Raw genomic sequence first — 63,567 nt, 5'->3', positions numbered from 1 at the left:
CAGTAGGTACTTACTTGTAGTAAGTGCGTGGCGGCGCGGTGAGTGCGGGGCGCGCGGCGGGGCCGGGCCGGGCCGTGCCAGCGTGGCCGCGGCGGGGCCGTGCCGAGGGACGGGCCCCGGGCCGGGGGCTCCGTGCGCAGGGCGGAGGCGGCCGGGAGGGAGAGGAGAGCCGGGGGCTAAGGGCTGCGCGGGCACCGCTCCGGCACCGCCGCGTTTGGAGGTGCCCGTAACTTTCTGGCAGTAACCCCCCGGCGGCACCCGGCTTGTGCGCGATGGGCATGGGGCTGCGCGTCGGGACCGGTGGGGAAAGACAGGGAAAACGCGGGTTTCTTATGGCACGTAACGATGGGGGGATAAAAGAAATCAAAAAAATACTTTATTTTTAACGTGCTGTCTTCCTGGCCTGTAAAATGGTTTGGCTGGCACCGAACGTGAAATTCGCGTATTTAAACGGGTTACCTCCCCAACTTGCAAGTGTCGGCGTGGTTATCGATCCAGGGTCTGTGGAGGAAGAGCACAGCCGAGGGTAGTCGTCCCTAAGTAATTTCGGAAGTCCCAGTGCCACATCACGTCGGTCTGGGGTAAGAAGTAGGGGTCGGAAACGGGGGGCGCCTCGTCCTGCCCCGGCCGCCTGCCCAGGGGAAGGCGGCAGCGGCCTGGGTGCAGCCACGAGGCTCGGCGTGTGTGGCCACGTGCACCGCCGCGGGAGCGACGCTGGTTTCGCCTGGGCTCCCAAGTCCGGAGAGGCGTTGGTGAGGCTGGCAGCGCCTCTGTGTCGGGGGGATTTGTGCTTCGGGAACGGATGGAGCTGGGCGCCGTGACGGAAGGGCTCCCCGTCATCGAGTTGTCCTGGTGTTTGTTGCTGGAGTCCCCGGAAGCGGGGCCGGGCTTCGCGCGTTGCTGTGCTTGGTGTTGGCGGCTGGCAGGCAAACTTGAGCAGGTCCGGGCGATCCGCTGGGCCCTGTGCTCAAGGTGTCTGAGGCGTCGCAACTTCACTCCGTGCGGATCCACTGCCTGCTGGCTGCGCGGGGAGGCCAGCTGCTTGCTAATGGAAGCTGTCCCTCACACAGAGGCAAACCCACCAAATCTGGTTTCAAATAGCTCGCGTGATCCGCGGTGAGCTGCCACTTCGTTCTGAAGGCTGTGCTGTCTCCAAGCATCCCATTCTGCCCAAAGTAATTGTGAAAAGAATAAACCGTCAGCCTGAAGAGAACAAAGACGCGAGCAGATACTGGGCGCTTCACAATCGTGCGCCTTGTTGGCCTGCTGCGTGTTGAGGCAAAGCCGGCCTGGAGCTGTGGGCAGGGGGAGCCCTGCTGGGGCGGCCGGAGCGCCGTGGCCCTGCCGCTGGGAGGTCCCGAGCACTGCCCACGTGCTGAGCTTGTGCTGATGAGACGAGCCGCCAGGACGGTGGCGTCAGCCCTGGTTCCTCTTAGCGGCGGCGGTGGGCACTTCCCGTCTCCTTCCTCCGTCTCTGCGTGTGGAGGATCCTAATTACATAAAACCGCTTGGGTAGAGCATGAGCACGCTGGTGTAACTTCGCAACTTATGCCACTGTTATAAAACCGTGGTGCCGTGAGACGTAACTGCTCAAATCAAGGGATCTGGCTCAGCCTGAATCCTATAAAATAAAATAAAATACCATAACGGTACTCACTGGAAAGCCGATAGTCTTTGAAGAACTAGGAGGAGCACCTTCCTGGTGGGAAGCTCTGTGCGTGCTCTCTGGTGAGTGTCTAAGCCACTGGTCCCTCAGCACACATCTAGTGCTGGTCTAGGGCTTTTATTCCTCCTTTCAGCAGACCAGTGAATAATTTGAGCCATGATCATATTAAAGACCAAATTTTTATCAAAGAGTCGTCAAGACATCTGAAACAAAGCAACACACGTGGCTTCGGACAAAACGTGAGGACTGTGGAGAAATACAGCATCCTTGTTCAGGGAGATCCAGATTAGGAATAAATTTCCAGGAGGGACCATGAAGAATTAAATCCTGAATTGTTTGGAAGAGTAACTCAAGCCCCCCTTTCCTAGTCAGTGGAGAAATGGAGGTGTTTTTGGAGAGCAATTTGGAGAATTTACGTAAGATGCTGAATGGGGAGCTGCCTGAAAGCCAGCTAATAAGAAATGGGAGGCAGAAGGATTTATGTGGAATTTAGGCCATCTGAATATGGCCCTAAGATGCGACTTAGTACCACTAAGTAAGGTGTATTAACACTAAGAAGACTTGGCTTCGATTTCCATCCATTTCGTGTGCTGCAGGTTACTGAGCAAATTCACCCCTTTAGGTGTCGAGGAGCGGGCTGCCTGCCGGGGAGCAGCCCCTTGCTGCCCTGTGTTAACATGGACGAGACAAGGGCAGCGGGTGCCCCCCTCTGCTCAGCAATTTGTTGGCCATCTCCAGAGCACTGATGCCCCTTGGGCTGCCCCCGGGACGAGGCGTGTGTTGATAAATTGGGGTGGTGGAGGGGTGCCGGGGCCCTCTGAGAAGTGAGGAGAGGCGGCGGGACCCGGCCCTGCTGAGCCGGGCTATGAGGAGGGCCTGCGGGGGGCTGCTGGTACCCGTGGGGAGATTTTGGGGAGAGCAGAACCAGGCCCCGCTCAGTGTTAAGGGATGGGAGGCCAGGAGGCTGCAGCCTGAGCTGAAACAGGAGAGGTTTGTGTGTAGGGCACTTGTCAGTGGGGCCGGTCGAGCGGCTGACTTGCTGCCCAGAGAGGTTGTGCGGCCTTCTTCCTTGGAGGTGTTCAAGATGCGGCTGGGTAGAGCCCTCAGAAAGCAGCTCGGATCTCGTGGGTGACCCTGCTTTGGGACGGGGGTTGAACCAGAGACCACCAGAGGCCCCTTCCCACCTGGCTACCCTGTGGTCCTGGTTAGCTTCTGCCTGCAGAGCTGTCCCCGTGGAAGTTTCTGAGCCCCTTTATTTAGGGCTTCGCCCAGTCTGGCCGTGCAGGGTTATTTATCGTACGTGGAGGAATATAGCAAGCACTTAAGGCGATCTTAAGAAGCTCTCAAATGGCAAAGTTTTGTTTAATTTTGCAGTTAGAGTTGAAAGAACTGCTCTTCATCCTGAGGTCCTGATCTACATCGTGGTTTGCACTGCAGTGAGGCCTGGAGGGCTCTTGAGGGTTTTAGTACTCGGCTTTGGGGAACAGTTGGGGATCTAACAACTGTGAGGCTGTTGAAAGAAGTCACCTGGACAGGCCATATCTCAGTCCTACCTCCCGAGCGACTGTTATTAAGTCCAGGGCTGCAGATGAAACAGAAATAGAGATTTCTGAAGAAAGCTCAAGTCTCATTCTGCATTAGCTTCTAAATCAGTTAGGGAAAACTTGTTCAAAACTGCAGCAATCTCTGTTGGTCCTTGGGAAGGAATCACCCTCACGCGTGTCCTCTTGTGCCTTAGGCAAAGCTGTAGCTCACGGGAAGTCCCGGTACGGACTGGGTGTCTAATCCCACAGGAAGAGGTGGCAATTTGTCAACACGTGTGTGGGGAAGTCATGTTTCGGTGTCTGGGAGTGTTGTTAATTACAAAGACATGCTGGTTAATTACAGTATCTCATGTGGGATAAACTGGCTTTTCAGTTTTATCAGTTTCCTAAACCTTGCTATCTTACCAGCTTTTTATCAAAAGATTGCAGATTTTCACTGTTTATGGTTGAAAGCAGCAGTAGCAACCTGCAAGCATTTTCCCGTTTCACTTGAAAACTAGAAACCGAGTATTTTGTTTCTTCTGGGCACCGTGTAAATATGCTTCCCTTGAATGCTTGTATCTAAGAGATGAAGCCAGGGTAAGATCCGGAAGGGGAAAAGAGAGAATAAAGAGAAGTGACTTGATGGAGATTAATATCCTGTAGCACAGAATAGCACTAACAACAGCTCTTCTGCATCCTTGGAGGAAAAAGTTTTCTGCCTTCCTGCTCCCCAGAAGAGGGAATAGAACTTGATGCGTTTGTTCATGTCGGCTGTTGAGAGGCCTGCGAGAAACCTCGGTGTCCAGAGGGAGGTCTGGCTTGGCTTCGCTGCTTCTCGAGCAGACTTCCGAGCAGTTAGTACAGCATCATGCGGCTGAGGGCACGATGGCATAAGGCTTGTTGGATCAAACATACGGCGTGATTTCTACGAACCCAAGATGTAAGAATATATTCTGGGAAACAGTGCAGCATGGTCTGCGGTTGTTTCACCAAGCTGTTACTAAAAATCAAAACTTATGGGCTTGTGCTCTGAGAACCTACAGAGAAGTTGGAAAGCGGAGCATGCATGGGGAGTCCTTAAGAGCTAGATGTGTGTAATGTATATTTGGCAAAGAAGATGTCTGTAATCTGTGTTATATCGGCGCGTGAGAGGCAGAAGGGAACAGGGAGAAGCTGGAGGTGGCGAAGGCTTTGCAGGAGGGTTGGAGTGGTTATGTTCCCAGATGTACAAGGCGTCTGCTGCCTTTGTCTCCAGATTTTGTCAGGATTCGTATGGTGAGTGCTGAAGAGAGGAGAGGGCAGGGCAGCAGGCGTAGGGAGGAGGCAGTAGTCCCGGCAGTGCTGGGGCAGGGAGCTTGGTTGCATGTGGTAAAACGCAAGTTACATCTGTTGTGCAGCCCTAAGCTCACAAACTGCTCGGGAAGCTCTGCCACCAGGGTTTGTCATTTATTTATAGCTGCATCTTTGATAGTTCTGATGAAGTATTGCTCCGTTGTATTGTTTCAGGGATGCTGTGAACAGAGAAATGATTTTCCTAATGGGCAGCTTTGAGATACCTAGAAGATGTCTTGCAGTGCTGATAACTGTAGTTTTCCTCCTTGTAGAGAAAGATGCTTATGGAGATTTTTTTTCCAGTTCTCTTACAATCCGAGTAAATAGCTTTACCTGATAATGTCCAAGACTGTTGTGAACAGTACAAATCTGCTTCCTGAGCAAGAGGAGCAGTGCTGAGAACCAGGGTTTGAGCCTCCCGGCCATGGAGGTGTGCAGTGGGTGGTGGAAGGTGGCCTCAGGCCTTCTGGTCAGCAGCTAAAGCAGACGGTCATAGAGACACTTGTGGCAGCTTTTGTTTTCAAAAATCTGTCATCTACCAATTAAAAAAAAAAAAGTTTTATTAAAAAGGAAAAAAATGCTGCCCACATCCTGCATTGTGCATTCATGGGTCCAAAAAAGGGAGGTCATTAAAGGGAGAGATCTTTCCAGTTGGATGGTTTTTTCTGTGCATTGATAGATGTTTCTGTGCCTATAATAACAGTCTAAGAGTTTGATGGTTGAATTTTATATATTTTAATTAACTAAATTAGCTTCATCTTTCACGATTCTTTTGGGGATTTTTTTTTTTAGTGAAAGATGTAATTATGTCTGTGATTGAAGTGTGTTTTAGCTGTTTCATGAGCCACAGACTTCTGTTCTTATATTCTAGAAATGTTTAATAGTTTATTCTGGACTTCCAGTTGTCAACTTGTATTAATCTAATTTGACCATCTGTACAACACAGGCAAAATAATCTTGGCTGCACATATTCACAAAATTCCTACAGGTGCTGTTAGTACAGTGGCACTTTTCCTTTTAACAAAGTCAGTGTTCCCATTTTAAAAATAGTGCTGAAGACTCCACACAGCCAGGTACTTGAGTATTTTGGTCTTGTTTATGTAATCAGAGTCTGGGGGTGTGTTTGTTTTCCCTGAAGAAAAACAGGATTCCTTTCTGCCAGAAACTATTTACCTACATAGCATTTGTACACCAATTCCGAACTAATGACTTGAATTATCTCCCGTGAGCAGGTAATTACCTCCTCCTCCTCTTTATCCCCTCCAGTCTGCATCACTGGGTGCTAGATGTTATCCTCTCATTTTCAGCACCTGGGTTTGTAAGTTTTGCTTTTAAGGGTGACGCATGAGGAGCTGGGGCTGGGGATCATGCTCTTAATGCTTCCTTGCCTGGAATAAAACTCCCTCTAATGTAATGAGTCCCTGTTGTGCATTTGTTTCATGTTGTGGAATTGTCAGGCATGTTCATCCCTGATCCTGCCTGGCTTTGCTTACCAAAAAGCAAGATGGGATTATAAAAAGAGAGAAAAGAACATTCATTCTGGTGCAGCTGAGAAGGGCTGTCCTGATGCCCTCTTACTTCTAGGGTTAGAGAATAGGATGGTATCTCAAACGAGCAGGTTAGGCATCCTTCTATCTTACCTAAATCAATGTCAGGTTCTCGCCACTGCCCCTAGAAAGTCAGAGCAGCCAAGGGAAATTGCCTTGCAAAGCAGCCTGCAAGTCTTTTTGTACTTGAAGCTTCTGTGCAGCTCCCCTGTGCTGCTGCGGAAATACCTGGGGACGGGGCACAGGGGGACAGAGGGCAGAACAGGACCAGCTGAGACATCCTGCTGTGGTAGCCAGCCTTACCTGGGCTCCAGGAGGTGCCTAGCTCAGGAAACTTGTTAGCCAGCTCTGGTCCTGCTGAGAACAGGACTGTGTGTCTGTGACAGAGGCAGAAGAGCTCCTGACGGGCTGCCCAGTCGCTTTCCGGCTTGGCAGCCTGGTGTTTGTAGTGCCACGCTTCTCTAGGTGGGAAACGTTACTCGTCTGAGTCCAGTTCCGCTGCTGATAGGCGTGTGAAGCCTTCTGGTGTCTTGTAAGCCATGGCTCGGTTGAGTTTTAGCCTTTTGGAAATCTGGAGTTAAATAAGCCAAGTAATTTTTGGATATGAGGTTCTTAGGGGAAAAGTGCTTTCTGTGCATTGCAGCACGACTGGGGTATGTGTTCAAATATATCTTAAAGTATTTCTGTAAAAACACAGCTTGGGAGCCAATCATCTGTAAACGTGTTTTGGAGGTGGGATTTCACAGATAGAAATGTAAGCAATCTAGTAAACAGAAGACTGCTGTTGAGAATAGATTTGTAACTTGGGATAAAAGTAAGTCTGCAAAAAGTTTGCACTTCGTGAGGCATCGAGTCCCCACTGAGTCTTGTGCAAGTGTTGTCCTGAGGCTGTTGTTTTCCAGATGACAGCTCAAAAACGTGCTGTTTGCCTTCCTGCCCAGTGGCTCAGGGTTCTCTGTGTTGCTCTCAACTGCTACAAAATGTAGTCTGAAACCTGAAGGTGAGAAGGTGGTGGACCCCTCTGGGGGCTTGTGCCTTCCAGCGAGGCCTGCTGGCCAGGGGAGAGGGGTTCCTCCTGCCCGGGAGATGCAGACACTGCTGCAGCCTTGGGGGGGAAGGAAAGCAGCTGTTTGTGGGAACAAATTCATTACGTTTTTTGGTAGCAAGTCCTTGTAGATGAATGGACACCATGGTGTTACAAACAAGAAAATCCAGCAAGCAATAGGAGCCTTCCTTAGAAGAGGAAGTGTATTGAAAAGTCAACAGCTCAGCCTTCTGAATGAAGTGCTGAAACATGCCCCGTTATCAGTTGGATGGCTTTAATCGTGCTGCGGATATCCTTATTCCTTTAAAGTGTATTGTGGGATTCCTCTTAAGTAGTGTTCCACTGGCTGATACTTTTCTTGTGAGGAATTCCTTTAAAGGCTTGGAATAAATCTTTTAATTTTTCTTTGGAAACCTGTAACATCAGCTTGGTGTCTCTGTGTTGCTTTGTTGCTTGACTTAAGTGTATTCATCTACTGCGTGCTCTCTGGAGACATTCTGCATTAAGGTTATCCCTAACAGAAGCCCATCAAAGAGAAAAAGTGTTAGAAGGCAAAGATCTAACATAAATGCATGTTCTTACCAGATTTTGGAGCTGGACTCTGATGTTTTTTAAAAGGAATAGGGGATAATGGGTAATAATTTTTACTGTCACACTATAGGAAAGTAATTAATCTAAAAGTAAGTGAAAATGTTTTTGTGCATGCTAAAAATGGCTAAAAATTTCTGGTATTGTTAGGTTAGACTTTTGTCCTGATCTGACAAATATAACCAGAATGCAGCATGCAGCCAGATTCTATATACAGCAACAGAGCATCTATTTTTATTTAGATTTTTAAAGAACCAAGCCTGTTTCATACCTTGACATTTCAGATGTCCCATAAGTACGAGGACTGATCTGAGGCTGCATTTTATAGCAGAAAATGGCACATCACACCATTCTGGTTGTTCTCTTCCATTTGGATTGAAAGCAGAGTCTGCCTCCCAGTGGAAGTACTTAGGACGATTGTTTTAAGTGACTGGAATATCATGGAAATTTGGAGAATGATAAATCAGCAGTGATAACTGAATTGCTACTTCTCCAGTAGCCGAAGGCTGGCGATAATGATGAAGCTTCCATTTTCTTTTTACACAGAAGTTTTCCATATTGTAAGTGTGGTGATATTGGTGTCCATGTATAACTCATAGTGTTTTAAAAATCTAGTGGTATACTTGGGAAATGGGTATTTCTGTCTCTTTCTGGCAGCTAACATGCAGATACCAAAGTTACTTTGAGATCTTCAGTAGTAGTAAGGTACATTGCCCATTACATTTATTTTTCTCTGACACAGGAATGAAAGCATTCATTTTGCATGGCGTTAAATACATCTCTTAAATGCTGTAATAACTGCTTATGAGAAGGGATAGAACCAATGTGTTGACAATATCTGATGAATCAAAAGTGTCTGAAATGAATAAGACACTTTTTTTTTCCTATGAAGCAATATTGTGTAGTGGGAGGAAAAGGAGTCAAAGATGTAGTTGCAGCACTGGTTGTGTTCCTGGGTTAGCCATTACTTGATTGAATGGCTTTGAGTAAGTGTGTTTATACCTCTGTTTTTTTCTCTGTACTAGGAGTAGCAGTGTCGGCAACTTTCTGGGAAGTACTTTTGTGTTTGCTGACAACAGTCGTTACCTGTTTTTAATTTCTCTTATTAGTAGAAGATATATTTGTCAATCTGTGAAATACTTAGCTTTAAAATGTTTTGAAGAGGAACCTTCCTAAGATGCACAACTGCAGTGTAGTTGTTTTTATCAGCTGGTTTTAGTATCTTCAAAGGTTATTAATGCCTCTTAGGTAACAGTAGCTTTAGGACTGCCTGTTCAAGTATTGCTCCTGAATTAACAACTTCTGTAGTATTAATTTTCTGTTGACTTAGGTTTCTGCAGTGACTCACCCTAGGCTCAAGTAAGCGTCAAAGTTGATAGAAAGGAAAATCCACCCTTCTGCACTGACGGGAAGGTTTAAACTGGATCAGCAAGCTAATCTGACTCGTTCCTGGCCACACAGGCGCTAGTGTGTCGGTACAATGGAGGCAGAGAGCTGGATTTTGCAAACAATCAGTCTGTTTTCATTAGCAGCCCAGCGTTAAATCTGCTTGAGCTGCATCAAAACCCAACCCTCATGGGCAACCTTGGCTGCCCTGGCAGCCTGTTGGATGCTTTTCCTGGGAGCTGCTTCATCCCAGGCCATGGCTGGTGCATCTTCTGCAGCCTCTGTTTGGGCCCAAATGAGTCCTGTGTCCTGCCTGTGCTGCCAGCCGGAGTGGAAGTTATTGTGGATTTGTGTATGTTTGAGCCTTCCTGGGAGAGTTTAGGTGGCTTGGGGAATCTGCCTGCTCGTGTTGGTAGCGCTAGGCAGAGCTGCTGGAAGTTGTGAGAACTGGGGTATTTGCCTGTGCTTGTGCGAGAGGCGGGCGGCAGAGCTGAAGGCAACAGGGGCGCCTGAGTTTAAAATCAGCCTGGATGTGCTCGTGGAGCATGGTTATTCCCCACACTTGCTATATAAATCCCATGTCTTTCTAAGAGAAGGTCGTAGTGTCAGCTCTGCTCTCCCGCTACAGCCCTCCCTGCCGAACCAGGCGCAGGCCACAATGCGCACGGCGGTAAGGGCCACGAAGCCTCGGGAGGCTGGAGCAGTGGTGAGGCTGGCAGGGCTGAGCCATCCTTTGAGCAGCTGAGGGAAATGGGGGTGTTTAATCTGGGGAAGAGGAGGCTCAGGGCAGACCTCATTGCTCTCTGCAGTTACCTGAAAGGAAGCTGTGGGGAGCTGGGAGTCGGCCTCTTCTCACAGGTAACTAGTGATAGGACTAGAGGGAATGGCCTCAAGTTGTGCCAGTGAGGTTTATGTTGGAAATGAGGAGACATTTCTTCTCAGGAAGAGCAGTCAGGCGTTGGAATGGGTTGCCCAGGGAGGCGATTGTGTCACCGTCCCTGGGGGTGTTCAAGGAAAGGTTGGACCTGGTGTTTAGTAACATGGTTTGGTGGGTAGCATTGGTAGTAGGGTGATGGTTGGACCAGATGATCTTAGAGGTCTTTTCCAACCCTAATGGTTCAATGAAAGGCCTTTGGCCTGCAAGCCCTCTGGGGCCAGGTGTGGCTCTTCAGGAAGGGGCAGGAGCACAGGGGGCACCAGCACTTCTTGGGACCCAGCTCTTCCCTTCCACCCTGCTTTGGGTCTCTCAGGGATTTCCATCCTCTGCGTTTCCTCTTAAGAAATGTGCGAAAACACTCTTGCTGTAGCTGTGATGAACATCTGTTTAAAATATTACTGTCTTAAACTCATCTTGCAAAATGGATATTCCACTCACATTGGTGTATGTTACAATTTTTTTTCCTGACAACATTCATTACCTCAGGATATATCTCGCTTCATATTGGAGGGAATTTCCTGGTGGAGTAGAGGCTGCTAGCTACTTTTGCGTATTTCATTTTCTTCTGTACAGACAAGTACATTAATATTTATAAATGAGTAATTATAATTTCTTCTAGAACTCTTTGTAAAAATAAAAAGTGCACTTGCTGAGTGCTAGCAAATAAATGTTTAAAGTCCAGATGGAAACTAGCAGAAGCTAACTTCTAATGCAGCTTAAGGTCTGTATTACGTGTGCTTTGTTATATTGTCTTGAGTTAGTTTGTTAATCAAGGTATCGGACAATACATGCAGATACTCTGATATTTCGTCCAGTAAAGCCAAACTGTCGCAAACCCTTTTTTATCCTTTCTGTGAATATTAACAAATCAGTTTCTGTCTGTGAGATTCACTGATGTGAGAAATCTTGTGTGGGCTCCTGTGACATTAAAACATTGACTGAAGCGTTCCAGAGTGGGGATCTTGGAACCCTGGGGTGTGAGCTTGGTCATAGGAAATGGCGTAAGTCGAGGAATTGCAGGAGCTGGGTGGGAGCGCCTTGGGAGCTTACCTCAAGCACCAAGGAGTCCGTCCACCAAACTGTCTTCTGGAAAAGATTACCTGCCTCAGAAATGAATGGCTTTGTAAATAATAAGGAATGGGAAGTGTTTACATTTGCTGTGTATTTAAATGTGAATTGCTGGCACAGGTCTTTAAGTGTGACTTGTTTCCACAAAGGGTGATAAATAATAAAGCCTTGATGTATAGTAGAGCAAAGTCAGTGCATGGGATGATTGCTATTTTATGTAATCTTCCAGGAATATTTATTACTAATGCTGAAGTGTATTTTATACATAGATATACAAGGACAGGTATATTTTTTTCCACCCAAAATGGTGGAGTCAGCGTTACAGTGAGAGGCACCAGAGAGCTGGAGTTTGTCAGGGAGACAAGTGGCACAGGCTGCCAAACATGATGGTTCTAGCTACCCTGAATATACCATGCTTGACTACGAACCATGACTACCTTCTGGGTGTTGTAACAGATTTTAACTTTGATATAGTTTAGATTTACTTTCTTATTTATTACAAAAGCCAAGTGAATGAGCAGAGGATGTGTTTTGCAATTGCCGTATTTAATTGGGATTTTCCATTTTTAGATTTTGCAGTTGCCTGTGACAGCACCTGTTGAGTAAACTGAGACGGGAGCACCTTGTATCAGCTGTTGTACCTGTACCTGCCACAATGAGACGTTGCATAAGGTTTTCTTTTCTTGTTAATTCGTGATTTTATTGTAGTGTAATTACTCTAAGCAGGTCAATTAGTAAACACATTCCTGTAAGGATTTTATCTTCCGTTTAACAAAACTTTGCTTCTAAAACTAAAGGGTGTAACAGTATTAGTGTAAGAAGTATACCAGGCCAAATCACTGATTATGCATTAAGCAGGATCAGTCTCGAGTACTGCCGGTTTACTGCCCCAAACTCTTCAATGAGCGTGCAGGTTGCCTTTTCTTCTTGCTGTTGGGAAAAAAAAAATGACAACAGGGAAAAAAAAAACACATAACAAAACATGGCCTTACTCTGCTGTTTGGTGACTGCTTTGTGAAATAGAATGACATAAAACCAGAACAGCTGTTATGCATGTGCAGAAACATTTGCTTCCACACCTTTTCTGTAAATGTGTTTTTGCATAAATTAGCAGCTCTTTCCTCCAGGATTTAATCTGCCAGCCTTTCTTGCATCACTGGTCAGGGCTTGAAAACCGATTCCTCAAACCCCCCAACACTGTTGCATGAAACCAGAATGCATGCATGTTATTTAAGAGCCTGAATGTTTACAGCTACTCTGCAGAGTGGACCACTAACTTAAAGATGTTTTCAAGTGTATCTTGTATTTTTAGTTGGCAGTGACTAAGTGGAAGTTACCTAAGAACAAAACTCTGGTATTATAAAGGCAGTGGACTTTGTTACAATGAAATAAACTAGCCAATAATTACTAAAACTATTTCGGATTCCATTCTTATCCGCCTTCCATTCCCTGCCCCCAAATGTTGGGTTTACTTTCCCTCTCTTTGTAAAGTAGGTGTAATAATAGATTGACCGCAAGTTGTAACTTCAAGGATGTCTTCAAACAAATCTTAGAATATTATAAAGAGAGGAAAATTGAGTCTTAATTGGCCCACAGGGCAAGAAACCATATTTCCAAAAGATACTGTCTATTAAATAAAAAAGTATTTGAAGTGGAAACATACTTTTTCTTAAGGGTTAATTTTTAAAAGAATCTGAAATAAGTTACTTGTAACAGTCTCAACTTAATGAAGGAGAAACTGCAATAATTAGCAACTTAGGGTAATGAAGGTTTACCAGAATTGAAGTCCAGAGCTGGTTTCTGTGCTGGACGCTTGATTTTTCCAAACCAGAGTGGCAGTCCCAAGTAGTTCATCTTCACCTGCCCCGCTGGAGCATTCCTTAGACCTTTGGTTGCAGTGCAGCCTTTATGAAATAGCAGGTTAGCACAATTTATGACTTGCAATTGAAAGAAAGAATTTCCAAGGTGTGTTTTTTTTTTTTTGTGTGTGTGTGTGTGTGTGTGTGTGTGTGTGTGTGTGTGCAAGGCTTCAGTTAAGTCAGAAGAGAGATCTTAAGATCAGACCTTGCTGTATATATTTATTTTTCCCCCAGAAAGAGTGGAAAAGTTACCTTTCTCATTCTGAGGCAGGAATAAATCTGTTGGAAGATGTGCAAAATTAAATGGAAAGCTGTTATTCTAGAAGGTCTCAGTGCTTCCCTTAAAGTTATGGAACCTACTGGGCATGTTTTGAGACAGGCCTGTTTATTTGTCAGGGAATTTCTTTGGAGAAGAATTGTCCAAAAGGTACTAAGTCAGTTGTTTTCATTTGTGCTTGTCACGGTGGTTAAACTCTTTTTCTACTTTGTAGACACACAGAACTTCTCCAGCTTTATAAGGAGAAAAGAATAAACATGTCTTCCTTTCCCGGAGTTGGGCCAGTCAGGTTTATAGCACAATGCATATCTTTCTGGAAAACGGGTGAACGTTTGTCTGGTGAACTCTGGATTCTGCTTTAAAACATCACATTCTATGCTGCTATCAACAGCAACATAATTTTTCTGGACTGCAGTAGCTTATTGGTTGGCACGTGGTTATTTCCATTAAGCATCCCTCAGTGACAGCCTAAGAACATAAGTCTCTTCAAATGATGACTGAATTTGCCCTTTAGCCTACTTAAACGTTTTTTTTTTATGTCATCACTTGTTTTGCCTTTGATCTGAAAATTAAAATACATGCATTGTTCCATTTTTGGTTTTAAATCCCTTTGCCCTGCTGCTGCTTGGAAGCATTATTTGTTTTTTTAAGGGCTTGTAGGGAGGTTGATTGTTTACAGTTGAAGGACATGCAGATCACCAGTTAGAATAGGCATATAGGAGTTCTGGTGTGATTGGAGAGGATCTTTTGAAAATGTGAATGGTCTATATTTATCTCAAATAGATATGTGTTTATACGTGTAATTTTACTAAAACCCCAGGTCTGAATTCCTTAACAATTCTATATTTGTGTTGTACAGAATCAAAATAAAAATACTAATCAGTACTGCAGTCCGTTAAATGGGAATGGAAATGTTTCTTCATGTATCAGCGTCTTGTGATTAAGACTTCTAGCCTAATTCTGCATAAGAAGGCCTACTTCTGAAGTGGATTGTAATAACATGTCTGAAAATACCCCCTTTCCCCCCAGTAGTAGAGTTTCCTGCTAATTTTTTTTTTTTTTTTTCCCCAGGTCGTTGTGGATCCCTGTGTGATTGATCCATGTTGTCAAACTCTCCCTTGTAACCCTCAGAGGCCGCCAAAATGAAGTTGAAGCATAACATCAACCCCATTCTTCTGCAGTTTATAAACTTTATAGTCTTGGTGTACTCAGTTGTAACGTACATTCCATGGTACATATTTTCAGGATCAAGGCAGGCTATAGCAAAAGCCAAGCAGGTTAAAGCTAAACCTGTGAATAACAAACCTGGGGGTGCGTACAGGTCTGTTAACAGTCTGCATTGCTTAGCTTCGGTTTTATATCCTGGGTGTGATACACTCGACAAAGTTTTTAAGTATGCTAAAACGAAATTTAAGGACAAAAAGCTCTTGGGGACTCGTGAAATCCTGAAAGAGGAAGACGAAATCCAACCTTCAGGAAAGGTTTTTAAAAAGGTAAGTTTTTGCTGTCTGCCTTCAAGATCTTTTTTCAAAGTGCTTTCTGTTGCAACATTTCTAGCCCAGCAAAGCAAATTGTGTGAAAAAAGAAAGTTTCTCTACTTAGACTATGTAGCTGTGGAAAGAATTAAGTTATCTAATTCCCATAAAAAAAATCTAAAACTTCTTTTGCATTCTTGAGGAGATATCCTTTGTTATAGTTTCAGCCAAAAAAGAAAAGGCGTAAATGTGTTTAAGTATTTTTTTTAAAAAAAGACTTAGCAGATGATGTAAGAGGCTTTAAAGTTTTTATTTTAGGTGAATAAAAAAGGTTTCCCCTTGTCTTATTCTGAACTATATTAGATATAATAGAGAAAAGTAGTAGGTGCTGTATACTCAGATGTGCCTTTTCAGTGAACTTAATTATAAATGAAAGATTTACAATTTTACCCAACTGCTCCTCTACTAATCTGTTCCCACAGTGTGGGGAGGGAATTTCAGTATAAAACTTTGTTGTTTGGAGGGACTGAGGTTTTTGTAGCCTTTTAAGTTCAGGCCTGTATTGTTGGTTGCAGATTCATGTTTGGTCAGAGGCATTAAAAAATGTCGTTTTGCCTGAAGAAGCAAGTCAAGGTCCCGTAAACAGGATACACATCTATGTGCAAATAAGCGTTCAAGTTCTTTGCTTCTGTATAAGAAGCTGATTACATGCTGTTAAGACAATTCTTGGTTAAGATTAGTTTTCCTGTAGAAGAAAAAGTTATCTCCATATAATAAAGGATTCTTTAAACAATGCTAATTTTAGTTCTGATATAGGAGCTTAATGCTTAAAGTGGAATTTGGTTTATGTCTCAATGCCTGGCAAAATTTAGTTGTGTTAAAATCTTTACAGAAGCTTTGTTAGTGAAGCTTCCTCTCAGTCATTAGGGTTAATTTTAACTATGAGGTAAATGCTGTTTAACATACAATCTGGTTTGAGGCAAACTTCCCTCAAACTTACTTCATTGCCCTGTAAAGAAACAGAAGGAAGTTCATGTTGTGCAAACTGGGCTTCTGAGCACAGATCAGAATTTTGGCTGTGGGTGATCTGTGCTCTGCTCTTCAAATATAATCAGTAGCACAACACTTAAGAACTTAGGAGTTTTAGCCTTTTCCATTATGCAAGCATTGCATTCCGGATAGTGGAAAGTTGAAGACTGTTGATGTTGACCTACTTAAATTACTTGGTTTTAGGCTCAGAAGTTACTTAAGCTAGGAAATTCTATCTAAGCTTGACACAACAGTTCATTGTGGTCAGTTACCGCGCTTGCCCCAACAGTATTCTGTTCCAGGTTGCGGCATTATCACGTAACTTTACTTTTATTGTTCTGTTTTTCCATTAGGAATACAGTGTTTCTTAATACCCCATAGCATGTTTTAGCAAGTGACCATATGTGAAGATTTCCCAAGGTGCCTTTGTTTCTGAATGTTAGGGGTCTTCTCCTTTGAACTTTGTCTTTCATACCATACGTCTTTGTTACTGCTCGCTTCCCTTTAGCGAAGGCAAAGACGGGGTTTATTTGGTGCAAGCTTTTGAAAAGGTACATGACAGTTCTTAATTCTTCCGTGTGATGTATATAATTTGAATATCTTATAGGAGTTGCAAAACTTCTTATTTTTTCCATTCCAGAAATTGAATGGAGTGAAGGGAATGATTGATGTATTTTTCTGAGGTCATCTGCAGATCGTGGGTCTGTGTACTGAATTGCATTATCTATTAGAAGGTGTCTTTGTGATGTGCAATTTGCAATGAGCTAGATTAGCCTAATTAATTAATTAATTGGGTAGGTGTATATCCCCTTAAAGTGACCTTCTTAGGTCACAAAGTGATTCTTAGAAGAACTAAGTGTTCTCACACTAGGAAAAATGATTGAAAGCTAGATATTTAACATCTTTACGGTCATGTACTACTGTCATATCTTCTGAGAGCAACGGTATCTGTGAGAATCCGTAATTTCTTGAATTTTTGTGATATTGTTTGTAAGAGTTACTCCTTTTTACTGGCCAAAGAAGCAGAAATTCCTAGACATTAATTGAAAAAACACCAAAAACATTTTCTCCTGTGTGGTTTGCATTTTATACATTTTCCTGTGTAGTTGATGTTTCTGTTTGCTTGTGTGGTGTCCTTTAATACAAAGATTTGACAGCATACCCAGTATAAATTTCATGAAAAATGTTTTAAAGTTGGGATGAAATAACCTGCTATTAATTTCATAAAGTATGTATTCAAGTCAGGATAAAATACATGAGTTAAGATGTAAGAATTTGAGAAAGAAGTGCGGCGTTCATAAATTTTATTTATTTATTTTTTTGATGCCCATAAGATGAGGTGGTGCCCAGTTGAGGTGGTGTACTTTGATGTCCACAAAATGTTTGCAAAGAATGTCACCAAAGAGTTTAAAGAGCCTGCCATTCCATAGCCTTGTCCTGGTCTAGTAAGTGCAAACAAAGGCAGGAAGTAAAGCATGTGGGTAGTTATCTGGTGTTTGTGGTGGCAGGGGTTTCATAATGTGAAATTTGTGCTCTTAAAAAATTCATTAAAAATCTGGCAAGAGAGATGAGCAGCAAGGTAGCAACCTGTTCCTCGTAAGGAATGATGCTCAGGTTGGCTGGTGCTGAAACCTGCTGGGGGGCTGCAAGAAGGTTCTTGTCATGACAAGTTGTTGAGCAGTACAAGGGATGATGAAAAACTGAGGGTGATCTTATGTAAATATACTTCAGGATTTTTTTTCCCCCCGAAGTGTTCAGTAGCAATCCATGTTTTCATGTAAAATAAGGCCAAAAATAGACATTTCAAACAACCCCTTTTGCATTTCTAATACATTTTTCTACAAGGAAATATATTTAACTTGTGATCAGTGGCTTTCAAATTGTAGCTGAGATTCTTTGAGCCTTACGAGCTACTTTTCAGAAGGTTGTGAATGGTGACTGAGGGGTCGGGTAGCTTTGCGACTCTCCGTGCACCTACTGTTTCTCTGAGAACATTTTATGACACCTTCACACTAAGGATGTGAATGCAGTTGCCCTAAAGTCCAGGTTAAAAAAAAATGTTAATCGTGTAGCAAACATTTATTCTTAATATTTTGACAGCTTTCCAAATATTAGCACAGTACTGATATTTAATAATACTGTCCAGGGCACTGAAGTATATAATTTAAATATTCTAGTAACTCGCAGTTAAGTGCGTTTAAAAACTGAGTGCACTAGAGGGCAGTGTTTTTCTGTTAATGTGCCTTTTCTAAGAAAACACTCAGAGGTTGTGTTGCTTCTGATTTAATGCGTGGTGTTATCTATCTGTTTAATCGGTTACGAATAATGCTGGCTTCTTGGGCCCTTCTCTTGCAAACTCTTGGACTGTTACCTTCTTCACATGTGTAAGCAGTTATCAAGCAGGAAGAAGTTCTGAAAGTTGTAAAATAAAGCACGTGTGTTGAACACTCAGAAGATTGTGGTGCTTACCATCAGTCTTAACAGCTATTTACAGTACAAACTGTACATGGAAAAAATATCTGTGCAAAGCTGCTGAGGGAAGGGCCAAGAAGGGAGATGCGTTTGGAGATGCTCCAACATAAGGGTGAGAGAAACCAAAACCTGCTCTATATTCCTCAAAGGAAGCGTGTAGGGATGCCCAGAAGAAGGGGGCGTATGGACTGAGACAGTAAATGAATATGTTATAGGGAGGGGATAGAGGACATGAGAATTTCAGTACATGGAAAGCAGCAGCAAAGTAGAAGTCAACATAGCCTGATTGGAAGAGGCCACACATCCCTGTTCTTCAGAAAGGTAGCTTCCAATGTGTTAGGCCCTGTCTGTGGATTGTTTCATGTCTTAAAGGAAAGCAGCAGTAAGGCCTCCTGGTAGCATTCTGTAAGTAGTATAATGTGGTGGAAACTGATGAGTTTTATCAAGAATTTGCAAGTCTGTCAAAAATACTGAGTCTTGGGGAAAGCTGCCCCAAATTGAAATTAGAATTTGAAATAACTGAAGTTTAAATGGACTGGAAAATGTGCAATATTTTATTTGGAAACCTTAAAATATTTCCACCCCAGAACTACCTTCGTGTGTCAACCAGATGAAGTCCTAGGTCCTCCTTGGCACCCTACCGGCGAGTCGGTGCCAGTACCCAGGCACTGCCCGTGGTGTTGCGGTGACCAGGCAGCATCTCTGCTGTGGTTCTGTGCCAGGTACAGAGAGGAACTGACAGTAATCTTAAGGTTTGGGGCTCTGGAACAGCCTGCTTGCCAGTGAAGCAAACTTTCTGTAAATAAGACAGGAAATCCTGAGCAGATGATCAGTGAGATGTGTTTGTTTATTTTTTTGTGGAATTGCTCAGTATTGCTGCTGATGGCAAATATTGATTTCCCGTTTTGATAAATGATATTTTCTAGTGAAAACACTTGTGAAGTTTCCAAGCATCTTCCTCTATGTCTATCCTGAGGTAAGAAAGCATTGCCTTGTATGCTTGTATGTATGTTAATGAACAATATGCAATTAGAATTTATTTTTCAGTTCTATTAAAATTTGAGAGAGATTTTCAAATCCATTTTGTTAGGAAGTTTGGAAATACAGCCTTCTTAGAGATGTCAGAAAAGTTAGATTTTATAGCCTACAACTTCAAAGTTTAGTTAAATTTGAAAAATGAAGTCTGGAAAACAAAACGGGGTGATGAGGGAGAAGTTTTCTGTTTTTGTTGTTGTCTTTTTTTATTACAGAATCACAGAATTTCTAGGTTGGAAGAGACCTCAAGATCATCGAGTCCAACCTCTAACCTAACACTAACAGTCCCCACTAAACCATATCCCTAAGCTCTACATCTAAACGTATTTTGAAGACTTCCAGGGATGGTGACTCCACCACCTCCCTGGGCAGCCTGTTCCAATGCCTCACAACCCTTTCAGTAAAGAAGCTCTTCCTAACATCTGACCTAAAACTCCCCTGGCGCAAATGCATTAATGCATTGGAATGCAGGAAAGGTCTGAAATAGTTGACCAATGGCAATGATATGTTTCAGAATTGTCAGGGTGCTTGTATAACTAGATGGGTAAGGTTTAATCAGCTAGACTTTGAATTTTAAGTGCAAAACATTTGGTAGTGCATCTCTATGTGAAAATTTCTAGGATATCCTCGAAATAACCTGTCACTCTTTGAGAAGATGGTACCGTAAGGTGCAAGTGTGCGCACAGAAGGTAGATAGTGAACTGTAAATTCAAATCCAATTTTCCTGTGCAACAGCTTTCCCATGATGAAGAAAAATGAGATTGCCTAACTTTTTCCACATGGCCTTTCAGTGCTGATATTTGCCAGTAATTTCCTGTCCAGTCTGCTTGTCCCGCTTTTGTTTAGCAGTAAAAAATGGCAAGAAGATTATTCTTCCCCTGACATTAGTTTCAGAACAAACAAAGGGAAGGGAATTTCACAATTTCTGACCGAGAACTCATTGATCCAGTGCTTTCTGAATTCCAGTTTCCTTGGAGTTTTTCATCAGATCATCACCTAAGTATCGTGTCTGCGTAGGACACGGTGGGAATAGTGTGTTCTCCTATTGTGAAAACAGCAACAGAGGCGGTAACGTGCATAGAGATGTCGCAGCATTTGTGGTGGATCTTCCACACCCCTGTAACCTTGGAAGAATATTATTTGTTATTTTGAGTAATCTGGTGTTATAATTCAAACAACTTTTACTTCAGACATCTGTGGTTTATTCATGTGGATAAAGATGAAGTAGGACATATGCTGAGGCGTCTTGTTTTCTAAATTGAATTTATTATCCTGATTAGGTCATCCTTGGCAAATACACCTGGCTTTCGTATGAAGATGTATACGTTAAAGCTGTTAATTTTGGAAATGGCTTAGCAGTGTTGGGTCAGCAACCAAAGACCAACATTGCTATCTTCTGTGAGACCAGAGCTGAGTGGATGATTGCAGCACAAGCCTGCTTCATGTGCAACTACCAGCGTAAGTATGAGGCTTTCCTGGGATTTTCATGTCTTTTAACCTAACAGTACAATCTGAAAATAAACCTTTTTCTTCCCTTTACACACTAATAAAAGTGTGTATGATGTTTATATAGAACACTTAAAAATTAAAAACAAACCCACAAAACTGCGTGAGGTAGAAACTGTGTACTTGGTAGTTACTTTACTAAAGGGGGAAACCTGTATGTGTTTGCAGCTGGAGTATGCTTTCAGTAAATACATCGTGCTCAATGAATTTCTGAGAGGTTTGTTTTCTTCTAATCTCAAATCAGTACAGATTCCCAAGTTCCTAAAAACAAACAAACAAAAATCGCACATGAATGCGTTGACTCAGTTTAAGGAGTTGACGTCAAACCTTCATCTGTGCCTGTAAGTTTTAACTGGGCATTTTGTCAGTTCTTCAATTTTGATTTTAGTTAATCACATTAACTCTAGAAAGTGGAAAGGAATGAGTAGGTCATGAACTTACCTTAGAGATCTCTTTCTGATTAAAATTTGCTTAGTAACTCCTCTACCGAGCTATAAGACACTCCTTAATTCATACCTCAAGCAGAGCCTGATACCTTTTTTTCCTTTTGCTTTCTCTTCTTTCTGCCTCTTGACTTTCTCGTAGTCCATTTTGTCATTTACTGAATTCTAATATTACTTGAATGCTAATCTGAGACTTTGTTTGAGAATGGCCCTAGGTCCTGCTTGCTGCTGCAGAAACTTTGCTGTCCTGTGTTTAGTTTTGGTGAGCTATTAAAAGTCAGTCTCACTCTCATGGATAGTATCTGGTTTAATCGTTCTGTAACTGGATCCTTAACCCTGCAGTGGTCAGAGACTCAGCGCTCTGAGCTGGATGATGCTCCTTATTTTCTCACGCAGTGACTGTAAGAGAGATGTATTCTGGGCAGTTCTGTCTGGTGACAGTCTAACTTCTAGTTACTGATCCTTTAGTCCTCTGGTATTTCATTGCTGAGACCGCTAAGGGTGGAGCAATGCAGGTTCAGTTCGAGGAGGAGGTGCTTTCCCGGCAGTTTGGTGCTGGATGTGTACACGGGCTGGTTGCAGGCTGCGCTGGAGGTGCCTTTTGAAGGGCGGCAGGGCATTGTGGCTGGAGCTGTCCTCACACAGCTTCACTTCGCAGCGCGGCACAGACACAGATGCAAGGCCAGGCTGCTCCCCTCTCCTCACGTGAGTCACGTAAAGGGCCACGGTGGTGTTGAAGACGCATCTCAGCCAGGGCAGAAGCTTGCTGTGTGCTCTAACCTAGCCTGAGCATAGGCACAAGGATATATGCAGGAGCTCTAGGCCTAAGTTTCTTGCAAATAAACCCATCGAGTGCTGATCTTGGTTTGGTATAGGCGTTATTTTCTAATGTCCATTTCATCGCCATGCCTTAATATGCCATCCATGTAACTGCAGGCCTGCGGTGGGGGCCTTCTCAGGGGAGCATTCCTTACTTTCACAAAGGACACCTTAAAAGCTGCTGTTCCTTTTGAGCTTTGGCCTCTCCTGTCTCATGCCACGTTTAATCTTCTTTACTAAGAACCAGGTCAGAAAAGCCAGATGTGCCGTAGTTTCTGGTTTATTACCGACCTACACTGAAGATGTGTATCACCCACATTTTGGAAGCAAGCCTAGCAGAATTGTATCTACAAGGATCCCTCTCTGCTCTAACCATTTGCTTGATAAGCCATGGAGTTATGACTCTATAGCAGTTTTCGTGCAGTTCTGTGTGGTTATTTTGTGAATTCCCTTATGCTGTATTATCCCCTCAGCTTTAAGGGTCAGGTTATTTACAGGATAAGCTACAGTAGCCCATACCTTTCCCACATCTGCCTCTTGGCCTTTCATGATGAGATGACTGTCTCTCTGGGCAGGGGGGTAGAGTGGAAGTTTTATGCTGTGACTTTAGCAAGGTCTTTGGTACAGTCTCCTATAGCGTCTGCTCAGCTAAAGACTGGATGAGTGGATGATACGATGGATGGAAAATTCCTTGGAATTTTTCAGCCGAAAAGCCTGTGATCAGCAGTACAGAGGACAAAACTGGGAGGAGAGAAGCTTGCAGAAAAGGACCTGCAGGTCCCTGTGGAGGGTGAGTTAAACACGAGCACGTCGTGTGTCTTTGCAGCGAAGGCCATCGGCATCCTGGGCAGTGGTAGCACAAGCCTAGTAAGTAGGTTCAGGGAAGCGATCCTTCCCTTCTGTTTGAACACTGCTGAGACCAGATCCAGAGTGCTGTGTCCAGTTTGGGGTTTCCCTGTAGAAGAAAGACAGTGACATGCTGGAATGAGTCCAGTGGAGGGCTGCCAGGGTGATGAAGGGGTTGGAAAACACGATGAATGAGGAGAGGCTGATAGAAAGGGTCTGCTCAGCATTAAGACAAGTGAGTTGAGATCTCAGTGCTGACTAAATAAATCTACGTAATGGGACCACGCAGGGGGCGAAGCCAGGCTCTGCTCAAAGGTGTGTTCTGATAAGGCAGGAGGCAACAGACATGAGTTGCAACACAAAAATGTTTGATTAGATAATAGGAAAAACTTGTTCCCTGTGAGGGTGCTTAAATACCTGAACAGGAGCCTAGCAGCATTGTGAAACCTCCATCCCTGGAGATGCTCAAAACTGGAGTGGATATAGGCCTGAGCACCCTGCTCTAATGACCTCTTTTGGTTGGACTGTGTGATCTTCCCAGGTGCCCTCCTACCTAAATTCAATCCTCTCTTCATTGAGCGACTGCTGTTAATTTTCCTGCCAGAGCAGAGATTTATCTGCACAGGCTGTTCTCAAATGTGTAGCTTTGTAACTACACTTCTAGCGCACTGTGTCAGTTGGCTTTTAGCACTTTTAGGATATTAGATTCTCAGTGACTGTCCTGGGAATCAAATAAAAAGGCTTGCATCAGTTATCGTAACGTTGGAAGGGAAGTACGTTTATGAATACTAGGAAGCTTTTGTAATTTGGGGAAAAAAAAAAAAAGATAGTGAGTGGATGGGTGTCGTGTGTGTAGAATGGTATGCATATGCTTTTTGTTTTGTTGGGCTAATGTTTTAAATCCCTTGCTGAGACATGCTGCAGCACACTGCTGTCTGCTGTGGTATTTAGCATGTGAGCTGTATGTCATCCTTTATGGAGTTGTGACTTGTGTGTTGGCAGGTGATAACGTTACCCTGCAGCATTCACGCGGTCGTTTTGCTGAACGAATGATAAAACTCGGTTTTTGTCGAAGTAGTAGTGTGGCAAGGCATTGCAAAAACGCCTGTATGAACACTTCTCAGTTTTCAGATATCACAACAGCTAACTGCAGCTGCTCTGGTAGTGTTGTGACACTTTCTGAATAGGAAATGTTTTAAATCTGATGGTACACGCACAGAACTCTTGCTAACAGAACGGGTTCACGTGCTTTGTACCTGGTGCTGGAGAGAGTGTCTTTTGTATTTGAGAATTAAAATGGAGGAAGTCATTTTGATGTTGTATATCACTCACACAGAAAAAGTGGTTTGATGAGAAATACTGTGTTCTTGTTTGTTGGTTTTGCATCATTTGAAACTATGTAAGTCTTACATTTGCTCGAGGTAGAATGGGATTGCTAGCTGAAAAACAGGGAAAAGCAGAAAAAGAGTGATATCTGTAGCAGAAATTGAAATTTGTTTTGAATTTAAGACTTGCTTTTATTATTGCATATGTAAAGATAAGCGCAAAAGATAATCCCTTTGGGATCTGGTATATCTTCAAGGCAAAAAGGAAGGGAGGCCTAATGCCTAAACAATTTGCAGATGTGCTGGAAAGAATTTTAGGTGCCAATATGGAGAAGTGAGAATTTCACAGGTCAGTCACTGCTCAGTTTCTTCCTCTCCATGACATCATTCGCGGACAGACACCATTTTATAAATGGTATATCTGTCTGTTTCTTTCCTCTATCGCGTAACTCTAGGTTGTTTTTGATGTATTTATCTTGGTGATGAGTAATTAATTATATAAATGGTTAGTTTGGAGATTCTACTTTTCTTTCGAAGCAGTGTGGCGTTCCGGTTGTGCTTGTTGGCTTGGGGAAACTGAATTTCTGCTAGATGTTTATATAACAGGGGTCACCGAAGTAAGTAGGGAGAGCTCGTGGGAACTAGTAGAGGCACTCTTCTGGACTCTGCTCCCACCAAATTAAAGAAAACACAGTGCATGTGCATTTGCCCTGCAACAGTTCCGAACTATGATAGACTGTTTTAAGGAGGAAAAAATAAGTAGAGGTCAGCTATTTACTTCTCTGTGTAAGAAATGTCTGCTTCTGAGTTCTTCCTTTCTCTGCTATACTGAGTCAATAACTCCATGGATTTCAAATCCTAAGGATACGACAGAGTTTGATCTGCTGCTGCACTACAGCCCTAATTTGTAATAGGGTGTCTTGTTCTAATGATTATTGCTATGTTGAAGTTTTCAGCTAAATTTAGTTAAATTCAGATACTTGGTGTGATAGGACCTCCGGCACTGATGTTGGAATTCTCAGTAATTGTGATATCTGATCTTTAAAGGTTGTCAAGATGTGAGCTGCACTGAAGTGCTATTCCCCTATTTAGCATTCTGCTTGGAAAACAGGAAATCGCTATTATTTTTTTGAGAGTAATACCACTCTTCCTTTCTGAGCTGCCTTTTTTTTCCCCCCCGGCCTCTGCCTTTCTTTTCTCACGCAGATCCCCTAAGAATGGCAGGAAATGAAATCTGGTTTTAAAATCGTTAATGTGAAATAACTGCGGTTTAACACTCTATCGCTAATGAGCTGCCCTTTAATACCAGAAATGTAGTTTTTCTAACAGTCAATCTCCTCCATATTTTCTTACCTTACTATTCTGATTTCTCATGATGTCAGTTCAATGCTGTGATTGTGGTGATCAAACCTTAATTTTGTTATTTTAAATAGATGGGACAGTATGATAGTCACAGATGTGTTACAAGTCAGAGAACTGATCTGCCGATAAGATGTACAACAAGACTCTAGTAACTTCTTCTTAGCAGTCTGTTGTACAAGGCTAGCGACAAGAGTATATGAATTCTGAAAAGAGAAGTAAATAAATACTGTTTCTTACCTGTGTACAAAAGGACTATAAAACAGTGTGTAATAAATTGAGAACAGATGGGTACTTCTAAAATGGTAAAAGCCATGAAGATGAGAGAGCAGATCTAGAAGAGCATTACATAGGGTAATGTGGTTTTATACTACAAACTAGAGCTTGAAAAGTAGCAGACAGTCACACATACAACATTTGTTCTTTGTTCCCCCTGTGAATAACTGAAAATTATGCTGTATTTAAATCCACATCGTGTGTATTTTTAAAGTACAAAACACCACCACCTTCCTATTAGTTGATAAATTGCTTTACTGTTTTGCCTAACAGGTTAATCTCAGCCCTTTGTTATAAAACTGTATGTGAAAGTGTAAAACAAAGATTCACCTTTTTCTTTGTTTCAGTTGTTACTCTGTACGCTACTCTGGGAGGCGCAGCAATAGTACATGGGCTCAATGAAACGGAGGTGACCACCATCATTACGAGTAAAGAATTGATGCAAACAAAATTGAAGGTCAGGAAACTTATTTATTTGTGTGCCTTTCTCCAGTGTATCTGACCATGGTATGGAACAATGATTTATTGCCTTTCTGTAGTGCAGACAGTTCCTATAGAACAAGCATTTTGTATCTACCTTCATATACAGAAAAAAAAAAAGTTAACTTTGGGATTTAAGCTCGCAAATGACTTCTGACAACAAGATGAGCTATTTGCAACACTGAAGAGCTGTAATCCTGCCTGGAACAACACCTTTACAAGGAAGTTCTGTGGATTCAGTGCCTGTAAAATCAATAGTTTGAAGGAAATATGAAGAACAGAAAAATGTATGAACTAAACCTGGTTTCATACGGAGAACTTAGACCCGGTTGCTCCTTTCTCCAGAGGTTTACATCTTTATGAGTGAGTTAGTGTCAGCTGCTGATTCTTGTGTATTAATTGTCCCATGGTTAACTGCCCAGGGCATCTACAGGCCTGCAGCACTTAGAGTTCTTACAATTTATGTAAGTTACCCTTGCGTTGTCACTGCCAGTCCAAGAGGAATTTGAAACAAGTGATGTGTGGTAGCTTGGTGGTGGTCTATTTATTTGGCAAAGCTCTGAGGGCAGGATACCCACTGTTTTCCAAGACCTTACTGACCCAGATAGAATACGGAGGTGGAAAAACAAACCTGCGTGAGTCTGGTCATAGTGTGTTTTGGAGGAACTAGACCTTTCAGGTAGAGGAGTTGTGTAATTAAAAGCTCTGCAATATTGCTGCATGTTGAGAGAGAATTTTCCAAGCCTTATGTTTTTCTCTCAAGTTACTGGACTATAGTCTAGTAATCAATGTGCGTTGCAAGAGAATGCATTTCATCCGCTAGAGATGATAATTATATCTTCTTTCTCTGGAACTTTGATAAGTGTCGTAAAACTTGGGTTTTGTTTGAAATTCTTAACTACTGCTTAAGTAATCATTTTATGTATTTTTGCTTGCTGTTGGTTATTTTAAATAGCGTAGTAATCAAGGAGTAACCAAAGTATTGTCATGATCTCGGTGTCGCCAGCTGCCCAGGACCTTTTCTTCTCAGTGTTCTATGAGAGTGGAAAGTCAGTTTCCTCTTCTGATCTTCGTAGTCTTATTTGTGGGCTCTTCTTGAAATAAGACCCAGATTAGTAAATGGATGGAAAATTATTTGGACTTCTAAGTGGAAAGTTCAACTAATCCTACATATCTAAATGTGGAAAATTTCAAGCTTTCCAGCTATTTGAGCTAGATAGGTTTATCCTCTGATACTGTAAATGTTCAAATATTTTGTCTTTTTTAATCTGTGTGATAGATAAATTTCTTTTCTTGTTGGCACAAATTTCATGATTGTCTGAATTTCCACAGGAAATTGTTTCTCAAGTTCCACTGCTGCGACACATTATTACAGTGGATGGCAAACCAACAACATGGTCAGAGTTTCCCAAGGGTGTCATTGTTCACACTATGGCTTCCGTGCAAGCCATGGGTGCCAAGGCAGATGCTGGTAGGTTATCTTTTCTTTCCATTTGGATCATGTAAATTGTTGCCCTACTTTGACCCTGTTGAGTAAATTTGGGAAAATTGCACGTCTCAGAAAATTATGCAGTGGATAAAATGCTTTTAATAAAAACCGTCTTTTCCACAAGCGTCATGTATGTCAAAGAATAATTTTTAGCATATCTATTTAGACCAGGATAGAAATTTAGCATGCATTCTTATGATCAGATGAATTAAAAACAGGTTATGTAGAACACACAGAGGAAATACTTCTCTATTTTATAGCAAAAGGCATCAGTAATACGCTACCGTTAAATTCACAAATAACAAAACGTAAAATAACTATTTAAACTGGGTAGAACTTGGTCGTGGTTATTCTAAGTCTGATAGTCTCAGTCTACTATGTAATTTTCTTGAAATTTATTTCCAAACGATGTAACATTCTTAGAATTAGAAATTTCAGGTGTTCTAACTAGCTTGTCATAACAAATTTTTACTCTTAGCTCTGAAGGGCTGCTAAATCTAGTATCTTAAGGTTTCATTATATTCAATAGTTGCTTTTGTTCTTGTTCTCTGTGTTTTCAGAGTCTTCTAATCATTGAAGGCACATGAATGTTGCAATGAATTTTGTTTCAGGAGTGGGATGGGTGTTTAATCTGCCTGCTGTTGAAGTTTAGGGGAATGGTAGTTGTGCTGCCAATATGAAAACTCTCATTTTTTTAAAAAAAGATTGTTTTCCCTTTTTGATGTACCAATTTTTACTACTAAAATTGTTTAAGAAAACACCAACAGAATAAATTATGGCTACAATTCATTAGCTCCTGGAGGCTTTTTCATGCATTTGCTATGTAACAAGGCATCTAATCCTTCTTCCTCCAGTCTTTCAAACATTGCGTACAATAAAGGAATGTTACCTTTGAGTTAACCACTCATAAATTATGGAGTACTACAAGAAATTTTTTATGGTCAAGAACATTGTGCTTGTTACATTAAATCAGTGGGGTTCCTGTTATGTTGTTTCTTCTCTGCCGGTCCTTGCACAGGATGGACAGGGTTCAGTGAGAGGGAAATATGCTTTCACTGTTCTCATTCAGTGTGTGTTTTGCCACATGGATTGTACATTATGCAGTTTTTCCTCCAAGTATACCCAATTGTTTTCATATTTTCTGGCTTTCAGCGCAAGTATTTAAAAATGCTTTAATCCTATTAAAGCTATTGAACTTGAATATTTGTAGAAATTGGAGGTCATGTTGGCCCAGCAGAGCCTTGCTGTGAGCACTCAGATGAGGCAGCGTGTTACTTCTGTGCTGCAAGTGCATGACAAAGGAGCTTTGCAAATGGGGATTTGCCTTGTGCCAGCTTGGAACCATTGCAGCATAGCTTCATAAGCATAGGGAGCTCAGTGGTGCTTTGGAAAAGTCAGACCTGCCCATTTTTGTCTTGGGCAGGAAAACAGGAAATGTTAACAGGAACGAAGTTGTCTCCTAGGCTAGGGCAATCACTGGACGTATTTCTCAGCTCACACAAAGAAGTCCCTGCTCTTTATGAAGGCACTTAAGATTGCCCACAGACTTTTCAAAGGAAAGCAAAATGTAACGTCAATAGTCATGTTATATTAGAACAATTGCTATAATATGTTAGCATGTAAGATCTCCCAATCTGATAGGCTTTCCACATGTCATATATTCTCTTTTTTAAATGAAAATTACAGGGAACAAACAGCAGGCCAGGCCTGTGCCCTCAGATATTGCAGTGATCATGTACACAAGTGGATCCACAGGAATTCCCAAAGGAGTTATGATCTCCCATTGCAACATAATTGCTGGTATAACTGGAATGGCTGAAAGGATCCCAAATCTGGGGTATGTACCAACAATTACTTAACAAAAATGAAGAAGCTGGGTAGCTGCGTATAATTTTAGATGAATTACTGTGTAAAATATTAACAGTTTTATGTTGCTTTGTCTTTGACGCATCATACTGTGCACTGATGTCTGAGCATCTTCCAGTACTGCATTAAATGACATGATTACTCCATGTGCTGTCTCTCTCATCTTCTGTATGTGGGCAAGACCAGGACACAAAAGCCTGTGAGGCCGCCTTGCAGTAGAGTGGTTGAAAGCTACCTTAAGCAGTACTTCCTTTGGTTAGTGTTAAATTCTGTGGTTTCTTTCTGTTTGGTGCAGTTTTTAATCTTGTCCACAGAGCTGCCTTTGCAACCATAACACACGGTTAATTGTCTTGGGATGAGAAAACATCACACTTCATTCATGCCATAAGCCTACAGTATGTAATAACAGAATTTTGAAACAAAGTCCATCAGATTTGAAATACGTTCTTCATAAGCTCAAATGCATTCTTCCACTTTTCTAGTTCTTCAGTAAGCTTTGTATAAATTCAGCTTAGCGACTCTAATGGTGTGGCATAAACCTGTTTGTTAAAAATTCTTCACAGGGAAAAAGACATCTATATTGGCTATTTGCCTCTTGCCCATGTTCTGGAACTGAGTGCTGAACTCGTGTGTCTGTCTCACGGATGCCGCATTGGTTACTCTTCACCGCAGACACTAGCCGACCAGGTACGTTGTTGATATAAGCCCATGTAGTAGAAAATTACTTGTGTCAGATCTTAGTTGTGTGTGTTTGTGTGTATATATACACACAGTGTGTTTATTTGTTTGATAATGTAATACATCTCCGTTACTACAACTCATGAAACAGGATATTGGGAGTTAAAACTGATACTCTGGATTAGTGTTAATTGTTTAAAATAGAATTTAAATAAAAACGATTCGAAGATGTGCTATGTTATGTTGTTTCTTACGTCAAAAGTCTTGAATATGTCTGCTAGTAAACTTGTTCTTCATTTTAGTCCTCTAAAATAAAGAAAGGAAGCAAAGGTGATGTTACTGCACTTAAACCAACACTAATGGCAGCTGTTCCTGTAAGTAACTAAAGAATAATATAACATGGTAAAAATAAAACTCCTCATTCAGATTTTATCAGTAAAATAAATGCAGTGATCATTTAAAATATTTTTTAAGCTGGCCTAAAATAATATACTTGATATTTATTTATATGTTGAAGATAAACATACATCACCTGAGTGTCAAACCTGGAAGAAGTTTAAATAGCAGTGGGGATTAGACTGCCACTTCAGTAATCTGTTCATCATAATAAGCAGTGTGTGGATATGTACATCCCTGCTGTGTATTTACATGTTCATGGTATGTACTCTCTTCCTGATGACTGTTTTTAAGTCACGTATATGTAAAAAGATACAAACCTTATGGAATAATACATACATGATTTGAAAACAGCCACAATGTGGTAAAAACAGTCCTTGACACAGACGTCTCTTTACCTCATTAGACCTTATCTGGGAAGAGAAAATATGTCTCCACCTTGTAACATGTTAAAGATGGCGTTTGCCTGTTAGCAAGCAATGTGCTGGCTTTCACACTAACTTTTGAAGTGAGCATAAGGTGGTAGTGAAGAGAAACGGACTCATACCTGTGTAATACGTCATTGAACAAGGATAGTTAGCAGTAGGCAGCTTGGGGTTGCATAGTGCTCCTGCTCAGATTTCTGCTTTCCTCCTTTATGTGAGCATCTTGCTCTTTTTTTGTAATGGAAGGGAATGCAACTGGGAGTGGTCGGTCATCTGAGCTACGTTAGATTTCCTAGATTGTTTCCTTTTTATTGTGCTGAATTTAAGATTTCTCTTGCTTGGAGTTGAAATTTTTCTTTTTATAACCAGGAAATTATGGATCGGATCTACAAAAATGTCATGAATAAAGTGAATGAAATGACAAGTTTCCAGCGGAATCTATTTATACTGGCCTACAATTACAAAATGGAACAGATTTCCAAAGGTTACACTACCCCGCTTTGTGATAGGTAATTTTAACTTTTTTTTCTTAATGGTATCAGAAAATACTTATCCAAATCTTACTGTGTGACCGGTATCTGATTTTTATGCTTTTCTTTGTTTTAATGTTCATCCTCGGAATAAAAAACGAACAGGCCTGTAATGAATTGTAAATTGAAACAACAAATCTGTAGTTTGTGAGATGGCTTTAAGTATTTACTGATACAATTTACATGATTTATGTAACTTGAAGCTGATTTACATTTGTTGCATTATGTTCATCAGGGCTTTAGTGATGAGTTTATACGGTTCTTGGGTAAGATAGGAAATCTATAGGTATTCGCAGTCTTTACGTTTTCACAGAAGTCAGACTAAAGGGTAATTACAAAACTTATAGTTGATGTAAAATATTTTTAAAGAGAAAATCACAATTTTACCATCTTACTGAAATTGCCCTTTCAAAATATTTGATCCATCTTCAAGTCAGAATGTAGAAATAGATTTTTGAAATGTTGTTGTTTTTTATGGAAAACCTTTAAATGTGCTCCTGCAAGGTTTTCTGAAGTTTACATGAAGATGGATGAAACTTAAAACTTAAATACAAAATCAGATGCTCTCGTTTTGTTTTTAAGCAACAAATTCATATTCTCATCTTTGTATTTTAGCCTTATTTTCCGGAAAGTACGAATGCTACTAGGTGGAAAAATTCGCATCCTGCTTTGTGGAGGAGCTCCACTCTCTGCAGCAACCCAGCGATTTATGAACATTTGTTTCTGTTGCCCTGTAGGACAGGGGTATGGACTAACTGAATCAGCTGGAGCTGGAACCATCACTGAAGGTTGGTGTAGGTGCATCCTTGCTGAGTGCTCTATGGGGATAATCTTTGACAGTCCCTTCATTTGGTTTTTGCCTTCAAACATAATTAGGAAATGCTGTTAGCCAAAAAATTTACAAAATAGTAGGAGTACTAGGTTTGACTCATTGTGCTAAAGCTCGTGGGGTACGTATAAAATCACTGTTCTCATTTGTAATAGAGAAACTTGTAGGAGCGTGAATGAGATCTTGGCAGTATTGTGCTTACTAGTTGAACTGAATAAAGTATTAATTTTGGTGAGCATATTGAGACGTTAGGAAAAAAAGAATGAATACAAAAACCTGTGCCAAATTTTAGCTTTATATAACACGGAACTTCATGGTTACAGTTGCTTTTTAATCCTAAAATTCCACTCGTATTCAGTGGTGGCAAAACAGAGCTGCTGGTTTTTGTCAGTGGTGTGAGATAGCTAGGAGTCATATGAGAAGTATCTAATGTTCAGTGCTATTATGCTAGACTGTAGAACATGTATTGTTCCGTAGTGATCCACAGGCTGCTGGGATGTGGCTGTTATTCCGAGAGGTCTTTGCTAACGGCTTCTTTAGTAGTTTGGAGGAGGGGAAAAAAAAAAATCACTGTAGTAATTTGGGAAGGTGCCTGGATGCAGAAGCATTGGGGATTGAAACCAGGAAAGAGAATCAAAATGCTGAATCTCTGGATTGTTATGAAATACTGATGCTTATCATTTCAAAGTCAAGCAAGCACTATTAAAAGTTGTGCTGCTTCTACAGTGTGATCCGTGTGGACACAGAGTCAGAGCTGTGTCGATGTGGCTGGAGCTATCTGTAAATACAGCCATCTGCTCTATTGCAGGATGAGGAATTTATCTGTGTTACCTTGATATATCCATTGGTATTTTTGGAAATTCTGTTGTGTATGTTAACATTAAACTTCACAAATAATTAATTTTCACTAAATGAAGTGCGTGACTACAAAGACTTTTCTTGTCAGATATGGTAATTTTATTCTGAAAAATGCTTTTTAAATATTTTAGTTTGGGATTACACTACAGGAAGAGTGGGAGCACCTTTGGTCTGCTGTGAAATCAAACTAATGAACTGGGAAGAAGGTAAGAATTTATATGATTAAATGATAGTGCATTTGCAAGACATATGGCTAGTGTTCTGTAGGGTTTTGCTTAGTAGTATTAATTAGACTGTTTCTTGCCTTTTTATTTTTTTAAATCCTACTTTTCCCTATATATATTTGAACCTATATACGTTTGATCTTGGAGGGGGGGAAAGAAAAATAAATTCCTCTGATTTTTAAATGTAAACATATCTAGGCAGAAGCTATCAACACATCAATAGTGTTTTTATTAGGTTATATAATGGCTTTTTTTTGCCAATACTTTTTCATTTATTTCCGTCACTTTAAATGCATATTGTTTAAGTGCATACGGCATTGCTCGTTTTTCAGGTTTGGAGTAGTTTTCTTGCAGGAGAGGGTGTAAGTCTTGTATGTTGCATCTTGGAGTTGGTTTCAGTAGCCTTTAACTGAAATCTATGCACAATACCTTCTGTTGTCATTAAGAAATTTTAAAATAGACTTCATAATATTATTAATAAAATAAGTAAGACAGTGGCATATGGAAAGGTAGCTTAATGGGTGCTGTATAAAATACATTTAATGAAATTTCAAGTGTGGTTAGACTATTTCTTCTAAGCTAGGCTTTTATGTATTGCAGAGTAGAGCTACATAATACTTGAGGGAGTTCTGGGGCTAATATGAGACCTGAGATTTTGGTAGTTTTTCTTCCTAAAATACAAGATGAAAATTATCCTTTTTTTCTTCGTTTGAGCCTGTGTGAAGCTTATAAAGCAGGTTTGTCCTGGCAAAAATAATAATAATAATAAAAAAGCATAGAAGTGGCATCTGCCCTCCACATGCATGTGAATTTCATTGTTTGTAAGCACGTATCTTAAACAGCTGCTTCTATGTTGAAAAGAAATGGAACCAGCTCTTCTCTTACTTTATTATGCAGGCAGTGTTTTCAGGTGTTGACTAAGTGTTTTTTCAAGTGATGGCTGAGGGCTTATTAATTTTTTTTGTATTTAAATAGTAACAGTGATAGGAATTCTTGCTTTGGAATGTATTTTTAATTCCTGCTGACTTAAGAAAAACTATTTTCAGGTGGATATTACAACACTGATAAACCATATCCTAGAGGTGAGATTCTTATCGGGGGTCAAAATGTGACTGTGGGCTACTATAAAAATGAAGGACGAACCAAAAAAGATTTCACTATTGATGAGAATGGGCAGAGGTGGCTTCATACTGGAGACATCGGAGAGTTTCATGAAGATGGATGTCTAAAAATAATTGGTGAGTTCATAGATTCAGGTAAACACATAGATTATTTTCAGGGCTGCTAAATACTGTAGTTAACAAAAAAAAAATCTACATATCTTGGCATGCAGTCCAAAATCCTATGATTTATCCTAAGAAAATTCTGATATCTTAACATATAAACATAATCATGTGCTTTTAAAGCTATTTTTTAAAACATTTGTTTCCTTTCAAAACAGACTGAACACTGACTCAGTCTGCTAGTGAGTAGTAAGTAGTTCAGTGTAGGCTAACTTGAGCTAGATAAGCGGTCTTAGGTTTTACAACTTTGTAAGTGTGAAGTTTGAGTGAAAGGGCTCTTTTGTAATGTGTGCTCAGGAGTTATTGTTATTATTATTATTATTTAAATCTTACTGTTCTTTATGAGAGTATTCCTTTATTGTAAAGCAACTAAGGGAAAAACATTCTAAGGTAAAGATGTTACTCGTAAGACTGTGAAAGTCTCCTAATGCTGTAGGCACAAAAATAGGTGCCTATAGCCTGCCAAGTGTCTCTCTTGAAATCAGTGGATGATTCAGCATGCTCTTTAATTCTGAAAACTAAGCTTACTTGTTTTACTAAATGAGTAAAATCTTAGGTCCCATTGCAGCTGCCTTTCCCTGGTCAAACAGGTAAAAGCCACAAACGACTTTGTTTGAATGCTTGTACAGGCATATAGCAAAGGAGAGGTATTCCTGGCTGCCAGCACAGTCAGGTACGGCGGCTACGGTGCTATAGTCACCTTGATTTTGTGTCTACATACAATAAGCTGAAGTATTTTGGGCTGAATTTTCAGTTTCAATTGTTGTGTTTCAAATAACAGATGGACAGTTGCATTTTAAATATGGATTTAGCTTAGGAATAAATAGTGAAATGTCACCAAATGCTGCCTCTGCTGCCTCCGGCACCTGGACCAGACAGCACAAAATGTGTGCTTCTAGCCAAACACTGTTTTTTACATAACCCTAGTTGTCTTCCATTCACTTGCTAGTGCTACAATATAGGAGATGCTGTTTAAAGGCAGGAAATGCATAGAATTGAAGTGTGGCTCGTGTTTAAGCAAAGGACAGGTTGATGAGATTGAAGTCTGGAAATCTGATATTAACTATTTCTGGTACATTCACCAAACATGAGTCAGCTTTCCTTTTGACATTTAGACGTTTCAGAAAAGTATAAATTCAATGCCTAAACCTTTGCGTTGCATAATTAACATTTTTTTTTTTTCCTCAACAGATCGTAAAAAAGACCTTGTAAAACTTCAGGCAGGAGAATATGTCTCTCTTGGCAAAGTAGAAGCAGCCCTAAAGAATCTTCCACTGGTAGATAATATTTGTGCATATGCAAGCAGGTAAGAGGCAGCTGATGTTTTGATGTTGCTATATTCTTTGTCTGTCCTACTGAAGTCATATGCAAAATGTTTTTTCTCCAAAGCGTGTTTTTTTTTTAACTTGTTGGAAAAGGATTTTGTTTAAAATACAATGGAATAGCTTTCTTTATCAAAACTAAGCATCTGAACTGTGTGTTTTTATTTTTCTTTTCCCATTTTTTCTGCTGTTTCTTGGAAATGCCAAGAATGAGTCTTTCACTCCCTTTTTCCCAACCTGAAAAGCAGCTGAGCTTTGAAGGCTAACTGCATTCATAACAGACATCACTCAAGCACTTTAGGGATACTACCTAATCCTACCTAGATACTACCTAGATACTACCTAGAGATACTACCCTAGGAGAGAAGCCCTAGTGGACCTTGCTCCTTGCTGTATTCAGCTGTGAGCTGTTCTTCAAAGGGAGGGGAATGAAAACAAAAGCCCCAACAGCCCAGAAGCTGCTTTGTGTCCATGCAGAACACCCGCGGAAGCCTTGAAGCTGGAGAGAAAACACTGTAAATCCTATGCAGACCCACAATTGATTAAAAAGTGATGAAACATCCTTTCTATTTTCTTTCTAAGTGTACTACCAAGTTAGGCATATAAGGGCTCAAACATGTCTGAAGTTTCTATTTGTAGAATTTCGTATCTGTACAGAACATAGACTTAAATGTACAAATATCCTTCAGATGCTTTTGGTTTTCTTTTGTCATTTTGGAGCATCTGAGTGATCAGAGATGTTCTATTCAGTATGATATACATTCAAAACAATTTTGTAGGAAGCCAGAACAAACACACCAGAGAATTGCTCAGTAGTAATAGTAAACTAACTTTTGGTTTGTTCACCTGGTTCTTTGTGTTTTTCTTAACTAACAGTTTTCATCACATAACTTTAGTTTTGACAGCTTCATAAAAATAGGCTAAGACATACTGGACTGCTGCTGAGAAGCTTTCATGGTATTAGGCTTTTATTATGATTTTCACCTAACGAGCAAGTCTCATATTGGCTTACTTTGCCTGCCTGGGGTTACATGCATGTTCTGAACACTCCCTGTAATCAATGGAGAAAGAAGCTCCTACCACTGGTGACTGCTGTCATGCTATGACTGGAATTCATTCTACAGCTGTACTGTCAAATTTTTTGTTAATTTTGCCAGGTCAACGTAGCATTTACAGTGTACTAGAATACTCAATGACCTGTAAATTCCAGTAATTCTTCTACAATTGATACCTTCGTATACCATAATTCAAATACTTGATGTGCATTGACTGATGTTTTGCAAAGTGATAGCAATGAAGTTTTTAAAATTACTAAGATTGGAATTTCTTAAACAGACTTCTGTGGTCAGTCTGCAGCATTCCTTAAGTAGAAGAGCCATCCATTTTACTGGTCAATCTAGCAAAACATATATACTGCTTTTCCTAATAATAGCTTCTTAATTGATGCACTTTTAATTGCGTCATAAGATCATTGTCGCAAAAGCGTACTGTTACTTTTTGTATGCTTTTGTTCAGCATAATTTGGAGAAAGAATTTGGCTCTCGAAGAGCTGTGTAGGAGTGCAGATCGAGTAAACGAGAGAGTTCAGCTTTAATAGATCAGCTTTCTAGATATACTTGTTCTTTAATGGTGTTAGGTTTGCCTTGGACATTTATGAAAGCTTTGAGATTTTATTTTTTTAAATATTAGTGTTTGTACAGTCAACTCCATATATTTGGAATGTACACCTGACTGGAGTTTGAAAAAAAATAAGTTAGCTACCTCTACTAGTTGCAAAGTTATTTGTGAATTACCAAGATAAGGAGTTTGTGGCCAATCTGGTTACATGTTGCTGCAAAAAAAAAACACTTTAAAAAAAAAAATCTCACCAGTTTCCGCTGTGTTTGGTATGCTGACTGTAAAGAAATGAACTGGGACAGGAGAGCTGATCAACCTTCCCTTAGAAATTAGGACAGATAGCTTGATCAGTGGATCTCAAGCATCATGTCAAGAAACAGAGTAGTTCAGTCACCTGAGGAACAGGCAAACATGGTGAAAAAATGAGTTCTCAGCAGGAAGCTCAAGGATACAAGGACCAGACTTCATAGAATTGGTGGTACGGCCATGTAGTGCCACTGCAGGTGTCTTTTTTGGTAAGTCCGAGGGCTGTATTCAAATAGGATCTCGAGAACAGAAAGGTAGGAAGGATGTCTAGGGTAGGAGAGACTTTGGCAAAATCTCGTTTATAAAATGAAGAAAATAAAGTGAAGAGCTCCAAGTGGCTTTTTCCAGAAAAAAAACTGTAGTTGGATGAACTCATTTGTCCATAGGAATTTTTAGATGAACTGAAAGCTTGAGGCTTGCCCAGCCAAGTGATTACTTCTGTTTGCTGTTTGTCCCTGGAGATGCTGAAGTATTGCTGAACAGGGCCGTAAGCCTGTCAAAAGAGCATAGGAGCCAGGGATCAAAGTGCCGGAGTCCTTTGTGTTCTGCACGTAGGTTGGTCGGGAGCAGCCGTGCCGGAGGTGAACACGTGGCTGCAGTTAGTGACAGAAAGACGTCCTAGGCAGAAGTATACAAATACAAGAAGAGAGGAGGCTCTGGGTGCGTTGGGATTACGATATGTACACGTTACAGAGTAGATGCCAAGTGAAGTCACAGAGGGTTTGGTGCAGCATATGGGAGAGAGGCAAAGACAGAAGGTCAGATGCAAGTAGTAAGTGATACTGAGGCTAATGTGAAGCCTTTCTGTAAATACATTCTTAGAAAACTAAGACGGGTTTGGAGTCAGCCAACAGACAAAGCTTGTCAGCAGATGATGACAGGGAAGCCTGTGTTTGGACTTCAATGCAGTTTTCACGACTGCCAATTACTGTCAATATGTAATTCATACCAGTGACAAAAGAAAAAATCAGCTTACATTGGCCAAAAGGGTCTTTAGAATTAGTATTTTAAAATTATCTTACAGTCCTTAAAAGATACACTAAAGTAATCTCCACGCCAGGGTTATGGTTCGGTATTTTTTGCATGAACCATCTGTGTAGTGGAAGAGAGTTGAAATGATTTTACAAGTCTGTAGGTGGGTAAGGTAGGGCGGGACTGAGGTCAAGTGGAGGACAGAGTCCGAATTCAGAGTGAGCTTGGCTAGATGGAGATACTGCTTAACAGAAGTCAGTTTAAGGGAGACGGTATGTAAATCATACACGTAAATGTACAGGATAAAGAACCACCAGGTGGTAGCAGTTGAGTAGGAACTGATCTGAGTCTGCAAGTGCTGTGCTGTCTTATGCAGGTAAATAGGATAACATGGCTTCATCAGGTGCACAATGGTCTTCTTGCTCTAATAAACATTAAAGGGTTTTGGTTCCATACACAACACTTCAGAAAAGGTGGACCTCTTGAAAAGAGTCCAGGAGGAAACGGAAACATCTGGTCACAGCTCTGTGAGGCATGACTTACAAGGAAGGGGCGTTTCTTAAAATCCTAAAGAAAAGGAAGTAGAGTGAGCGTATGGACAATCACCTGAAAGAGAAAGAGAAGTCACTTCCCTTACAGACGCAGGCGTTCTTTGAGATGTGTTGTGCATATGCTTATTCCACAACCTGCTCTCCACCCCCTCTTCACTGCAGTCCTCTACTCCTCTACAGTAACTGGATTCTGCAGTTGAGAGGAAACTGAGGTAGGGAAGCCGCACTCCAGTCTTCATACCGGGATGCAAAACATGAGGAGAGGCAGGGCACATTGACATCGTGTGGGTACTGCTTCCCCAAAGCCTTGAGCATGAGGCACAGTGGAATATGCATATAGACAGCACACCTTGAAGCAATCCAGTTGCTGTAAGGTAAGTAGCTTCTCTTTCTACTTATTTTGAAGCAGGCAAAGGTAATTTGTGTACTACTTCAGAAGGTTTATCAGGTGAACAAAAATGAGCTGTTGAGAGCAATAACTGTATGAACTGCACCCCCCCATCTTGAAATGTTTTTTAAGAGGTGTTAATGTTACAAAATGCATACTAAAATACATGTACTTCTCAGTTTCCATTCTTATGTCATTGGATTTGTTGTGCCAAATCAAAAGGAGCTTGTAGAACTAGCTCGAAAGAAAGGATTTAAAGGAACCTGGGAAGAGATCTGTAACAGTCCCGAGATGGAGAAGGAGGTACTGAAGGTGCTAGCTGAGGCTGCCATGGCAGGTGAGTAGCTGGGTGGTAAATATTAGCCTTGTGGACAGTGGTGTCTGTGAAATGGATATGCCCTAAAAATGTCCTTGTGCATGTGTGTTTTACTATGTTGCATGAGAACATACATGAAGTGAAATTCTCATACAAGACCCAACAACAGCAACAACAAAAAGAACAAATGAGGGTAGGTCACAGAAGCAGCTCAGTTCTTTTGGTCCGTGCAGTCTTGTAACTTCTCTCTTTTACTGTGGCCAGTACCTGAGCAAAGAATATAAGTACAGGACAAACACATGAAGCATAGCTCAGTTCCTTTATATGTGTGTCTGATGCTGTTCAGGATTTCCTGTAGTATCTTCTTGATACGTCTGGGGGGGGGGTATTGGGCAGTCTCACATGCTACACACCTCTGTGTAGGTGATGGGGGAAAAAAAGCCCACAGTGAAGTGGGCTCTCCTAGCCTCTAGTGATTTCTGTCTGAGGGATTTCCTAAACACAAAGCAGTGTCTTTGTAGCTAATGGCTTTCAGCAGACTTCTCTTCGTTAACCCTTCAGCCCTATTTTAAAGTTACATCAGTAGCCGTGCTATCTTGTGGCTGAGGTGCACAGCTCAGCGATGTTAAAGGTGAAGAAATGCCTTTTGTGTGTATTAGCCCAGCCATCTGCTAGTTTAATTTGATTCCGCTGAGCTCTTGGGTTGGAAGAGCCAGTGAACAGTCACAAATGCAGTCAGGGCTTTTCTCTGTCTATTATACTTCCCCTCAGCTGTATCTTTTTCATGCTAATTGGCTGTGGTCTATTTAGCTGTTCTGCTGCAGAACTATTCAGTGGCTCTGTGATGCTTTTTCTTCTTATGTAATAATTCTGCCTTGTTGTTTTTTTGCATTTGACTATTACCAAGAACGGAGCTTTTTACAAATAGCTGTCAGTTACAATGGCAGAATGCTTCTTAAAATGGTCAGTGTGGGGTTTAAATTTGGTTTTCGTTTGCATTCTCTTTTATATCTTTCTGCCATGAGTGTTTTCTGCTGTTTTGTTCTGCAGTCACTCAGTATCGTGATGTCCTTCTGCAGCTCTTTGCAATATGCCTTTACCTTTTCTATCCCGGATAATTTTATACTTCCATCAGTCTTTGCCCTGTTAATCTTCACCTCTCCTCCACATTGCTTGTGAATATTTTAAACCTCTGAGCAGTGTATTTGCAGAGTTCTGTTACTGGAACATAATCTTACAAAGAATGCAGTCTCGGTACTGCAGCAGACGTTTTTTCTTGCCCCATGTCTCTGTTAGATTTCAGTTCAAGGCACAGAACAAACGGGCAAAATCTTTCTAAGAAGCTGCTGTGGTGGAGCTCATGTACAACATCCCCTTCCTGTTCTTTGTTGTGCAACACTAAGTATTTTAAAGAGCATTGTACTGTTGCAAATAGATTGTTAAAGTCAATGAAATGGAATACTTGACTTAATCCTGAGGCATTTCTACATAGAGTGTGTCGATTAATATTTTTGTCTTTTCCCGTAGTATCATAGGCTTTAAAGTAAGCACTGAGGCTTTTCTGAAGTTAGGGAGCAGCACAGATACTCAAACATCAGGGGTTTATTTCAGTGTCTCTGGGGAACTGGAGAATAATCAGCGGTAGGTCCTGTAACTCGACTTGTGACCACACTGGGGTTTTTAGAGCCTGACCATGGGGAGTTTGTGGAGCACTTCTTCAGTCGTATCATATGCTTTTGTGTGTGAGAATGTGGTTCTTCTTTTTTTTTTTTTTCGGTTAATTTTAGAAAACGGTATGTTTACCTTTTTCATTAAAAATGGTTGTGTGATTTTTTTTGTTTTGTTTTGTTTTTGCAGCCAACCTGGAGAAGTTTGAAATACCAGTAAAAATCCGTTTGAGCCCTGACCCTTGGACACCCGAGACTGGCCTAGTGACAGACGCGTTCAAACTAAAACGCAAAGAGCTTACGGCGTACTATCAACAGGACATTGATCGAATGTATGGAAAAAATGTAAAATAATTCCTTTTTCTGCACCACTTTGCTACGGTGAGCTTGGATCAAATAGGAAATACTTGAATCGCCTGTCTCAGCACTTGAGATCAACACACAAAACCACCATTCCTCATTTGCAGCATAAACTGTTATTTCTGATAACATCACCCTGATGGCCGGCAAGTTTAGTAAAATGTTACGGCAGCAAACTTGTGTCTGTCTCCTTTTTTTTCCCAGTTTTCTCTGCTACCTTGTCAGTCTGTGGATTTTCCTGACTCTTTTTTGGGAAACCATGATTCTGAAGCCTCAAGTTTTTAAACATTTATAAATCCTGTATAATGTTTTATTTGTATCTTTAACATTTGGATGTATATAGAGAGAACTTGGCTATATAAGAAATGGTAATGCTGGGGGCCTTTTTTACCTAATTATTTAAATATAAGGAGGTATTCGTGTTGTGACATTATGTAAATTAAAAATGCTTATAATGAGATCACTGTTGAACAGGGGACCAGGTTCTGTGCTGCTGTGCTGTTTTTCTGTGTAAATCTGAGGGAGAAAACGTTTGACGCTATAGCTTGTGTAATACACCTTTAATACGTGCCTAATGGTTACTCTTATTTTTACCTGTAAATGAAAAGGTGGTCATGGCACAGCTGTCTATAAAGGCGGGTACTCTTGCAGGTGTTAGTTAAATCTTTATTGATACAAAAGATGATATTAACACAGCAGGAATTACACCTAAGAATTTCTCAAATACAGAAACTCCTTTTTGAAATAGCGCGTGAGCGTTCCGTACAGTAGCTGAATTGCATGGAGCTAGTAAGAGTTCAGAGGTAATCTCATTTAGCGCTTTGTAACTTTGACTTTTTAGCAGAGGGACTGTAACAAACCCTGTTCTGTTTTGTTATCTTGTTAGATTTGGGCAACACACTGGGTTTGCTCTTCTGTTGTTTGTGAAACTCTGATAAGAACCCTCTTCTGAGCTAGCTGCAACCCAGTCTTACCGGGGGGATTTTTAAAGTCATAATGACAGTTACGTCCTCAGCTCACACAGTGCCTAGCTGCCCTTTGTGCCATTAAAAATCTCCCTGCTAATTCTGTGTTTTTATTTAGCGTTTTTGTTTTCCTTTTAAAAACAGGCATTTGAAGTATTTGTCAGCCAGCGTCATGTTTGTTAGTTGCTTAATCATTACACCCCATTTCTTGCTCTGGGAAGGTCACAGCTCTGTTTTACTGCAGATACGTGAATATTGTTTGAAGCGTTATAGGGGATCTTTCTGTCTTAAGTGAGAACATTTTAGATTTGTTTCAGATGTGAATTTTATTTTCAAAATACTTCTAGAAAGACTGTTTTAGTCAGGGTTACATGAGAATGTGATAAAGCATACGTCTGTTGACTTTGTGATGGGGCAAATATTCAAACAGTTTAATAACAATAAGTTAATTCTCATGTTTATCGTCTTTAAGTAAAGGTCTTGATGCTTACTACCGCTGTACGGTAGCATACAGCAATTCCGAACAGCACGAGCGTTATCTGGCAGAGGGAATTCCTGCTGCTAGCATTTGTGAGGCTTTGATACAGCAATTGTGGAAAATGTTTGATATGCAAATTCTTACTAAAAAGCATTCTGAAATACATTATTTAAAGTAACACTTTCCATTGACTACAGAAAACAGTTCCATAGCAGGTCAGTGTTACTAAGTAGTGACTCCAGTTCTGGTAAAATGATGGGGATTTGCTGTATTTTGTGTTAGGTTATCATCGCTCCTGCTATGCATGGATTTCCTCTGCTGCTGCCTGTCAAAAATTGTTACGTTTGGTAAATTCTGGTGTAACAGGTCAAATGGAAATGCAGTTGTAATTTATTTTTGGTTGTATTTAGAGCATTAATGCCTTCAGCTGGAAAGGGTGGAAAACAAAGCACCAGAAAGTGAGTTGCCAAGTCTGTAGGGAAGTGTCACATCGTATGTTAGGTTCTCATCGTATCTGTGCTCCATCAGCAGGTTCCTGAATGGTTTGTGCTCAGCACAGGATGTATGTTGATCAAACGGTTTTGGTTTTAGTGCAAACGAATAAATTGCTGAAGTGCTGTGTATGTCACGCGGTGCATTGCGCAGCAGATTTAAGAAAAAACAAATCTGCCTTTGGCAAATACAGGAGGAATTTGAAATTAGTATCTCATTCTGCTAAGGGTCTAAACGCACTTTCGAGTAAATCGGAAATGAAACTCAAATGGTTTGGAAATAGTTTGTTGTTGTTTGTTTGTTTGCTTGTTTTTGTTTTTTCTAATCCAATCTCAAGATTGGGTTGCAGTCTAACAGTGCATTTGATCTTTCAGTCCATTTTATATTTAAAATTGGTGTCAATATATGTAGTTCCTTAGACATCAGATTTGTGGTGAACCTTTATTTCTTCTACAGAATGTGAAAATAAAGCGGTTCATTCATTTTAGCTCCAGCGTAGAAGATTAGAAGGATTTTTTAAAATAGTTGTGTGGGCTTAATCTTTTGTGATGAGTGTGTTTTCCTTTCAAGTTAGAACAAAACAGGGAATTTAATACTTCTATGTTCTGCATTCCTCCAGGTCCCACTGAGGCCACCTGTCCTGTGGGTGTCCGTGCTTCTCAGTGTTACCTGGCCAGGGCTGTGGTGGCACTGGACTGTAAGTCACTGCTGATTTTCAGGTGCTGGGCTTCCTTGTTCCTGCAGTCTCAGTCCTGTAGCCTGCCATGGCAGCCAAAATGCCCAGCAGGCACCACGTTGTTACCCTGTGCTCTGACATTGCTGAGCACAAAGGCGGCTTCCGGGGAGTTTGAATTCCTGGTGGTACCAGCAGAGACCCACTGCTCACCAGCCAACAATTTGCCTGGTTATCTTTCCTTTTTCTCAGTGTTTTTGTCTTTCCATGCCCAGTGTAACAGGAACAACGTCAAAGCCACCCGATGGAACGTGTTGCACGTGTCCCCTGGCACATGCAGACCGCCGTAGCGTAAGTTCTGCAAAGTGCATGGTTAGAAGTAGCAGCCCCCATCACAAGGGGGATTTTGTAGTGAGAAGAGCTGTAACTTTTGAACAATCTTTTTGAGCTCAAAATAAGAACAAGGGTTATATACCTCATCTGAGGGGCCCCCAAAGGGGTGGGGGGATTTCTACTAAAACTTTTGTAAATATAAGACTTGCAGGATTCTGAATTGGGAATTGTAACTACTTTTCCTGTTGTGAAAATGTATGTAGTATAAAAACACATTTCATTATAACGACCAAGAAATTCCAGGGATGCTGTGAATTCCAAGGATCTCTTTCGAATTCCTACAATTATCAAAAAAAAAAAGTTTCAGGCCTTTAGACTAAATTTAATCTAGGTGTCATAAGTGTTCTTTGCAGAGACTATTCTCTGCAATTTTCTCTCACAAATACTATTATTTGTGGGGTGGGTTGGAAAACTAAAAAATTATGTATCAGAAAAAGACCTTGCAAGCTAACTGATGCTGCTGTTACTGCAGACTACACCCAGCTGCCCACTGAGATGTGGTCCTTCTTGTAGCTTAGCAGTAAAATGTTTTGCTGAAGTGAAAGCAAAGAACAACATGCAGCTGAAGCTGAGACCATAATGCCTATCGTCGTGCTGCTGGCTCTATAGATAGGATGTGGAAAAAGCTGTGGGATTGAAACCATACGTAAAAACATCCTGTAAAGCTTGTAAATTTATGCAGAGATGGCCATAGGACATCGGACTCCTTTGCAATAACCTTTTTCCTGCTAGAATTCACAAGCTTCTGTACTAAAGCTACGTCTAGGCCATGCAATGCAGCGATTTTCATTTCTTTCATGTGGTGTATTAACTCCTTCGGGCTTTCTATCCGCGTGTGTACATCGGCTTCCTTACCGGTAAGAGGAACAATCGTCAACGTGCGTACACCTTGGGCCAGGCTGAGAAATGAATTGAATGACCAGTTGTTTATTACTGTCATTGGTTATTTAACGTAAACCCATTGTCAATGTGATCTTGGTTGTTACTATGACCTGCCTGAACATTGTATATCCTGAGTTATATTGTATGAATTATTTATTTGTAATTGGATATCCTGTTTCAAAATAAAATTAATTTCACAAATGAGGCTCCATATGCCCTTTTTTTAAAGCGGTGTCTCATTTTTATCAGTCTGAGCCTCGATGACTTGCAGCTGTCAATGAGTGAACTGACCAACAAATCAGTCGGGAATGTGGCTGTTTAACAATGGGAATGGATCAAAATGTTGTGCTCCAGAGGGGGTCTGCTGGGTGGTGGGTATGCCCGTGTGTTTTGCTTCCTGCCTCCCAGTGCTGGTGCTCATGTTTAATACCTCGACGGTTGTCTGTGCTATTAAGAGCCAAGCTGTTGTGCTTTGCAGGTGGTGAATATTCAGGTCGGCTGCTTGGCCGTTGGTGCTGTACATGTATCGTTGATTTATTTGTCTGTATGTTGATGTTGTCGATAACCTTACGTATCTGCACGAGGTAACAGCACACCCTTTATGTGTAGGGCTTGCCAGCCTGGATGTAAAGAAAATGACCTGCCATTTTCTGCTTTTTGAGCACCAGCCGTGGTAATACCGTGGTAATACCTTCTGTAAAGCTGTAAGGTACTGCTGTCTCGGCTGCGCTGCTGTATTACTGGTGTATTAGCGCTTACCACGGGTGTCAGATTTTTAAGTTTGTGGGCTGAAGGGTCGGATCCCAAAGTGATGCTAGTGCTCCCCGTTGGACTTCTTGACATCTTGAGCAGTTAGAAGATTGTGATCACAAGCTCACAAACTGTTCATACCTTTTTTTTTTTTTTTTTCTTTTTTCTTACAAGTTGCTCAGATGCATAGAACCACAGTGCTGGCTGAACGTGAAGCCTTCCCTGCTGTGTAGATGATCTTTATCCCTTTAGTCAACCACGAGAATCTCCAGCTTCCTTCTGGAAATTGCCACTGCGTTTTCCATTATCTCACACACAAAGTGGATTTGTCTGCACTCTGCAAGCTAGGGGAACAGATGATGTGTGTGCCTTTTCATTATGCTGGGGGATTAATTAGTAGAAATACTTTGTGCCTAGGAGAAAAGGGCTGAGAGTTCTCATATGCATTCTGGGGTACAAAGGAGAATGGGGAAAATGTCAAATGCTACCAGGAAAATATCTTTTGCCTTTGGATAGTTCAAACCACATCAGGCTGGGCCAGCTCTGTGCACCCCCGTGTCTGTGCCTGCGGCGGTGATACCCCAGCACGGCGGTGCTTTGGGCACGTGGGCACAGGTGAGAAGGGGCAGGTAGAAAAGAAAGCACCGTTTCCCTCTGAGTATACGTAGGCTGTGTTTGCTGTGACTGTACGTACCTTAAAGAGTGACACAGCCACCTATAATGAAATATTTCATGCAAGGAACATTAAAAACAAAGAACCCACACCCTTTATTTCAGACTTTGGGGTTATGCAGTGCTGCCAAGAACAAGAGCAGGAAAATAGCCATGTGCCATGTTTTAATCTCTAGCCCATGAATATAATCTCCAAATATAACCTCAACTGAATGAATTAAGATAGCTCTGCCCTTTTTTTTTTTTTAAAAAAAAAAAAAAAGTGGAAAAACAAAACAACGCCACAAGATATGGACAACCACTTAGGGTGCAAAAAGACACAATGAATGGAAAGGAATAGGGATCAACCCCCCCCCCCTTTAGTTTATTTCCAAATGTTTCTGATACATTCTTTCTCACTTTATTTGAACAATTTGCTTTAGTTTTTCTCTATAACATTTTCTATTAGTGGTGGTAAGAGTTGGTAATTATTTCCAGGTAACTGAGATACAACTTTATGAATGTAAATGGTTTCCATGGAAAAGTTTGTACAGCTTGCCATCGATACGTGATTGCAGTGACTGTTTTGCACTGGCCTGGTAGATACTGCCTTTAATACCTCTGGAACAGAAAAATCTTGATGCGGATCCTTACAGATACGTAGAGTTCCTGCTACTGAAGGCACCTAGATGGTGGAGGAAGAAGTGGCATCATCCTGAAGTATGAAAATACGAGTAACAAAAAAGTGGCTATTGTATCAAACAACCACAACATTCACTCTGTCCCAATCTGGGAAAAAGTTCTGGATGGCCAACTAGTTCACACAGACATGGTTTTAAGGGTTTACCTTACTGGCACTGAGAGATACGGTTCAGTCTTTTCTGAATTAGACTTGTATCAGATTTTGCTGCCAAGACACTGTTTCATTACCATTCCTAGTACCGTATGTATCTGTTGTAGGCTATAAAACTTAATTGTGTAATGCATCAGAGTTAAGAATGACTTGGAGAGAGGAGAGTCATCCGGCATATTTTCCATTCTTTGTTGTAGTCAGAGGGTATGTTGTGGATGCCTTACTGTAGTGGGTTTATGTGGCAAGGTTTTGGTAGCAGGGGGCCATAGGGGTGGCTTCTGTGAGAAGGATCTAGAAGCTGCCCCATGTTTGGTAAGGGCCCCACTGCTGACCAGAGCTGAGCCAATAAGTGATGTTGTTTGCGCCTCTGAGAGAGCAGATTTAAGACAGGGAAAAAAAAACGCTGCGCCACACAGCAGCTGGGAGAGTGAGAGGAGTGAGGAACAGCCTTGCAGGCGCCAAGGTCAGTGAAGAAGGAGGGGGAGAGGTGCTCCAGGCGCCGGAGCAGAAGTCCCCTGCGGCCTGTGGTGAGGCCCATGGTGAAGCAGGCTGTCCCCCTGCAGCCCATGGAGCACCACTGTGGAGCAGGGTTCCACGCTGCAGCCCGTGGAGGAGACCACGGTGGAGCAGGTGGCCCTGCACTGACGGAGACTGCGGCCTGTGGAAGACCCCTGCCGGAGCAGATTCTGGGCTGGACCTGCAGCCCGTGGAGAGGAGCCCACGCAGGAGCAGGTGACCTGGCAGGAGCTGCTGCCCGTGGGGGACCCAGGTTGGAGCAGTTTGCTCCCGAGGGATGGACCCCGTGGTACGGACCCAGATCTGGAGCAGTTCTTGAAGAGCTGCTGCCTGTGGGAAGCCCATGCCGAATCAGTTCAGCAATGACTGCATCCCGTGGGTGGGACCCCACAGCACAGGGGACGAGAGTGACCAAGAAGGAGCGGCAGAGAAGAATTTCTATAGACTGACCATAACCCCCATTCCCCCGTTCCCCTGCGCCGCTCGGGGGGAGGAGGTGGAAGAGGGTGGATGGGGGGGGAAGGTGCTTTTGGTTTCTTTCCTTTGTTTCTCACTTCTCTAGCTCGTTAGTAATAGGCAATAATCTTACCATCTTCCTATGCTGAGTCTGTTTTGCCTGTCACGATAATTACTGCGCGATCTCCTCATCCTTATCTCAACCCTTGAGCCCCTTTCATCGTATTTTCTCCCTGTTCCTCTTTGAGGAGGGGGAGTGAGAGAGCGGTTGTGGTGGAGCTCGGTCACCCACCCGAGCGAAACCATCACACTTACAAGCCGTAAGAAAGCTAATTGTTAGATTAAGAACTTTCTGTCTATTCAGTTCACTGCTCTGGAATCTCACCCACGTTTACTGGCAGTATTACTGCCAATATTCTTGGAAATGAAATGTTTTTGCTCGATTTGTTGCAAGCCGTGAATTAGTCTGTTCGGGCTGAAGTTGTGTAACAAAGCTATGGGAAGGCTGCGTGCCCATCAGAAGGCCAACGAGCAGCCTGGCCTGTTCAGCAGCCGCCTCCTCTTTCTTCCCCCACTGGCCAAAGTTGTGCAAGAGTCATGCAACAATAGAAGAAGGTCAATTTTCATAAGTAATGTCCACATCAAAAGGGGCCGATTGAATTTGCGATTTATCGTGACTCCACGAGGATATTTGCGTGTGCATGCACGCACACACCCAGAGCCATCCAAGCTGACGCCAGGTAGGTGATACACAGCAGGTCTGGAAGGTGGGGCAGGAACTGACTGCGTGTAGGGCCAGAAGAATTCTGTCTCTGCGTGGTGCAGACCAGCATGAGGCTTCTGGAGGACACGGGGTTGAGAGGCCGCCTGTGGCCAGCCTGCTACCTCTGCTCCGCATCTTGCCGGGGATGCTGTGAGCAAAACGTACTAATGCGGCCTCGAGGCCTGTTTTTATTTGTCTGAGGCCCTGACAGGTGGGTTCCTGTGAAAGTGTCTCCATGTCCTGCGAACCACGGCATTACCTCTGCTTTCCAGAAGTGGCAGATGTCAGGTCTTGTAGGCAGCGTGTTACCGATGGAGTGTTTCCCAGGGCTGGCTTCCTTCACGTCCTCAGTCCTAAGTACCTCTGGGTAGCCCAACTTGGGTTTGCTCAAATTTAATGATCCTTCCAATGACAATTACGGCATTTCTACTGAGTATGCAGGCAAGTTCCTGTGCCTTTGCCTGCTCTCCAGCCCCCCAGATCTGCTTGTTGTGTATTTTCTTGGTTTTATCCATGGCCCATGGGTAACATTTGGCAATAATTTTCCCAATGTTTTCATAAATAGGTGCGATTTAGGACTTTCCCTATGCAACACTGGGAAAATCACAGAGATACTTTTAAATTTCCCAAAGCTGTTTTTTTTGATGTATTTTTGCAAAATTTCTTTTGCAGAAAGCCACGGCTTCTGGTTGCAGGATCCGGGCAGGTGGCCGTTCTTCAGCGAATCTGTTGCAGTCGCTATTCCTGCTCAAACTTTCCCACTGCATTTTGCTGTGGAATATGCAAGTACAGCAAGTAGAGGGCAGTCTAACTTTATCACTTTGCTGAAGTCGGGCAATGAGCAGAAGTACTGAGTGGCAGGCTGCGAAGGGGCACCACTGCTCCTGATGGGCAGAGGTGTTCCCGACTCCCCAGCGCTTGCCTCCAGCCCTGCAGTTCCCAGATCATCCCCCCGGCACACCATGCAGCTGCATTTAATTCATCAGTTCAATTAAATTTCCCTCCTCTCCTTGCTGCACACCTCTGCTCGTGCAAAAGCCACAGCAGGTCAGAGCCATGCAGGGAAATCAAATGTCAGCGAGCACCCCGTGTTTATCAGCCTGCCTTGTGCTCTCACAGCCTTTTGCACAGGGTGTGTGTGATGAGCAGTGCTGGCACCAGGCGCGTTGCTCCCTTGAGCCCATGGGCACCCTCTGTGTCCCACTCCTTCCTCGTCATCTTGCCATTGCACTTGTGATGGCCGGTGCAGAGGGTAGCGAGTCAATCCTCCTCCATCTGGCAGATGCACGGGGAAGCAAGAATTGCTGATATGTGCCCGATGAGCTGCTGCTACCACCTCTCCATAAAGATCTTCCTTCTTCCATCACCTATGCTAGAGAATAAATATACCTCCCATGACCTTGCTAATGGTATATACAGAGAAATGCTATGGTACAAACTTCTGGTCCCGCGGTCCCCGCATGGAGTTGGTTGGAGTAGCTGTAGCGGGACAGGTTCTAGCACGAGAGTGACGTGGGCAAACTGGAGTACGTCAGGTAGGCAAAAAACTTTATATGATTAAATTGCAGCAAGTATTCAGTGTACAGGGGTGATTCAGCCCCTGACCGAGCTTTGCCAGGGCTCACAGGCTTTGTGCTGCTCAAAGCTGGTGTGGGGAGCTGCAGGGCTGGGGACCCGGCTGGCTTGGTGGGGCAAAGACCCACGAGCAGAATCGCTGCAGTCCTTTGGTGTTGCTCACAAGCTGCTGCAGTCATCTGTCTGCTTTCCAAAGCTGATAGAAGTCTGGGGGCAGGGTTTGGCAGATGTATTTCTTTTATCATGAAACAAACAAACGAAAAAAACCACACCACAAAAGAACAACCTAATGCTGATGCCCATTGAGTTGGAGCAGAAGAACCACCAAGCCGTGGGCCACCAGGCAGGTGTCCCGCTGCCCTGCTCTCGTCTAAGAGTCACCCTCCAGCCGATGGCAGCCATGACTCTGTGGAGATGCCACACGCTGTCAGTCCTGTCTCTGGTGGCTTTTGGAACTGGTGTCACCAGTAACAGCTGTAAGAGCGATGGGTGCCGGGGTGGTTCGTGTGGGAACCTGGATCGTGGCGCTTCCTCACACCTGGAAAGGAGCAGAAGTTGCTGCTTGGCAACAAGAAGGAAACGTAAATGAAAAAGGCACGTATTTCTGATGTTGTTGTTATTAGTTATGATTAGTTAAATTACTGTTATTTTTACTAAGAGCTCCCCATTCGGAACAGCTGGAGGAAGTGCAGGTGGGATAACTTGGAGGTCCTGCCCCAGGCAGCTGTTGGGAGCTCTCGCAGCGCTGGCACCGCTGCCTGCCCCCGCCTCGTCTCCTGCCACAGCTCCCTCTCCCCGGGGCGTGCTGGGGCCAGGTGCCTGCCACCACCACCCAGACCCGTGTCACCTGCCTGTCCCCAGCCCCACACACATCCCAGCCGCGGTGCTCTTAGCAAAAACACGTCGGTGCAGGGAAGGGTCCTGCTGGTGTGGAGCAGGGGCACAGCTGGTGCCCCTGTGGCTCTGGGGACCTGCGCCTGCCTGTGCCAGCTGTGATTTTCCTCCCCTTTTGTAGCTTTGGATGTTTGGATCAGCTTTTAAAGCCCAAGCCAATCCAGGGTAATTGAAAACTGCACTCCTACGATTTCAATCATTCATATTCTAATTATTTCCATCTGTCTTGATTTGTTTATTTACTTTTTCTGGAAAGCTCCAGTAGTGCTTAGAAGAGCTTTATTGTGCTGGAAGCTTCTAGCCCCCTGCGATTTGTGGATTGCCGTGCGGATGAGGTGCAGCAAAACCTCAGCAAGCCTCTGGAGAGCCCCGGCTGACACCGCTGAATGTTTCCCAGCTCCGGCTGAGGCTGCAGCGCGCTCCTGGGCTTTGAATTTTTGTGTAATTAAGACTTATCTTTAAGTGTTTGTCTGCTTATCTCCCATGCTCTTATTTTTGTTTTTGCGTCTGGCCGCATCTCCAGGTTCCACGTAGTATTCCCCATGCACTTCAGGTCTGACGTGAGGTTTTGATGACAGCCCCACTGAGACACCAGCGCTGAGCGAACTCTTCAGATGATCTCGTTTTAGGAAATCTGGCCACACACTTCAGCTTCTCCGTCACTGACGAGACCGGCCGCACGCGGTGACGCTGATCTCTGGGCTGGGAGCACGGGGCTGCCGCGTGCGTTCCCATAAGAAGTGCCACAGTGCTCATCACCACATGCAGCCAGCTGCTGAGCAAGGACTTGAGCCAGAGCCCATTAAGGCAAAGGGGACGTTGTCTCCTGACATCAGGAGACTTCGGATGGAGCTCTATAAGGGCTCGTTATGCATAAACAATGACTTTATTCAGTGAAGGACACTGTTTTGGCTTGTAATCCTTAGAAGATACTTGAGAAAATTATACCCAGCTTCCCTGTTAAATGTTCCCACTTTGATTTTCATCACAGCCTCATTTAAGAAACCCATAATTATTATTGTTACTATCTTGTTTGCCCTATTTTATAATGTGATTATTTTTTTGCCTTTGTTGCCAAGACCTTTGCCACAGTTTTCAGAGAGAAAAAAAAAAAAAAGCTCTGGAGACCTCCAGCACTTGTGGAATCTCTAGCTGTGATTAATTCCTCACAATTTGTGTCTTTTGAAATTAGGAAGCATATGTGGAATGAAGTGCAACTGACCTGTACTAACCCAGGAGACAGAACTCTTTCCAATGTTTTCCACAAATTTAGCAAGTGCTGGCCTACAGTGGTGCTGCTCAGCACCCTGCTTCTCACCTCCCTCTGGATGTGGGCTCCATGGTCCTTGTGCATCCCTTCCAGCTCAGGATATTCTGTGACTCCACGAAAAGGTAGAAAAAGGGTAGAAGACGCTCCAAATTCAGTGGACATCCCAGCACTTCCTCTTGGCAGTGCCAGAGCCTCCATATCCATATGCAGCCCACAATTACCGCACAGCTTCCTCTCCTAAGGACACGTGTTGAGCCACCAGGTATAGTTAAACAACGATAGGCTTTCTGTTATTTACTAAATAAAAGTATTTTTCCGCATTCACATGAAAGAAGCATAACTATGCCGCCTTCCTCAAGTTGCTGAGGATATGGGGAACAGATGGGGTGAGAAACTGCAGAGGAAAACCAAACATCTAGGAGTAATTAGAGCAGATCCTGTGAGGAATCTAACTTGTACAAGGCCTCTTTCCACTTCAGCTTTTCTGGATGAATTCTCTTCCCCCCTCTCTCCATTTGTGGGGCCATTTTGTTCCAGTGCTGGCCCCCTGAGCCTACTCGGGGAGCTGTGCACTGGGGTCGGGCATTGTTCCTGGTGGTGGTCCCGCACCCCCTGCCCTGTGCGTGCTGCCCGCCTCCACCGGCGCGGTTCCTGCTGCGCGTGTGCTGCTCACCGGCTTAGGGAATGCATCTCGTGCGGCCTGTGCAGCTCCTCTGGGAGCGGGTCACTGCTTCAGCAGTGCAGGGAATCACTAACGCAGTCCATCCGAGGGGGTATTTTAAATATATGTTTAGGGTTTCTCGTGCGTACGCAGCCAGCCATCACAGAGCAACAGTGCTGCTCCCCCCCCCCGCACCGGGCGCCGACGTGCGCCTCTTCTTCCAGCTGAATACCCTATAGTAACAGCTCTAGAGCTCCCGTTACTGTGAGTGCTGCAGTCTGACATGTTTATCCTTAGTTCATCTTGGACATTAGTGAAGCTGGGCTGCAGCCACTTGCAGACAGAGCCGAGGCACAGGATGCGCGTTCCAGCCCTACTACTGAGCACATAGATTTCTACTCTTGTTGTTGACACGCTCAACCAGTATTTGCATTTCTTCTTCTGAGGATCTGTTTGCTAATGTCACTTTGGGGTAGGATTTTTGCAAATTATCTGTTCATTTACTAATACATAAGCATACACTGCTTAGGATCCTGAACAACTATTCTGTGTCTTGAGGCTGAGGAGGGCTCATGCATACGTGAACGGTCTTTGTATTTTACAGCAGTGTAAAGCTTCTGTAGCTTTAATGCTCCAATACCTGCAAGTTGCTCATGAGGCAGAGCCTTCAGGGCTTGCCCATTGTCTGGGAAAAGCTGGGCTAATTTCTTCTGATAAGATGTTTGTAAGAAATTCCCTTCCAGATAATCATCTGTGGTTTGCTTTTTCAAGGTTTCTTCTATCTCAGCCACCTGATATTTTTCTCCTTCTTTGAACTACAGGAGCTTTTCAGCCAGTAAAAGGGAAAAGCAAATTTATGGGGCTAACAAGTTGTGAAGAGTGTTTGTAATTTGCCAGTGAATGAGTTGTAATTGCAGTCCTGTGCAACAGGTGACTCGGTGAACAGCAGCGAGGTTCATTTTCCCATTAATTTGAGAAGCTTGAAGGTCAAAGATCAGTGGTTCTGACACGATTCCTTTTTGCTTTGGATGTAGGGGGGCTTCATACCTCTTCCATTTTGTGTGTCATACTGCTTTCATAGATATAAGGGTTTTTAAAAAACATAACAGAACTCGGCTTTGAAGGCTCCATCGGGTTACCCGAGGGTGAGGACAGCCTTGTTGCTCTAGCAGAGGCCGGGTGGTTGGGCTTCCATTCTCTGTCCCCGCATCCTGCTGGCCTCGGTGCCCGTCTTTCCACCAGCTGCCTGCCCTGACAGACGGCACACCGAGGGCGAGCTCCGTGCCCGGCCTGCAGTCACATGCCGCCCGCGGGCTGAGTGGTGCTGGGCCCACACAGGCCCCACTACACGGATGAGGGTGAGGCTGGCCAGGACATCTCTGTTCCTCCACGCCAAGCCGGGTAAGGAGCCCGGCTGCCCCGAGCTCGGCCCAGGGTGAGCCTTGGTCTAACCACCCCTGCTCAGCGCAGCAAGGGCTGAGAAACGCGGGGCTCTGCTGTGGGCCTTGGGGACTCGGGCGCGGGTGTGAGCAGGGGACAGACCTGCTGGCCCTCGAGGGAGAGCAGGGTGGAAACGGGATCTTGTGGTCATGTCCGCATTGCTCACGCCAACTCCAAGCACTCACAGCTCAGATCCCCGGATGATTAGGTTTAAGGAAGTAAGGGATTTGGGGTTGCATTTTTTGGTTATCCAGGGCTCCCAGAGCCGTAGGCTAAACTCCGAGCGCAGAGCAAGCCGCTTTTCTCCTCCGCCTTGTTCTCTTAGCAGCCTGACTCCTTCTGGAGCCCTCTGGAAAGCAGCCAGCAGATGATCATTAGCCGTGGCTAACGGGGGAGTGGGAATGGTGCCCTGACACCGTCTGAGCCACGCAAGGAGTAGGAGTGTCCCCGCAACGCCCTGCTCCTGGTGAAATGGCTGCAGCCGGAGCGCGGCCCCTGCTTGGCGGTGCTGGTGCAGCACACAGGCGGGGCCCGGCACACCCCCTGCCATGGACAGGTCCCCGGGGATTTGGATGGCACTTTGCTTGTTGCCTGGTGTCCTGTGCACCACAACTGCCCCCCCCCCCCCGAGAAGCCCTTCATCTCTAGAAAGCCAGTGATATGTAATTAATATGGATGCAAAAAAAAATTCTCATTTGGTTTTCACTTGTAACTAGTGCATATGATTTGTTTTCATTTTACTGTTATAAAAATGCAAATCTACTCTAGTTGTCCTTACTTTGATTTGTTAACAAGATCTTTCATTTTGCTGTTCATTTTTAAAGACAGATGAAACCCCACCAGTTTAGCAATGCTAGCGGGCACTACCGAAGCGGCACATCGCCTGCCTGTAAGGGACCACGGTACGTTCCCTCATTAATTAAGATGCTGTCCAGCATTTGGAGCGCATTACCTGCCCAGCACAGCATCCTGCTTGCCTCGGTGCCATGGCAATCTCATTTCCGCAGCAGCCTTTGCTGCCGAGCCTTGCTTGTAGCCACGGCAACATTCAGGGATGGATGACACCACGCCAGGACAGGTGACACCACGCCGGGATGGGTGACACTGTGCCTGGGGACAGGGCGGCTGCTCCCACAGCAGTTGCTGCTTTTTGGGCTCCGTTGCGGTCCAGCACATGGATTTTTCCATGTGCTACCAAGGCTACCAAGCCTATTTGCTTTAAAATTGACCAGTTTAGAAATGAAGGGTTGAGTCAGATAATGGAAATGAAATGAAAGCCCTAATAAATTAGGGGGCAAAGCCTCGGTTCACTGTACTAACAAGACTTCTGGAAATTTAATTTAGTTAATTTGGCTCAGGAAAGCAGATGATTATTGAGAGGAGCTGAGCAATTTATTTGATGTATCTGAGAGCTGGATAACTGAGTCAATGCCTCTATCTTTTTTATTTTATTTTTTTCCCTTTTTAAGATTCATCTTACCCTGAAACCATTCATTAGAAGAAAAAAAACAAAACCCACAAGACCTAAAAGGACAACTCCATAGTTTGGCAATGACCTAGGCTTCCCCCACAGGGCTTTCCATCTGTGAGGAGGCTCTACTACCTGTAGGAGGTATTTCAGACAAAAGTTGGGTTGTGCGTGAGATGGAGGGAACGACAGGGCTATACCAGAAACTGGCAAACAGTAGGCCCTGAGACCAAGAGGCTATGCCTACAGCAATGTCTGCAGTGGGACAGATGACAGATTTGTGTTGTTTTGGAGTGCTATGTAGAGCCGATCGATCATCATGGCTATTGACATCAATGATGTTATTAGGCTAGCAACTTGCAGAGCTAGTAGAGTTAGTTAGTAGGAATTTTATTTATGAAGGGATTTGGGTATTAAGCCTAAAGGGTAGAATATGATTCGCCTTATAAAAAACAAACAAACCCAGCAACTTCAGTGGAAATGACCCCTGGGAGGATTTGCCATATTTAACGTAAATGAGAAGTTCACAGGCTAAGCCCGTGCTTCTTGACCGCTTGTAATATAGCAGATATTTTCTGTCCTTAGAAATGGAGCACAGTGGGAGCTGGTGAGAGAGCGCTCGTGGGGCCGTGAGCTTCCTACAGGGGCTCGGCATCCCATGATGTACACAGCCTGCTGAGTGCCAAAGGGACAAGGCTCCTGGTTTTGAATAATTTTACAGTTGCTTTTATCCTTCTCCTAGCTGAAAGATATGAGTTTTGTTTTATTCTGGTCTGGTTCTTTGCTACCGTGTCCCACAGGAGATGAGAATAAGGTTTTTCTCCCCTCGCTGGCTCCAGCCTACATCCCAGCATGGCCCATCATTCAGTGCCACAGTGACCGTGTGCTGTCTGCTCTTTTGTTCTCTTCTGCACACTCTTCCCAGAGAGCTACCTTGGTATTTAAAAGAAGACTTCATGATAGACCAAAACATTGATGGGAATTTGGACTTATCTTGTTAATTCTTGGGTTTAGGAAAAATAACAAAGGGCCATTTTTATTTGAGATGCATTGGTTGGCTCAGCAGCAAATCAAAAAGCTTAATCAAGGCTCCCTAATCCCAGAATGCTGATGTTTTTGTTGTTTTCTTTTTCTCCTTGCTTATGCTGGTTGCTGGTCCTAATGCCAAGATATGTCCACAGCAATTAAATCTGCACACATTTTTTTCATTTGAAGCTGTTGTTTACAAACAATTGATTTAGGCTGCATGTTCTCTGTCTGGGCTCCAGTCCCAGTAAGATGTACCAGGCAGCAAGGACTGGAACCTTCCAGAGATAGATATACCCATTTCTGCTCAAGAATGAGCAACCATTTAAAGAAAATTAAAAAAAAAAAAAAAAAAAAAAAAAAAAAGGCCCGGCCAAAACATGTCCCAGCCTTTGGGAGAAGCAAGACGTGGGTGCTCCAGTTGGAAGCAGTCCTGGAATGTGCCTTGGGCCAGCGCCGCTGCTGGCGGGGGCAAGGAGTGGGGCTGGCCCCCCAGGGACATGCGGCAACCAGAGTTTATCTTTTGGGAGCAGGAGGGAGCCTTTTCTGGCAGCTTTCTCACAGAGGGCGATATTCGGAGAGCGCTCGGAGCTTTGCTGAGCTGCCCCAGCTGAGCGCTCTTGGCAGATGCTCGGTGCACGATGGCTGTTCTGGGGCTCGGAGGACGCGAGGTGTCTCGCTCACGGCAGAGCCAGCCCCGTCCTGCAGCAGCGTCACTGCGATCCGATGTGGCACCGTAAGTATGCTGATGAGCAGAAATGCCACAGAAAAGCTACAGGGGACATGGGCAAGCAATATGAACGTGTGGTGCTGAGGAACATACGTGCGCGTGGTGTATTCATTGTCTTGTGGTGTTATTTAGACTGTCTGTAAAATCTTTCCCATCTCCCTTCCTCCTTACAACTACAGGCAAGCAGGCGGTTTTTAGAGGGCTTTGAAGAAGCAACTTTGGCAGGCTGGTTTGTGAAGGACATCGATGTTGAAAATGGGATAATGTGAGAGAAATCAAAGGAGAGGGACCAGAGGTGCAGATGCAGAAGGTGGTGAGAAGCAGGAGTAGCTTTGACCCCACCATGTACATGTGGACTGCATGAGTGCTGGTTTTCAAGGTAGCAGCACCTATTCTTCAATTTCAGTTGATGGTTGAAGGACTGGGGATGAGTGTAGGCTGTGTCCCTTTGCCAGTACAATGCATGGAGCCTGAGGGTGAGCCTGTGGGGCAGAGGAAGCCTGCAAAGTAGATGGCTTGTGTGCATCCCTGACCGTGAGGGGGGCCGGCAGGGCACGTGGGGGCTGAGCGAGCCCATGATGGGCAAGACAACCAACGTGGCCTTTCCCTGCCCTGTATTCATTTGGAAATGGGTAGCAGCATGTCAAAAAGTCGTTGTCGTTCAGGATCCTTGCTGCAAACAGATTCCTTGTCTGCAGTGCAGCAGCAAAGGGAACAAAGAGCCCGCTGTGCTGCGCCCTTTCTTCTGCTGCGCACTGCTGCCGCTCCCCAGGCTGAGCAACCACCGCACGCCATGAGCTGGGTTTACTACACACAATGCACAGTTATGGTGCCTGCAGGAACTCTTCTAACGATTCAGTTTCAGGATTGATTAGCACTCCGCTGATGGGTGAATATTCAAGTGTTTGTTTGTGAAAGTCAGGAAATTCTGTGAACATGGCCGCATCGGGATTCTTTAGTTACATAACTCAACCGAGTATTAATTAATTCTATGTGTTGAGAGATGTTTTTCTTGTATTTCCCATCTGGAATAGCAGTATTTTTTTTCCAGAACATGTTGCTTTTCTAGAGCTTGCTAGGAAAATGCAGGATCATCAGGATCTGTGCAGAATTCTCGACTTCCTGTCGCTTCCTAGATTTGAGTGAAATACCAGCTTAATATGAAGAGCAAAAAGACCACACAAGACCACACATTGTTTACTTTGGGCTGATTATTCACATGTTACAAGCAGCCAAGAAAGGAGACTGTTTTCCCCTAGCTCTAAAAGCATAATTCCATCAAACTAATGGCTGTCTTTGCCTTAACAAATAGAATCAAGACAGGACAGTATCTCCCCACTGAGATATAAATGCCTGCACATGCAAAATATATCTCCTCTGGTTTCTTCTGTCACTGCAAGTAAGCTGCCCCTGGTAACAGCAGGGAGCTATACGTTATTAAGTTTCTTTTCTTCGGTGTCACTTTTAAAAAATAAATATGGGGACTTCATTTTGATTCCTGTAACCAATCTTTCTGTTGCACTGTCAAAGTGTGCTCTCGCTCTTTTTTTTCTGTCCAGCGCATGACATGGGGACAGCTTTCCGTGGGCTGGTGTTGTTGTGCCTCATGAGGAGCACAACAGTGTTTCCCAGGGGGCTGCTCATCTTCTGTCCAGTTCTGATGTCTGTTTTTTGTCCACGGGGTGTACCTAATCTGCACGGTATGAACTCGGTGCTGATGATGGAAATATCAGGAGGACTTCTCCTGACGGGTTTTTCCTTGGGCTTTCCTTGTCTCTTGGAGCTCTTTTGAAACTTCTTTCATGCAGGAGGCAAAGGAAGGTGGTGGTGGTGGTGGTAGTGCTGGGCTGGGGGGTTTGCATCAGTCAGGGTCTGTCAGGGTCTGATGCAAGGTTACATCACTGGAGCTCCATCAGTTGTCCACATGAGGCTGGATTACCCGTGCTGGTGTTAGCAGAAAGAAATGAGTCTTTTCTATCGGCGAGGCAGGAAGAAATCCCGTTCTGTTAGAGCTGGCACGACCCCGCGCTGCGTACAGTTCTTTGCGTTACGCGTTTAGAGACGAGCTGTCTGCACACTCACATCTGTGGCCCCAGTGACTAATGCTGTGAAACCACACTGACTTCCAAGGCTTCATGGGGCTTTGCAAGGCCATCCTTCAGAACAGACCTCAGCCTGCTTTCAGCAATCATCTTTTGTTACTGTCTTTTCTCTGGACACTAACGGGGAAATCCGACCCTTACAGCAGCCAAAGGCAGGCTCCAGATGGGTTCGCCGTTAGAGGCTGAGAGTTCAGTGGTGGGTTTCAGAACTTGCAGTTTTGTGCTTTCCCTCCCTTGCCATGAAGAATTCCTCCCATCTGAGAAGATACATGTGTTATTGTTGCCTCCTTTGTTTGCTTTCTTTCCTCTTTCCTATACACCTGAGTTTGATCCAACCGCTGCTATTTACACCCCAGATTGCTATTTGGTGCCTTTTGTTGTGGTTTCCAAAGCAGACTTTTGGGATAAGAATGCAAATAACTGTTCTGAGTACTTTATGCTCTAAAAGTAAGTACAGTCAACAGATGCCAAGATATAATAAATCAAACTGAAGCACTGTCTTAGTTGCTTCAGCTTGAAAGGGGCTGCTGCAGAGAACGGCAGTGATGAAATCTGAACCACATTTGCAGTCCCATGAAGATTCAGGTCAACAGGGTGGAGAACAAAAATTAATGGGGTGTGACGTTTGCCTCAACAGCTACAGCAAACGCGGAGGTTTCACAACAAAAACTCGAAGGCAGCATTACAAACGCTGATGATGGTCGGTGCCTGATGTTGTACAAAAGCCTGGGGGCCTTGAACATGAGAGGGAGAGTGCTCAACATCTGGTATCCATGTGAAAGTGAAAAATCCAGTGCCTGCTGAAGGTCACGGTGACCTGGGATGCTACGCTGACATGGCTGTGAAGTCTTACTTGGTGAACAAATTTTCCAGGACTGGAAAAAAATAATACAGAATAGAAATGTGCCTTGTTCCTCTAAGACCTTACAAGCACTTTCACATCAGCTGGACCGGGTGCGTGCTACTGAGAAGTCACTATCCATCCCTTTCATTTCTGCTCTATGCTTATTTATGGGAGGAGAGGGTGAACTTACCCCTGCGGGCTTTTTTCCTCTTCAGGAGAGATGGAAGATCACTGTGACCCTTGTGCTTTATTCTTTATTGTACGTGGTTGTGAGTTCCTAAGGGTGCAGAGTTGCTTTTGTGGTAAATGTCATGATGATCTCCCTCACTTCTTTCAACCTTTTTTTTAAATACACTGCATTCAAACCTGTCCTCAAGAACAGAATAATAGATATTAATATGAAATCTCTCGGATATACTGGCAGGTACGTTAATCTCTGGGTAGAAAACGAGACTGGCAGGAGGCCAGAGTGCTACCTTGCACGCTATTAGCAGTTGCTCGTCACACTCACCAAATCCCAGTGGATTCCATGGGAGTTCAGGGTACTTATCTTAAGCAGGGCTCATTTACCTAAATACTGGGGTCTTTATTATTTCTTGATGTATGAAAATTCAGAGTGAAATGTCGTGTTTTAGTAAGACTAAGGAGCAACCGGTCTTTTTGACTTCAGAGTCAGTGATTTCCCCAATGGTTAATTTTTTGTCTGTTGTTTTCTTCTCAGTTCCTTCCACGTGGGGTGGATGTTGAGAGCTGTTACATTACATCTCCATGCCAGTGCACGTGAAAGTCCCTGGTATGTGAACCTTGCCCTGCTCATTTCACGAGAGGGCCTTCCACTGCCCTTTCTTCTTGGTTTCTGCCTATGCTTGTCAAAAAAGCCCAAAGCAAAGTGTCGGAGCCGCGCTGGGCTGTTGTGTAGCCAGCAGAGCAAGAGCAGGAGTGGCTGGATGAGGCATGAGCCAGGGAGAAGGGCAGTAGGTAGCAGGTGGCTGCTACCTGGGAAGGAGGTAGCGAACTCCCTCCTGAAGTGAATGTTGCTTAAAACTGTTCCTGGCCTGAGGGAATGCATGCTTTCCTGCTTGAACTTCAGTGATGTCCAGCTAGGTAGCTAGATGTTTGTCAGTGTCTCTAAAAGTGTTCCCTGTTCATCACCCCAGCTTTTCCCAAATTCCTTTCTTTAATTTCTGTGGTCAGGTGACAGCTCAAGGCAAGCACTTGAATGTTTCCAGTGATTGTCTCGCCTTTAATTTTTATGCTTCTCAATTAATGACATACGCTGAATTTTTGAGATCATGAAGAAACTTAAAATGAA

At 43.1% G+C, this 63,567-nt stretch overlaps 1 protein-coding gene across 3 annotated transcripts; it reads left to right on the top strand.

Moving 5' to 3' along the window:
* Positions 1-2,833: 2,833 nt before the first annotated feature.
* On the top strand, positions 2,834-45,668 carry ACSL3 (acyl-CoA synthetase long chain family member 3). Of its 3 annotated transcripts, none has more exons than XR_004753353.1 (16): positions 2,834-3,090; positions 11,666-11,767; positions 14,303-14,724; positions 20,523-20,700; positions 26,164-26,273; positions 27,629-27,767; positions 29,472-29,622; positions 30,215-30,338; positions 30,632-30,703; positions 31,520-31,659; positions 32,296-32,468; positions 33,499-33,573; positions 34,638-34,829; positions 36,066-36,180; positions 39,823-40,016; positions 40,210-40,348. XR_004753353.1 is itself a non-coding variant. In XM_035335099.1 (16 exons), the coding sequence occupies exons 3-16, from the start codon at positions 14,374-14,376 to the stop codon at positions 42,365-42,367; spliced, it is 2,142 nt and encodes a 713-aa protein (XP_035190990.1). In that variant the 5' UTR covers positions 2,837-3,090; positions 11,666-11,767; positions 14,303-14,373; the 3' UTR covers positions 42,368-45,668. The 3 variants fall into 3 exon arrangements, 1 of the variants encoding a protein (XP_035190990.1); XR_004753352.1 differs by lacking the exons at positions 39,823-40,016; positions 40,210-40,348 and adding exons at positions 36,404-36,508; positions 36,558-39,086; XM_035335099.1 differs by lacking the exon at positions 39,823-40,016 and adding an exon at positions 42,204-45,668 and having other exon boundaries at positions 2,837-3,090; positions 40,210-40,367.
* The last annotated feature ends 17,899 nt before the right edge of the window (positions 45,669-63,567 follow it).

This window comes from Oxyura jamaicensis, chromosome 9 (genome assembly GCF_011077185.1).
Source record: "Oxyura jamaicensis isolate SHBP4307 breed ruddy duck chromosome 9, BPBGC_Ojam_1.0, whole genome shotgun sequence".
In the NCBI taxonomy this organism is placed as follows: domain Eukaryota; kingdom Metazoa; phylum Chordata; class Aves; order Anseriformes; family Anatidae; genus Oxyura; species Oxyura jamaicensis.
This window is presented reverse-complemented; position numbering and strand designations above follow the sequence as displayed.

What these genes read in the sequence shown, in the direction of transcription:
- ACSL3 (XM_035335099.1), top strand. Translation starts at nt 14,374, where the DNA reads ATGAAGTTGAAGCATAACATCAACCCCATTCTTCTGCAGTTTATAAAC. An exon ending in TGATGCAAACAAAATTGAAG is followed by an intron (nt 26,274 to 27,628) that starts GTCAGGAAACTT and finishes GAATTTCCACAG; the next exon opens with GAAATTGTTTCTCAAGTTCC. An exon ending in CGCAGACACTAGCCGACCAG is followed by an intron (nt 30,339 to 30,631) that starts GTACGTTGTTGA and finishes TCTTCATTTTAG; the next exon opens with TCCTCTAAAATAAAGAAAGG.